This window comes from Lucilia sericata, unplaced genomic scaffold (genome assembly GCF_015586225.1).
Source record: "Lucilia sericata isolate MDLA Ls3-8-SP2 unplaced genomic scaffold, ASM1558622v1 Contig001669F_arrow, whole genome shotgun sequence".
Classification (NCBI taxonomy): Eukaryota; Metazoa; Arthropoda; class Insecta; order Diptera; family Calliphoridae; genus Lucilia; species Lucilia sericata.
Window position 1 is genome coordinate 8,087 of NW_023995580.1, and position 72,089 is coordinate 80,175.

At 30.5% G+C, this 72,089-nt stretch overlaps 6 protein-coding genes across 7 annotated transcripts in view; 3 read left to right on the forward strand and 3 right to left on the reverse strand.

The window, feature by feature from the left end:
* Window positions 1-15,939: 15,939 nt before the first annotated feature.
* Window positions 15,940-42,210, reverse strand: LOC119612374 (protein snakeskin-like). Its single transcript, XM_037968181.1, has 4 exons — window positions 42,036-42,210; window positions 17,149-17,266; window positions 16,860-17,079; window positions 15,940-16,252 (listed from the first exon to the last, which is right to left on the reverse strand). Exons 1-4 carry the CDS (start codon window positions 42,075-42,077, stop codon window positions 16,189-16,191), a joined length of 444 nt encoding a protein of 147 aa, XP_037824109.1. The 5' UTR covers window positions 42,078-42,210; the 3' UTR covers window positions 15,940-16,188.
* On the reverse strand, window positions 17,340-18,019 carry LOC119612375. The gene is made up of 2 exons (XM_037968182.1): window positions 17,706-18,019; window positions 17,340-17,647 (listed from the first exon to the last, which is right to left on the reverse strand). The coding sequence occupies exons 1-2, from the start codon at window positions 17,761-17,763 to the stop codon at window positions 17,430-17,432; spliced, it is 276 nt and encodes a 91-aa protein (XP_037824110.1). The 5' UTR covers window positions 17,764-18,019; the 3' UTR covers window positions 17,340-17,429.
* Window positions 42,211-44,779: 2,569 nt separating the features above from the next.
* Window positions 44,780-47,572, reverse strand: LOC119612371. Its single transcript, XM_037968178.1, has 3 exons — window positions 47,315-47,572; window positions 45,178-45,301; window positions 44,780-45,122 (listed from the first exon to the last, which is right to left on the reverse strand). The coding sequence occupies exons 1-3, from the start codon at window positions 47,366-47,368 to the stop codon at window positions 44,905-44,907; spliced, it is 396 nt and encodes a 131-aa protein (XP_037824106.1). The 5' UTR covers window positions 47,369-47,572; the 3' UTR covers window positions 44,780-44,904.
* Window positions 47,573-51,596: 4,024 nt separating this feature from the next.
* On the forward strand, window positions 51,597-59,874 carry LOC119612372 (microsomal glutathione S-transferase 1-like). 2 transcript variants are annotated; one of them, XM_037968179.1, is made up of 3 exons: window positions 51,597-51,843; window positions 59,337-59,416; window positions 59,487-59,874. In XM_037968179.1, the coding sequence occupies exons 1-3, from the start codon at window positions 51,706-51,708 to the stop codon at window positions 59,728-59,730; spliced, it is 462 nt and encodes a 153-aa protein (XP_037824107.1). In that variant the 5' UTR covers window positions 51,597-51,705; the 3' UTR covers window positions 59,731-59,874. The 2 variants fall into 2 exon arrangements, with proteins under 2 accessions (XP_037824107.1, XP_037824108.1); XM_037968180.1 differs by lacking the exon at window positions 51,597-51,843 and adding an exon at window positions 55,894-56,170.
* A 761-nt stretch (window positions 59,875-60,635) lies between these two features.
* On the forward strand, window positions 60,636-61,403 carry LOC119612370 (microsomal glutathione S-transferase 1-like). Its single transcript, XM_037968177.1, has 3 exons — window positions 60,636-60,879; window positions 60,941-61,020; window positions 61,077-61,403. The coding sequence occupies exons 1-3, from the start codon at window positions 60,751-60,753 to the stop codon at window positions 61,318-61,320; spliced, it is 453 nt and encodes a 150-aa protein (XP_037824105.1). The 5' UTR covers window positions 60,636-60,750; the 3' UTR covers window positions 61,321-61,403.
* Window positions 61,404-70,055: 8,652 nt separating this feature from the next.
* The window catches only part of LOC119612368 (cystathionine beta-synthase), an 8,229-nt gene continuing 6,195 nt past the window's right edge, over window positions 70,056-72,089 (forward strand). The window contains exon 1 of the mRNA XM_037968175.1: window positions 70,056-70,252. The gene's annotated coding sequence lies outside the window, so the exon portion shown is untranslated. The remainder of the gene's footprint in view (window positions 70,253-72,089) is intronic.

Genomic DNA, 72,089 nt, shown 5'->3' on the forward strand with positions numbered 1-72,089 from the left:
TTCAGTTCTAGTTCAGTTCTAGTTCAGTTCTAGTTCAGTTCTAGTTCAGTTCTAGATCAGTTCTAGTTCAGTTCTAGTTCAGTTCTAGTTCTGTTCTAGTTCTGTTGTAGTTCTAGTTCTGCTCTAGTTCTAGTCCTAGTTCTGTTCTAGTTCTGTTCTAGTTCTGTTCTAGTTCTGTTCTAGTTCTGTTCTAGTTCTGTTCTAGTTCTGTTCTAGTTCTGTTCTAGTTCTGTTCTAGTTCTGTTCTAGTTCTGTTCTAGTTCTGTTCTAGTTCTGTTCTAGTTCTGTTCTAGTTCTGTTCTAGTTCTGTTCTAGTTCTGTTCTAGTTCAGTTCTAGTTCAGTTCTAGTTCAGTTCTAGTTCAGTTCTAGTTCAGTTCTAGTTCAGTTCTAGTTCAGTTCTAGTTCAGTTCTAGTTCAGTTCTAGTTCAGTTCTAGTTCAGTTCTAGTTCAGTTCTAGTTCAGTTCTAGTTCAGTTCTAGTTCAGTTCTAGTTCAGTTCTAGTTCAGTTCTAGTTCAGTTCTAGTTCAGTTCTAGTTCAGTTCTAGTTCAGTTCTAGTTCAGTTCTAGTTCAGTTCTAGTTCAGTTCTAGTTCAGTTCTAGTTCAGTTCTAGTTCAGTTCTAGTTCAGTTCTAGTTCAGTTCTAGTTCTAGTTCAGTTCTAGTTCTAGTTCAGTTTAGTTCAGTTCTAGTTCAGTTCTAGTTCTAGTTCAGTTCTAGTTCTAGTTCAGTTCTAGTTCAGTTCTAGTTCAGTTCTAGTTCTGTTCTAGTTCTGTTCGTAGTTCTGTTCTAGTTCTGTTCTAGTCTGTTCTAGTTCTGTTCTAGTTCTGTTCTAGTTCTGTTCTAGTTCTGTTCTAGTTCTGTTCTAGTTCTGTTCTAGTTTCTGTTCTAGTTCTGTTCTAGTTCTGTTCTAGTTCTGTTCTAGTTCTGTTCTAGTTCTGTTCTAGTTCTGTTCTAGTTCTGTTCTAGTTCTGTTCTAGTTCTGTTCTAGTTCTGTTCTAGTTCTGTTCTAGTTCTGTTCTAGTTCTGTTCTAGTTCTGTTCTAGTTCTGTTCTAGTTCTGTTCTAGTTCTGTTCTAGTTCTGTTCTGTTCTAGTTCTGTTCTAGTTCTGTTCTAGTTCTGTTCTAGTTCTGTTCTAGTTCTGTTCTAGTTCTGTTCTAGTTCTGTTCTAGTTCTGTTCTAGTTCTGTTTCTAGTTCTGTTCTAGTTCTGTTCTAGTTCTGTTCTAGTTCTGTTCTAGTTCTGTTCTAGTTCTGTTCTAGTTCTGTTCTAGTTCTGTTCTAGTTCTGTTCTAGTTCTGTTCTAGTTCTGTTCTAGTTCTGTTCTAGTTCTGTTCTAGTTCTGTTCTAGTTCTGTTCTAGTTCTGTTCTAGTTCTGTTCTAGTTCTGTTCTAGTTCTGTTCTAGTTCTGTTCTAGTTCTGTTTTAGTTCTGTTCTAGTTCTGTTCTAGTTCTGTTCTAGTTCTGTTCTAGTTCTGTTCTAGTTCTGTTCTAGTTCTGTTCTAGTTCTGTTCCAATTCTGTTTTAGTTCTGTTTAGTTTGTTCTAGTTCTGTTCTAGTTCTGTTCTAGTTCTGTTCTAGTTCTGTTCTAGTTCTGTTCTAGTTCTGTTCTAGTTCTGTTCTAGTTCTGTACTAGTTCTGTTCTAGTTCTGTTCTAGTTCTGTTCTAGTTCTGTTCTAGTTCTGTTCTAGTTCTGTTCTAGTTCTGTTCTTGTTCTGTTCTAGTTCTGTTCTTGTTCTGTTCTAGTTCTGTTCTAGTTCTGATCTAGTTCTGTTCTTGTTCTGTTCTAGTTCTGTTCAAGTTCTGATCTAGTTCTGTTCTAGTTCTGTTCTAGTTCTATTCTAGTTCTATTCTAGTTCTATTCTAGTTCTGTTCTAGTTCTGTCCTAGTTCTGTTCTAGTTCTGTTCTAATTCTGTTCTAGTTCTGTTCTAGTTCTGTTCTAGTTCTGTTCTAGTTCTGTTCCAATTCTGTTTTAGTTCTGTTTTAGTTTTGTTCTAGTTCTGTTCTAGTTCTGTTCTAATTCTGTTCTAGTTCTGTTCTAGTTCTGTTCTAGTTCTGTTCTAGTTCTGTTCTAGTTCTGTTCTAGTTCTGTTCTAGTTCTAGTTCTGTTCTAGTTCTGTTCTAGTTCTGTTCTAGTTCTGTTCTAGTTCTATTTCTGTTCTTGTTCTATACTGCTCTTGTTCTGGTTCTGTTCTAGTTTATATTCTATTTATTAGTTTTGTTCTAGTTATTTTATGGATTATATGTCAACAAAGGTAACAAATATTTTCCCAATCATCACAACAAGCAAATATAACATAATTTTTAAGACATCAGCAATAAGATATATCACTGACAAATAAAAATCCATCAAACTCGTGTTTAGTGACAGGTTTAAGACATCAATTCTTTAAAATCCAACAATTGAGAACCTTTCTGAAGTTAACAAGATATATTTATAGTCCATTTAAATCCAATAAATACTCGTAAACTGTCTACTAAACTTCTATAATTTAGAGAGCAGCATAAAAATAATCGATCAAGACACCAATATGTTAATGTTAATGTCGCGGTATTTTTCCTTTGGGTTGTCTGTCAACGCACCTAACGATACAAATGGTAAGTAACCCATTTAGTGAGTTGGAAATTTTCAACATTTATTTAAATAAATAGTATATAGATTTTATAACAAGTACGTTTAACTAAATATGTATGTTGGCAGAATTGATAACAATGTATGTATTTGTGGCATATTTGCAATTGTTTATAGGTTTTATTGAGCAGCCAGTAAATTCTTTAAACATCTAAGCAAGGAACCAACCTATGAACACAAGTGATCTAGCTGGCTTCTTCATCATTAACATTTGTTTGACTGTCTGCCAAACTCTATTATTTTTGCAAAACAAATGTATTCATAGTTTAAGAGAAATAAAAAAAGTACAATTTTTGTTAATAATTTGTAAGAAAGATAAAAAAATTTATATAAAAAGTTGTGTTTTTTTTACAAAGTTATACAATTCGCATTTAACTGATTTATGTGTTACTCATGAATTTATAGACACAGAGCCAGATACTTTGTTTTTTTTTTTCTTCTTATTTTTCAAACGAAATCATTCGTTTTATGAACATATTTTTAGCCTCAAGGCTTATTATGATGTGTCAGTTTAATGCCTTAGATCTTGAATGCCTGTCTTGGAGTATCTGTGTGTATTTTTATCTGTTGGAGTTTGTTTCTGTCTATGTGTGTGTGTGTTGAGTACAAGTCGTATTTGTTCTTTAAGTTTTTTGAAAGTTTTGTTATTAATGAAAGAAAGTTTTTTGCAATTCAAACCTATCAAAATAAAATAAATTGTAAAGAGTGTCTGCTGTGTGTATTATTTTTGTAATTTATGGTGGGAAATTTGAGCAATTTTTTTCTTCATCTTGTTGTGGCCTGTTGCCTTCCAGTTAGATTATAAATGTTTGGAAGATTAATAGGATTTTAACTTGTTTCAACTTTGTAACGTGGTCGTCGTTTGATATCGTCCCATTAAGTTGTCAATTTTGTTTTTAGAAAATAAGTGTTTGATAAATATTATTTGTTTCTTATTTACACTTAAAATTAGGTCATTGTTGAAGTATTTAAATTTAATTTTGATAGTTTATATCGAATAAAATTTGTCTTAAAATTAATGTTTTGTATATGTATTATTCTTTATTCGGAGCACATTTATAGTGATTCAGGAATTTATCAAAGATTTTCTTAAATTTATCAAAAATTCCTAACATAAAGAAATTTATCGCAAATTCTATATCAAAATGTATTGGAAAGGCTCCATATACAGAACATTTTTCGCAAATTCTATACGAAGGAAGAAGTTATTAAAAATTCTGCATTAGAAGAGAATTCCTTAAAACTGCTTTAATTCCAGCTCAGTTCTAGTTCTGTTCTAATTCAGTTCTAGTTCAGTTCTAGTTCAGTTCTAGTTCAGTTCTAGTTCAGTTCTAGTTCAGTTCTAGTTCAGTTCTAGTTCAGTTCTAATTCAGTTCTAGTTCAGTTCTAGTTCAGTTCTAGTTCAGTTCTAGTTCAGTTCTAGTTCAGTTCTAGTTCAGTTCTAGTTCAGTTCTAGTTCAGTTCTAGTTCAGTTCTAGTTCAGTTCTAGTTCAGTTCTAGTTTAGTTCAGTTCTAGTTCAGTTCTAGTTCAGTTCTAGTTCAGTTCTAGTTCAGTTCTAGTTCAGTTCTAGTTCAGTTCTAGTTCAGTTCTAGTTCAGTTCTAGTTCAGTTCTAGTTCAGTTCTAGTTCAGTTCTAGTTCAGTTCTAGTTCAGTTCTAGTTCAGTTCTAGTTCAGTTCTAGTTCAGTTCTAGTTCAGTTCTAGTTCAGTTCTAGTTCAGTTCTAGTTCAGTTCTAGTTCAGTTCTAGTTCAGTTCTAGTTCAGTTCTAGTTCAGTTCTAGTTCAGTTATATAAAATATTATTTCAACACTAATTTACTCTAGATTTTCTTCTGCAAAATGAGTGAATTGGATTCGACTTTTATTGGATTTTTAGTACAAAATCAAATTTTTCACTAAAACTCGATTGTTCAGAATAATTCAATTGTTTACCGATTTTGCTCTAAAATCGCAATTTATTCACTACAATCCAAAATGTTTACTTAAAATCCTATAAGTCATTAAAAATTATGATTAAAAGTTCCACGGAATTATAAAAAAAATCGTTGAAATGATGGTCCTGGAGGAATCACTTCTAATAACTTTTTAGACATTTAGTTTTAGTAGTCTATCCGTTCAAGGATTTCGAGTTCTATCCCAGTAACTCTGTCTAACCGGGACGGTTTTAGTATATTCATAACGATTCAATATATTTTATCCAAGCAAATATTACGAAAGAACATAACTATTAATAATTTGAAAATCAATAATTTAAATTTTAAAATTTCCTTCAATTTTAAACAAAAACAAATAAAATGTAAACAAAGAGCCGCCATTTTAATATTGACATTAGCATTTTAGCAATTCACCTTAAAATCCAATGTTTACAAAATGAAATTAACTGTAATAATAAACCACAACAAAAACAAATACCCTTTAATTGTACAAGTGACATCAAAAGAAAACAATAAAAATTACTAAAAGAATTAACTAAATAAAACTTACCACAAAATCTTAAAATGCGTTTAAAAAGAGATTAATCCATATGAAAAAATAAAACAATTGTTGTTTTTTACAATAAAAATAATTGCAATAAAAGCACAACACACACACAAAAAATATAAAGAAAAAATAAGGTTTTTGTTGTTTTTTTTAAAGTGCACAATTTCACTTTAGTTTAAATTAACACAAAAAATTTAATTATTTTTTTTAGTAGTAAATTAATTTTTATGTAGATTTTAAAGACCACAATTTATATAAATTTTTTATAGGTATTTTACCTTTAATAATAATAACTTTTATGGTTAATTAAATTTTTTTCTCATTTATCTTAAGCACTTTAATTAAAATTTTTTGCCAATTAATTGTAAATGTAAGCATATTGTTTAATTGAAGAAAATTTTTTGAAATTTTTCCAGTGTAACACTTTAATTTTGCACGACTTTATTGCACGACCGCCAACACTTGACTGTCGTTAAAGACACATTCAAAATGCTGACAAAGTCAAGAGCTTTGACTACTGCAAAGCAGCAAAATACTATTTCTTACTATGCTGCTGTTGACGCTGCTAACAGTCACTCATTTAAGTACTTAAAACAAAAACAAAACATCTAGCAACAACTCTAGCCAAGCAGCTAACCAGCCACTCTTAACATAAATATTCCACTAGTACTCTACTAGATGTACAGAAGAGCAGTGAGCTAAACATACAAGTCAACAACAATATCTTAACAGCAACAACTTAAAGAAAAAGTATCAGCTTACAAAACTGGCTCCAAAAGAGACAGCAACATACATACATTCTTAAACATAAACTATTAGCCAGTCACAAAGTTAACAGAGACAAAGTCAGAGCAGTTAACAGTGATACCCAATAACATAACCTCCAACTTTTACAGTTGCAGCATTAGTCGCCACATCTCCCTAACATTATTATAAACTTGGGGAGTCGGATTCTGTTCATGCTCACAAGGTTTAGTTACGGTTATTTTTTGAAATAAATAAAAACAAACGCCACAAACCAGGGATGGAAAATTGAACTTGTTTTGAAGTATGTACTATTCAATATCGAAAGATACCGCAGTACACCCATGACATATTAACTAGTTTTTATAGTAGTTTTTTATCGCATTTGCAACACATCGAAATATTTGTGATAGACCCACAAAAGCATATATATATATTGGGTCCTTATTATATTCTAAGAAGATCTAGCCATGAAATAAATTTGACATAAAAAAGTTCAATAGAAATTGAAAACTTTTAGTGAATTTTACGAGTATCAATATTTGACCGTAGGTTCTGCCGGTCCATGTACAAGCACTTTGTTCAAGTACTCGAGCTATCTAGTCTCAGACCACCACTTCCGTTTACAACCACGCAGATGGTCGCAACAGCAACTAGAGACGTATTCGGTAGACCGAGGTCATGTTCTGACTGACAGATAACACACTGTTGTAAATCTGGTATGATCAGAGTAAACCCTGAACATCACCGAACAAGGAAGGAAAATTGAATGGTATGATTTATATAAGATACCTTTCATCCATCACCATTCATTCCAGCACACTTCTCATTCATCCGACACACTCACTCTAGGTATACGGATAGGTAAGGACCTCATACCCCTATATTCACCCCGTATTATATACACTTAACACCAACTCATTTCCAATGCGAGTCTCGGCAAACAGCACCGAACTTATCTAGAATTATATACAGCCACCACATGCATCCCGATGGCACTTCTCCAATAACCAGGACAAGACATAATCTGAAGCTCTGCTCTGGTTCCCGTGGTATAAGATTATGTGGTTCTCTGGATCGACCCCATGGCAAATCGTTCTAAAGATAGGGCAAGGATACATTAGATCATCACCAGTTTATAGTCCCGGCAGACTAGAGGTACTCGTAGCATCTCTTTTCCCCGGTATTGCAATAATACCAAGATGAGGGTCTTTCATCAAGGTTACATGTCCGCGGGGATGTAAATAGAATCAGTGGACTATACAATAAAACAGCCAATAGTCTAGTCAATATACTGGACTAGTCAACTAACAAATCAATACACTAGCCATTCCCCTAATCAATAGTCATAGATGATAAACTAGTCTAATCAATAGACAAATCAATAGTCTTGCCAATAGTATAGTCAATAGTATAGTCAAATCTCTAATATATAATATATTAGCCAGAATATACTATTTTATGGACTAGTCCACTAGTCTATGGGCTAGTCCACTAGTCTAGTCACTAGACTACGCAATGAACTAGCCTATGAACTAGACAATATACTAGAACTAGACGATAGACTATTACACTAACCAATAATCTATACACTAGACTAGGCAATAGGCTAGAAAATAGTCTGGTTATTAGTCTTGTCAAAAAAGTTAGAAAATCCGAAAAGGAATTCAGTACTTTCAATTCTAAAAAAATACTTTTTTTGGAAAAACTTTATCAAAAATTCAATTTTCCATGCCTGCTACCAACATGAAAACTGAATGACTGGAGCTTACCTTAATAACAGTGGAAGAGAGTAAATTAAAAAAAGAGAGTAAATATCACATAGTTATATAGTTATTTCATCTATATACGAATATAAATATGTATAGTTTTATACCCAAGAGGGGGTGTATATGATTTTAGTTAATTTACTGCTTTGTTTTTATTATTTTTTATGTTGTGTTTTTTCTTCTTATTTCTTTTTACTCAATTTTGTTTTATTTTATTATTGTTTTGAATTAAATTAAAGACTGGTCTGATTTCTGCAGAAATCTCCCACAAAGTTTTAGAATATTTTAAGGAGAAATATGTAAACATGTTATTTATGAATGTAAACAAACGAAAAAGATATTGGACTGGACATGACATTTAATGTAGGATAAAAGGACTGAGATATGTGTTTAAAGATAATAAAGGAAATGCTTAATGAATAATATGTAAGTATGTAGTATAGGGGGAAGGACGAAATTTACTTTTGATCGAGATTTAATGATCTTTATTAATGAATGTTGGTTTTCAGATATGTTTTTTCAGACAAAAAGCAAATACTGTTTTCTTTCAATATGAAAAAAATCCAGGATGGCTTCCGTTCGGCAGAGTAAAATCAATTTGCCAACATCAAAGATTTGAGCATAATTTTCTACTAGTAATAAATTTTTATGTTTTTTTTATAATTACTACTTAAGCTTCTTAATAAACACTTTTATATCTATAAAAAAAAAATGCAATTATTGTTTAATTAGCAGCCAGATCCTTAACTACAAATGGCGCAAATATTTTTACGAAATTTTATAATAAAAACACGCGTCTTACAAAAGTAGGAAAAGTTCAAAAGAATATTAAGCAACACCCACTTTTATATGTTATCAATTTGTGTAATTTCTTTATACCCTACACCAGTTTAGTGGGGAGGGTATAATGGATTTGTGCTGATGTTTGTAACATACAAAAATCTTCGTCCTAGACCCACCTTAAAGTATACCAATCGGCTTAGAATCGTTTTCTGAGTCGATTAAGCTATGTCCGTCCGTCTGTCCGTCTGGCTTGCTGTCCATGTAAACCTTGTGCGCAAGGTACAGGTCGCAATTTTCAAGATAATTGAATGATGGCACGCACGTTTTATTTGACGTAAGGACGAAGCCTATTGAAAATGGTTAAAATCGGTCTATTATTTCACCTTGCCCCCATAGAACAGAACCCCCCGGCTTCTGAGCTCATAATTATGTTAAATATACAGATATATCGATAAAATACGGCACAACTAAGTTTTATAGAAGTCTTGATAACACTGCCAAATTTCATAAAGATCGGGCCCCATTTGACCCTAGCTCCCATACAAAGTCCCCTTCAGAAAATTACTTGAATGTCCCAAATTAACTTATAAACACAAATATCGCGATGAAATTCAGCACAATAAAATATTATGTAAATATAAATATATTCACAAAATTTTATCGGGCTTGGCCCATATTTGCCCCTAGCCCCCATATAAAGCCTCTTTCAGAAAATTAGTTTTTCATCCATAAATTGCTTAAATGTATCGGAACAAGGGAATATTGAAGATAAATGCTTTATTATGAAAAATAAATCACATTTAAAATTCATAACTGGTGTAGGGTATCATATGGTCGGCCACGCCCGACTATACTTTCTTACTTGTTTTTTATTTTATTAATAAAAATAAACGAATCAATTATAATCAAACACTGTTTTACACAAAAAAAATATCATTTTAATTGTAAATGCTATAAAAATTTCTTACTTGGTGGCACAAGTAAAGAAATTCCATCTATTATTCTAATCTTTATTACAATTAATAAAATAATTATCATCCTATCTGCATATAGTCACACTAACAGCGAAACATGCAAAACTTTAGATCATAAATTTGCATTAGCAATTATATTTGAAGAAAAAATATGAGATAAATTATTATTAATAATAATAAAAAAACAGAAATAAAATATAATTATATTCCATTGACAAAGTCTCGCTAATGCCGCAGTTTATTTTTATTATTTATTTTTTTCAATTGGCAACTTAAAGCTGATCTTTTATTAACTTGACATTTGACTTTATGTATATTGAATTTAAGGGACCATTGGTTTAACCATGCAGTAGTTTACTTATTGCAGGGATTGGGCGAAAAGTTTTTAAAATGTTAAAGAAAATATGGACCTTGCACCAATTTTACGAGGATCGGTCGATAATTGATCGTAGCCCTAGTCAATAGTCTAGACAATAAACTAGCCAATGGTCTACTACAGTCAATAAGTCGAACTGTTTTACGTGAACACCTGACGTGTTGACCTTATTTCTTGGTGGTACTTTTTCAATCAAAGGGTGAGCTGATTAGATGACTCACTACCACCCCTTTGTACTTCTTACACTAATTTTGTACATGGTTTTTCCGGTCCATGTAAAAGCACTTTGGCCAAGTACTCGAGCTATCCAATCTCTGACCACCACTTCCATTTACAAACATGGCCTCTGTTAAGTCGACAATAACACCTAGACACGTATTCCGTAGAACTAAACACGAATCCATTAAATAAGACGAAGACTTGTTCAGACTCACAAAGAACACACTATGGTAAACCTGGTTCAAACAGAGTAAACCATGAACATACCCGAACAAGGAAGGAATATTCAATAGTATCACCTGTATAAGATATCTTTCATCCATCACCATTCAACCCAGCACACTTCTCATTCATCCAAAACACTAATAGAGAAAAATATACCACACACTCGGCTACAGTAACGAAAATATCCCCAATTATTTTATGGTTCTCTAGTTCGACACCATGTAAATTATTCCAAGGAAAGGCAGAGGATACATTAGATCATCAACAGTTTATAGTCGCGGCAGACTAGAGATACTGGTAGCACCTCTTTTCCGCGAGATTACAATAATACCAAGATGAGGGTCTTTCATCAAGGTTACATGCCCCCGGGGGGAAGTAAATAGTGTGAGTATACTAGATAATAAAACAGTCTACTCAATATACTAGAATTGTCAAAGAACAAATCAATAGAATAGTAAATACACTAGCCAATGTCCTAATCAATATTCATAGACAATAAACTAGTCAATAGACTTTTCAATAGTCTAGTCAATATATCATTCAATAAACTAGTCAATAGTGTAGTCAATAGTCTAATCAATAGACTAATATAAAATAAACTAGCCTATAGTCTATTATGAGCTTGTGAATGGTTTAGCCAAGAAACTAGTCAAGGAACAAGTCAATAATCTATTTAATAGACTAGTCATTGGACTTGGTAATAAACTAGGAAATAGACTTAACAATAGTTTAGTCAATAAGTAAGACTAAGCATTAACTAGTCGATAGACTAGTAAATAATCTAGTCAATGGACTAGACAATAATCTAGCAAGGACTTTCTAGACAAGGACTGGTCTAGTTGACTATAGACCAGTCCTTGACTAGAAAGTCAATAGACTAGCCAGTATATTAGATAATATATTTGACAATTTGAGTAGTCAATAGATAAAGACTAGTCAATAGACTAGCACACAGACCAGTCAATAGAATAGCACACAGACTAGTCATAGACTAGCACATAGACTAGTCAATAAACTACCACATACCTACCACTCTATAGACTCATAGGATAGTCGATAGGCTAGTTCTAAGAAAATTCAATAGTCCAAGGCTAGTCAATAGACTCGTCAACAAACTAGTCATTAGACTAATCCCTAAACAATTCTATAGACTAATCCCAAGACTAGTCTATTGACTAATCTATAGACTAGCACACAGACTAGTTAATAGACTTGTCATAGACTCATAGGATAGTCAATAGGCTAGTTCTAAGAAAAGTCCCAGGTTAATCAATTGACTACCACATAGGCTAATCAATAGACTCGTCAATAGATTAGTCCATAGACTTACAGACTAGTCCAAAAACTTCTCAATAGTCCCAATACTAGTCCTCCCTAATCCACAGGATAATCAATAGACTAATCAATTCACTTCTCTATAGTATAAAATAGAATACCGACTAGTAAATAAACTAGTTAATAGAATAACCCATAGGCTAGTAACTAGACTAGTCCATAGTCTTTCAGGCTAGTCCATTTATCTATAATATAGAACATCGCCTGGTCCATAGACTAGTTCTTTATTAACAATATAAGATATTGTAAAATAGAAGGTACAATTTTGCTGTTGTGCTTTTAAGAATAAAATTGTAACAAAAAAACTACAACTGAATCAATTTTCCCAACCCTGCTGTTCTGTAACATTCACATTGAACATGAGTCTGTAAGTAACATAAATGTACTGTTAAGGCATTTTTATATTGATCCTAAATGTATGCTATAATATTTATAAATACTTTTTTAATTTTGTAGTTTTTTTCAATTGTTAAAAAGAAATAAACATGAACTTAACAGTTAAAAAAGCAGACGTTAAATCAAGAAGTTCGACAAAGAGTCAATGCATCCGACAACCACAGTAATTTCCATTAATGTCTAACCGACGACGATTGACTTCCTCGTAGGACAAGCACATTTTAAAATAGCTAGTCTCCTGGGCAGTCGGTGGTAGGTTAAATAAGTAATTCGGGACTATCCGACCGAAATGCTGGGATGAAAAATTTTCTAACTTTCATCGCAATACATATATTATTTAATAGAAAATTAATCAACTTGTTGCAAAAAATAAATCAATGATAATTATTTTTCAAAAATTTAGCTACTATATAGGTACAATACATATTTACGAAAAATGATTAATTACAAAATAGTTACTCACCTTAATTAACACTTGTTGCTTCTCCGCTTTTGTTTATTAATTTATTAATTTCCATTTCCAACAGATCTAAACACTTTATTTCCTCTTCCTCCATTAACTAGATACATAAATACAAAAGCTATTTTACTTTTTAATTTCCTTTCTTTTATTTTTAAAAGCTTTTTTTCAACCTTCTTTTTTGCATTAAGCTCATTTTCAAACTTTTTCTTACAAAACACACTTTCATAAACACACACCAACACTTCACTCAACGAATGACAAAAATAAAGCAAACTAAGCAAACACATGACCGGCTGCAAATTGCATTTTTTTTTTCTTCAAAATTTTGCATTTCATATTTCAATAATTTACTTGTTGATTTTCTTCGATATTTTTACACACAAATATTAATCAATAATTAAATTTTATTTTTATGCAAAAATATTTATAATTTCTTAACTTTTAACAGGGTTTTTAATTAATTAAACGACCACAAAGCATCGAAACGACCGAACGCGTGTAAAATTTCTAGAAAACTAAAAGAAGAAGAACAAACAAGTGATGCAATTGTTTGTTTTGTTATTGTTTGCTAAACACGCTAATGTGTTTGTTGTTGTTTTATGGTGTGATGTAGTGAGAAGGAGTCATAATAAAGAGCGCAAATAAAGAAGGATTGTTGTTGTTGAACTGTAATATAAACAGTGAGCATTTTTTTGTTGTGATTAAATGTAAGTAAGTATTACAATTGTGACTGCAGTCGTCAAACGACTGGCGAATAGTGGGTAATATATAAAAAAGGGAATGCAACTGTTCATTACATTACGAAAAAGAGGAATCCATTGTGGTCAATTCCACTTGTCTCCAATAATGCTCCTCTTATAATATACATATGTATGTATGTATGTATGTGAATGTTATAACAATTAATAAATCTAAAGACCTACCTTTTGCAAGTAGTTTATAATCTGGACAATATTCCAGTTAAGTTTAGAATCTTGATAGTACTGTACAGTCTGGTCTTTAATTTAGTCTACTATTTGGACTACAGTCCAGTCTTTAAACTGTACTATAGTATATAGTCTTAACAATATTCTAGTCCGTAGCGTGCGGTATTATCTAGCCCATAGTCTAAACTATAGTCCAGTTAATAGTCTGGACTACAGTCTTTTCTCTAGTATGGACTATAGTCAAGACCATAGTCTGGACTATTGTCTAGTCTTGTCTATAAACATGAATACAGTGTCGTCTATAGTCTGGACTATAGTTTAGTTTTATGTATAGTCTATAGACGTTCTAGTTTATAGTCTGGACTATAGTCTATCTATTGTTCGGAATATATTTTATAATCTGGACTGTAGTATAGTACACTGACATGTCAGGACTATAGTTTAGTCTACAAACTGATCTATAGTCTGGATAATAGTCTAGTTCGTCTAGTCTGGACTACGGTCTACTCTTAAGTCATGAGTAAAGTGTAGTCTATAGTGTAAAACAGTTTTGTTTATAGTCTAGTCCACAGTCTATCTATAATCATGATTATACTCTAGTATAATCAAGTCTATAGATAATAGTCTACTCCGTTGCCTAGATTATGGTATAATATTTAGTATGGACTATAGCCTCGTTCATGGTATGTAATGATGTCTAGTATATAGTATGGACTTTCTACTTTATTGTCTGGAGTATAATATAATCTAATCTGGAATTTAATCTATTCTATAGACTGAGACTAGGCTATAGCCTATGCTATAGTCTGGACTGTAATCTAACCTATGTCTAGACTATAATCTAGATAATAGACTAGTCCGTAGTCTGGACTATGGTCTAATATTTAGTATGGACTATAGTCTAGTTCATAGTATTTAGTACTGTCTAGTATCTAGTATGGACTATTTACTATATTGTCTGGGATAAAATCTTATCTTAAAGTCTAAACTACAGTCTAGTTTAGAGTCTGGACTACAGTCTAGTCTGTAATATTGTTTAATATTTACTCTGGACGTTCGTCTAATCTATAGTCTAAACTATAGTCTACTTTAAAGTTTGTTCTATAGTCTGGGCTATTGTCTGGACTCTAATCTATTGTTTGGATTAGATTCTTGTCTATGGTTTGGAATATAGTCTAGTGTGGAGAATAGTTTCATATATAGACTAATCTACAATCTGTATTATAGTTTAGTCTAAATACTAGACTGTAGTCCAGACTATAGTCCTGATTATAGACTAAAATGCGGACTAGATTGTAGTGAAAACTGTATTTCAGACAATAAAATGTACTTTAGTCTGGACTTTAGGCTACACAATAGTCCAGACTATAGACTAGATTAATGATGATTATAGATTGAACCGTGGACAAGACTATAGACAAAATTGTGAACTACATACTAATCCATAGTCTGTATTATAGTTTAGTCTAAATACTAGATTGTAGTCCAGACTATAGCCCTGATTATAGACTACACTGCGGACTAGACTGTAGTGCAAACTGTATTTCAGACAATAAAATATGCTTCAGTTATAGTCTATCGTATAGTCTGAATCTGACCTACATATGTCTGAACTGTCTAGTTTAGAGTCTGGACTATAGTGTAGTCTATTGTGTAGTCTGTAATATTGTCTAATATATACTCTGGACGTTCGTCTAAACTATAGTCTACTTTAAAGTTTGTTCTATAGTCTGGGCTATTGTCTGGACTCTAATCTATTGTTTGGATTAGATTCTCGTCTATGCTTTGGAATATAGTCTAGTGTGGAGAATAGTTTCATATATAGACTAGTTTACAATCTGTATTATAGTTAAATCTAAATCTATAGCCCTGATTATAGACTACACTACGGACTAGACTGTAGTGAAAACTGTATTTCAGACAATAAAATATACTTCAGTTATAGTCTACCGTATAGTCTGGACTGTAATCTGACCTATATCTGGACAGTCTAGTTTAGAGTCTGGGCTACAGTCTAGTCTATTCTGTAGTCTGTAATATTGTCTAATATATACTCTGGACGTTCGTCTAAACTATAGTCTACTTTTAAGTTTGTTCTATAGTCTGGGCTATTGTCTGGACTCTAATCTATTGTTTGGATTAGATTCTTGTCTATGGTTTGGAATATAGTCTAGTGTGGAGAATAGTTTCATATATAGACTAATTTACAATCTGTATTATAGTTTAGTCTAAATACTAGACTGTAGTCCAGACTAAAGTCCTGATTTAAGACTACACTGTGAACTAGACTATAGTAAAACCTCTATTTCAGACAATAAAATATACTTTAGTCCAGACTTTAGGCTACACAATAGTCCGGACTACAGACTAATCATGAATATATAGATAGACTGTGGACTACACTGTAGACAAAATTGTGAACTACGTGCTAGTCTATAGTCTGGACTACAATCTGCTCTAAATTCTGACCTGTATTATGGATTTTAATCTAATATATATTTTGCATTGTTCTAGTCTATGGTTTAGTTTAAAGTCTGAACTTTAGTTTATAATCTTAACGTTTAAATATTAAAAAAAAATTGAAAAATGTTAATTCCTATTACCTAAATTTTAAAAGAACGTCTTTAAAATTGTCCATATCCTTTTGCTACATTTATTTATTTTTCGCATAAAAATTATATCAAAAAAATTAACTAAAACTATAATTAAAATTAAAATATCACACTTTGGTTTAAAACTTAAAAGTAAATTATAAAATTAGAATATAAACTTACAAATTAAAGACATTAAATAAAAATGAGGTAAAACTAGAAAGTATTTTAAAAAATATATGTAGTTTTAGCAGCAGTCCAAAATGAGGCTGCTAAAGCCCTCAATAACGATTTATTTCCAGTTTATTTTTACTGACCTCTCGTATGACGGGTATTTCAGCGCGACTAAAGAAATTTTAAAAAGAATATAAAAAAATTAATTAAAAAATATTAATTTAATAAAAAACACACACTTTGACACAAAAACACATACAGGGGGAATAATACACAAACACTGCCAGTAACCACACGCAAAATACAAAAAAAGCCTTTGATTTTCAGTTTTTTTTACAAAGAAACACACCACCCAGCAAACATTTTGTTGTAAAATTTAAACAGACAGTAAAAAACTCTTTATTAAAAAGCAAAATATTTATACATATTTTTTTATGTTTAAGAACAATAATAATATTTATAATAAATACACGTTTGTTTTGTAAAAATTGATTTTTGAAATATATAAAACTAAGTTTTTTAAACAAAAAAGACAAGGATTTAAGGAATTCAAGGAGTAGGTTTTGGAGAACAATATGAATGGGGGGAATGTAGAAAATTTGTTGAATTGTTTTAAAAACTTATAAACTATTTATATATATATGGATGTATGTAATATGTATATAGAGAGATAGAGAGAGAAAGAATAAAATTAAACAAAACATTAATTCATCTGAGGATTCTTATTTCTTAAAACCATTAAACATAAACATGTTGTTAAATTTGTCGAAAAATTTACGTTCTGAAAATGGAAATGGTGTCCATAAGGAAGACAGCACCATTGATGATCATCAAAGAACCGGCAGCTAAAGCATTACGTTTGCTTTCCTTGAACAAAAGATCAGATCTATCGTGCCATTGATCAATGATCAAGGCACCAGAAATGACAAACAATACGCAGCCAATGATGGAGAATAAACCATTGAGACGTTTTTCTACCACCGAGTTGATAATGTGTCCTGTAAGGAATAAAAGGAGTTTATAAAAAACATCACTTTAAGCAGATCTTTATAAAATTTTAAACTTACCCAATAAAAGAACACCACAGATAATGGTGAAACCGCCCATGGTACCGCAAACAATCAAGGCATTATTGGAGAAGTTTCCATTTGTTTCCCACAAGATAATGCAGACAATGGCAATGACCTGTAAAGCAAACATACAAACATAAAGTTAATAAAAATTAAAATTTTAAAAAATTTTTCCACAAAATTAAAATATCTAAAAACTACCATAAAATTCCTAAAATTTTTATTTCTTTCAAAAGATTTTTTTATTCTTCCAAAAACATTCAAAAATTCCATTTCATTTAACTTCTTAAAATCACAAACATTTCTATTATGAAAATAAAACCATTAACTATAGCCACAGCACCAGCCACTATAATAGCATTTCTATCGTTATGTCTTAAATATTCGGGAGACCATATAGCAATTATAACAGCACCCGTGGCTATAAATAAAATAAAGCCGGCCAAATTAAAAAGACAACTTAGACGTTTATCAAGTATGGAATCCAAAAGTTCACCTAGAAAACAGATTTGCTTTAGAGAAAAAGAAAAACACCATAAAAACTCCAATTTTACCAATTGTTAAAGCCGTGCAGATGATCAGATAACCTGTTAGAGTACCACATATCAACATGGCTTGACTGCTGTACGAGTGATCGTTGACACATTCTATTAAAGCTATACAAATTATGGTAAAAATCTAAAAGTTATTTGGAATAAAATAAATGGATGAGTTTAATAGCAAGAATTTATATTTTTGGCTTGTGGACTTACACAGAGGAAAGATTTTGTATATAGAAGTGAAGTGAAGAATTACGACACATTAGAAGAGTAACGGAACTGATCACACAGAAATTAGAAGAAAGATATTTTTTAAATAACCGGAAGAATAGAAGTTGAGAAGTGGGCAGTAAAGGAGTTAAGCTTTCAAATCGTGGAGAAACAGGAAAATAAAGGTTCAGCGTAAAGTTGTCGATAGTTCCATAGTTAGTATTACAATATAATCAATAGTCTGAACTAAAGTCTGTATAACACTCTATTCCAAAATGTGGACTTTAGTCTAGTCTATAGTCTGGGCTATAGCATAGTCTATAGTCTGGACTATAGCCTAGTCTATAGTTTGGACTATAGCCTAGTCTATAGTTTGGACTATAGCCTAGTCTATAGTTTGGACTATAGTCTAGTCTATAGTTTGGACTATAGTCTAGTCTATAGTCTGGGCTATAGTCTAATCTATAGTCTGGGCTATAGTCTAGTCTATAGTCTGGATTACAGTCTAGTCTATAGTCTGGACTATAGTATAGTCTATAGTCTGGACTATGGTCAAGTCTATAGTCTGGACTGTGGTCTAGTCTATAGTCTGGACTATGGTCTAGTCTATAGTCTGTACTATGGTATAGTCTATAGTCTGGACTATAGTCTAGTCTATAGTATGGACTGTAGTAGTCTACTATGGAGTAGACCACAGTCCAGCCTACAGTTCAGACTATAGACTAGACTATATTCTATTCTATATAGTCAGGACTATAGTCTAGTCTATATATTCTGGACTTTAGTCTAGTCTATATAGTCTGGACTTTAGTCTAGTCTATATAGTCTGGACTTTAGTCTAGTCTATATAGTCTGGACTTTAGTCTAGTCTATATAGTCTGGATTAAAGTCTAGTCTATATAGTCCGGACTAAAGTCTAGTCTATATAGTCTGGACTAAAGTCTAGTCTATATAGTCTGGACTAAAGTCTAGTCTATAGTACAGACTATAGATTATAGTCCAGTACCATAGAATAGTTCATAGTCTGGACTATAGTTAGTGTATAGTCCGGACTACAATCTAGTCTATTGTCTGGACTATAGTCTAGTTTTTTGTCCGGACTATAGTCCAGTCTATAGTCTGCACTATAGTATTGTTTATAGTCTGGACTGTAGTCTGCACTATAGTCTAGTCTATTGTCTGGACTATACTCTCGTCTGGACTAATGTCTAGTCTATAGTATAGTTAATAGTCATGTGTAATGTGTTCTGTAGTCTAGTATAAAGTTTGAACTAAAATCGATAGTCTGGACTAAGTAGTATAGTCTATGGTCTAAATAGTTTTGTATATAGTCTAGTTTATAGTCTGGACTATATTCTAGACTATAGTTTAGAGTTAAGTCTGGACTATAGTCTGGAATATGGTCTAGTTTATAGTCTGGACTATGGTTTAGTTTATAGTCTTGACTATAGTTTAGTCTATAGTCTGGACCATAGTTCGGTCTATAGTCTGAACTATAGTTCAGTCTATAGCCTGGACTATAGTTTAGTCTTTAATCAGGATTATTTCACTATATACTAGTGTATAATATGGACTACAGTCTTGTCATAGACTATATTATGGGCCATAATCCAGTCTAGTCTAACTGTAGAACAATCTATAGACTTTATTCGACACTTAATGTTAACATTCCCTTTCATATAAAATTTTCCCATATCGTTATTATCACGAGTACTGATACAAAATCAAATTAATATAGGATTAAGTGTCATGTCACTTTCTGGGTGGAGCGAAGTTTGTTACTACTCGCAGGTGTTATCAAAATTAAGGTGTATAATAAGTTTCCCACCGTGACAAAAAAAGTAATTTATTTCTGTTTATTAGCCTACGGTAATTACGAGTGGCATATTAATTTATAAACAAATAAAAAAATAATAAAATGCATCATAAATTAAAAGTATAGTAAGCCAAAAAAAAAAAAGAATACCAACACGTAGCTGAAAATATATAAATTTATGGCTAGGCGTTGGAATAAAAGGAAAAGCCCAACCTAAATTTTATAAAGAAAGTAAAGAAAAATTGGCAACAAGTAAATTGACATATTTATTAATAGCACAAAAAATGAGGACAACTATATAAATTAGTTTAGCTGGTCCTGTTAATAAAAATCTTTAACTATTTCCTCTTAATTACTGAACTGATAGCAGTAAGTGCAATATAATTGGATTAAACTTATTGCAACACCCTTTGTTTCGATTTAATTTGTTTATTTCTAACTCATTCTATTAATTATTTTTTTATACATAATATATTTTATTATAGTGTTTTATTTATATCTTAATTTAAGCATGACTTCATACTCTAGATTTAAAAAAATATGTACATAGTTCTATAATTTCTTGTTTTCTTTTTCTATAAGCCTAATGATGATTATTTTAATTGAATCGTATGTCCCGTCTCACGCTGTACAAGTATGTGACCAGTTGTTTTAATCAGCATTTCCAAAGCTTACATCATTTATCATCACGTCATTATTAGTTTGCTCATTATATAACATAATAATAACTAAAATTAATGTAATAAACAAAAACCTATCTATAAGAACTATTTCTTGTTCTTTTAATATAAAATAAAGAATAGAAGTAATTAAGCTCAAAAATGTTTTTTCCCCAAAATAAAAAAATATTTAAATTTTTAAGTAGGAGTAAAAGAGTGTGTGTGAATTCATTTTTGGTTAAACAGTGAGTGACAAAATTACACTTAAACTAGGTTTAAGAAGTGTTAGCAGTAGAACGGATCCTCACCATTAAAAAAGAGGTTTTGCTACTCGTTTTGAATAACTTCCCTTGCCTCAAGAGAGTTTAATTTATCATTTAGTCTATATTCTAGTCACACAATAGTCTATAGTTTAGTCTATAGCTTATTCTATAATCTGTACTATAGTCTAATCTATAGTCTGGATTATAGTTAAGGTCATACTTTGAACGATAGTTATCTGGACTATAGTGTAGTCTATAAGAAGGAGTCTTTAGTTTATTCCATAGTCTATAGCACAGTCCATAGTCTAGTCTATAGACTAGTCTAATCCATAGCCTAGTCTATAGTCTAGTCTGTAGTCTAGTCTGTGGTCTAGTCTAGTCTATAGTCTAGTCTATAGTGTAGTCTATAGTGTAGTCTATAGTGTCTATAGTCTATTGTGTAGTCTATAGCGTAGTCTATAGTGTAATCTATAGTGTAGTCTATAGTGTAATCTATAGTGTAGTCTATAGTCTAGTCTAAAGTCTAGTATATAGTCTAGTCTATAGTCTAATCTATAGTCTAATCTATAGTCTAATCTATAGTCTAATCTATAGTCTAGTCTGTAGTCTAGTCTGTGGTCTAGTCTATAGTCTAGTCTATAGTCTAGTCTAGAGTGTAGTCTATAGTCTGGTCTATAGTCTAATCTATAGTCTAATCTATAGTCTAATCTATAGTCTAGTCTATAGTCCAGTCTATAGTCTAGTCTATAGTCTAGTCTATAGTCTAGTCTATAGTCTAGTCTATAGTCTAGTCTATAGTCTAGTCTATAGTCTAGTCTATAGTCTAGTCTATAGTCTAGTCTATAGTCTAGTCTATAGTCTAGTCTATAGTCTAGTCTATAGTCTAGTCTATAGTCTAGTCTATAGTCTAGTCTATAGTCTAGTCTATAGTCTAGTCTAGTCTATAGTCTAGTCTATAGTCTAGTCTATAGTCTAGTCTATAGTCTAGTCTATAGTCTAGTCTATAGTCTAGTCTATAGTCTAGTCTATAGTCTAGTCTATAGTCTAGTCTATAGTCTAGTCTATAGTCTAGTCTATAGTCTAGTCTATAGTCTAGTCTAGTCTAGTCTAGTCTAGTCTATAGTCTAGTCTATAGTCTAGTCTATAGTCTAGTCTATAGTCTAGTCTATAGTCTAGTCTATAGTCTAGTCTATAGTCTAGTCTATAGTCTAGTCTATAGTCTAGTCTATAGTCTAGTCTATAGTCTAGTCTATAGTCTAGTCTATAGTCTAGTCTATAGTCTAGTCTATAGTCTAGTCTATAGTCTAGTCTATAGTCTAGTCTATAGTCTAGTCTATAGTCTAGTCTATAGTCTAGTCTATAGTCTAGTCTATAGTCTAGTCTATAGTCTAGTCTATCTAGTCTATAGTCTAGTCTATAGTCTAGTCTATAGTCTAGTCTATAGTCTAGTCTATAGTCTAGTCTATAGTCTAGTCTATAGTCTAGTCTATAGTCTAGTCTATAGTCTAGTCTATAGTCTAGTCTATAGTCTAGTCTATAGTCTAGTCTATAGTCTAGTCTATAGTCTAGTCTATAGTCTAGTCTATAGTCTAGTCTATAGTTTAGTCTATAGTCTAGTCTATAGTCTAGTCTATAGTCTAGTCTATAGTCTAGTCTATAGCCTAGTCTATAATCTAGTCTATAGTCTAGTCTAGTCTATAGTCTGGTCTATAGTCTAGTCTATAGTCTAGTCTATAGTCTAGTCTATAGTCTAGTCTATAGTCTAGTCTATAGTCTAGTCTATAGTCTAGTCTATAGTCTAGTCTATAGTCTAGTCTATAGTCTAGTCTATAGTCTAGTCTATAGTCTAGTCTATAGTCTAGTCTATAGTCTAGTCTATAATCTAGTCTATAGTCTAGTCTATAGTCTAGTCTATAGTCTAGTCTATCGGCTAGTCTATTGGCTAGTCTATAGTCTAGTCTATAGTCTAGTCTATAGTCTAGTCTATAGTCTAGTCTATAGTCTAGTCTATAGTCTAGTCTATAGTCTAGTCTATAGTCTAGTCTATAGTCTAGTCTATAGTCTAGTCTATAGTCTAGTCTATAGTCTAGTCTATAGTCTAGTCTTTAGTCTAGTCTATAGTCTAGTCTATAGTCTAGACTATAGTCTAGTCTATAGTCTAGTCTATAGTATAGTCTATAGTCTAGTCTATAATCTAGTCTATAGTCTAGTCAATAGTATAGTCTATAGTCTAGTCTATAGTCTAGTCTATAGTCTAGTCTATAGTCGAGTCTATAGTCTAGTCTATAGTCTAGTATATAGTCTAGTATATAGTCTAGTCTATAGTCTAGTCTATAGTCTAGTCTATAGTCTAGTCTATTGTCTAGTCTATAGTCTAGTCTATAGCCTAGTCTATAGTCTAGTCTATAGTCTAGTCTAGTCTATAGTCTAGTCTAGTCTATAGTCTAGTCTATAGTCTAGTCTAGTCTATAGTCTAGTCTATAGTCTAGTCTATAGTCTAGTCTATAGTCTAGTCTAGTCTATAGTCTAGTCTATAGTCTAGTCTATAGTCTAGTCTATAGTCTAGTCTATAGTCTAGTCTATAGTCTAGTCTATAGTCTAGTCTATAGTCTAGTCTATAGTCTAGTTGTCTAGTCTAGTCTATAGTCTAGTCTATAGTCTAGTCTATAGTCTAGTCTATAGTCTAGTCTATAGTCTAGTCTATAGTCTAGTCTAGTCTATAATCTAGTATATAGTATAGTCTATAGTCTAGTCTATAGTCTAGTCTATTGTCTAGTCTATAGTCTAGTCTATAGTCTAGTCAATAGTCTAGTATATAGTCTAGTCAATAGTCTAATCTATAGTCTAATCTATAGTCCAATACATAGTCTAATCTATAGTCTAGTCTGTAGTCTAGTCTGTGGCCTAGTCTATAGTCTGGTCTATAGTCTAGTATATAGTCTACTCTATTGTCTAATCTATAGTCTAATCCATAGTATAGTCTATAGTCTAGTCTGTAGTCTAGTTCATAGTCTAGTCTATAGTCTAGTTCTTAGTTTAGTCTATAGTCTAGTATATTGTCTAGTATATTGTCTATTTTATAGTCTATAGTCTAGCCAACAGTCTAGCCTGTAGTTTTAGCCTAGTTTGTAGTTTAAAGTATCACTTTTTGACAATTTACAATCCACCATCTTGGATCTCATATACTAATCGAGTTCAATAAATTCTCTAAAAAAAGCATTTGTTTATTTATTTAATTATTTATTAATTCCGCCGTTGGGTTTTCTTTGTATAAATTAGTAATTAACAATAAGGAACAATGATACCACCCTCGACTATAAACGCACTGTTAAAAACAGCGCCACCAGTAGACAGCTACTGGAATCGATAAACAATTTAATGATTTTTTTTTTTTTTGTAAATATTATTGAAACATCAATTTTTTCAGTCTGTTGTTGAGTCAATATTTAATCTGTAAAATTGTTTTCTTTTTATATTTTCTTTTGAAAAAAAAAAAACGTTTCAATTGTTAATTTACAATTTTCTTTTTTAATTTATTTATCTTTCGTATTAAATAAACAATTATTATTCTTGTTAATAAATTAAATAAATTTTTTTATTATTTTTGGGAGTTTTCAATATATAACACGACATTTTCTGTTTCAAATGGTGACAATTTGCATTAAAATGATAAGAATAATCAAAACGCCACTTATTCTTAAAATATTGATAGTAGGAGTATCTAGAATAATTTAATATATTATTGTCTCAAAGTTGTCTTTTATTTGAATTATTACTTTAGTCATTTTGTATTATTTGTTTTTATTTTCTATTTAATTTTACAATTGTTATTGTTTGGTTTGTTTTATGATGAATTAATTTATTTTTTTTTTAAATATTTGTTTATCTTTAACGTCACATCAAAAGTTGTTGAGATTTTTTGAAAAATTTATGAAAATTATATTAAATAAATTCTTTATTTTAATTGTTAGGACATACAAATTGTTTTTGAACATCAAATCAATTGCTATGTGGTGTTTAGTTTTTTTTATCTTGTAATAAATTTAAAATTATTAGGAAAATATTTATGAGTTTGAGAAATGACATTTGCTAGCAAAATGTTTAGCAAAAAGATAATAAATAGTTTTTAAAAGAAAGACAAATGATTCTTTGAGTTAGATACGTTTTCTTTTGAGAGTATTTTATGACTGTCTAGGAGAATTTTGCTTTTTAAATTGTCATTATTCAAGAGGAATTCAATAATTGCAAAATTTGTCTATACTGATAAGCTACAGACTATTAATCATTTTGCGGACAACAGGTAAAGTTCAGACTATTGTCAATAATATAGACTATGCTGTAGTATAAGGTATAGACTAGACAATAGTACATACTGAAGTCCAGACTATAGTCGACAAAATAGTTCAGTCTATAGTTTTGGCGATAGTCCATACTATAGTTCCGACTATAATACAACTGTAGACTTTGCAGCTATAGTCAAGACTGAAGACTAGAATACAACCAATATTATAGACAAGAGTATGTTTTATACTAGACTACAGTTCAGACTATAGACTAGACTATACACTAAACTAGACTATACTATAGACTAGACAAAATTCCAGACTTCAGACTAGACTATATTTCAGACTATAGTCCAGACAAGACAAGACTACAATGAAGTTTATTGATTAGACTAAATCAAGATTATGGCTAGACCATAGTTCAGACTACAGACAAGACTATTGTCCAGAATCGAGTAGAGACTATAGTCAAAATTATTGATTATATAGTAAGGATTATAAAGGATTTTAAACTAGGCTATAGTAAATGTTATAGAGTATACTATAGTATAGCATATAGACTAGTCTACGGACTACACATAAGTCTAGACGATAGACTAGACTACAGTCAAGACCTTTGTCCAGATTATAGCCATTTATAAGTCTACTATTGTCGGGTCTAAAGACTAGACTATAGTTCAGACAGCACACTACATTATAGTGAAGACTGTAGCAAGGACTATAGTTCAGACTACAGTTCAGATTATAGCCAAGACTATAAACTAGATAATGGTCAAGATTACAGACTAGAGTATAGACAAGATTGAAGAGTATAGAAGACTACAAAATACTTTTCACTTTAGACTACAGCCTAGATTATAGTGAGAACTATAGACTAAACTATAGTCCAGACTATAGGCTTCGATATAGTCAATATTTAATATTAAATTTATCTTTTTTTCTTTCTTTCTATCCATATAACCTTTCTAGTGATGTTAATCATTTTCCTCTTCTATTTAACATTATTAAGAGATAACTATAGAATAACAATAAAAATCCATTAACAATCAACAATCTGGGGCCAAGACAAAAATGATACTCAATATAAGGGTGTGAGAGGGTTATAGTAATTATTATTTGACCAATTTATTGTACGAGTAAATAAAGGTGTTTGTTGTAACAACAAAATATTAGCAAATAGTTTTTGTAACAAATGATAATAATTTCAATGAACTTCCAGTTAACTACTTTATTACACATTTTTATTATTATTAGTAATAATAAGTTAAATTTTTTATTCTCTATTTACAGATATTTTATCACTTAATAGAATAATAATGTAATATTACAAATAAAAAATATAGTTGTAGTAGAAAACATTTTACATAAAATATGAGTCATAAGATAAACAGAGAATAAAACATTTATAAAGGGTAATCATATAAAATGGAGATTTTTTGTTAATTTTTAGTTTTTTATTTAATTTTGCAGGATTATCCCTAATGTTTTAACCAACTTTCCGCTTTCCATTTATTTATAAAGTCATTATCATAAACATTATATTATCCTTGTTAATGATGATTGAGGTTTGTGATTAACATACTCATAAAGCTGCTAAAGAAGTTCAAAGCCATTAATAATGTTGCTGACACTGGCGACATTGTCAGTTATTTGTCAATTAAATTACGTTTTTTTATGTGTATTTATATGTACATAAAAATCAACTAAATATAATTAACATGAGATAAGGTGTGTGGATTTGCTATTCTATTTCTATTACTCTATTTCAAATGTTTGTATAGTAATTAGAATGAAAAATGTGTGTATGAACTGACGCAAGTGTCGCAAACAAATAATTGTTTAATTGATTAAATATTGAAATGGAACGGCAATTAATCTGTCAAAGTGACAGCATCAAATAAAAAAAAAATATAAATAATGTCCTACATATGAAATCATTTAAATTAGAAGAGAAATAAGAGAGCAAAAAATGATCGATAATAAAGAGTAAAGAATATGACACATTATATACTAGTCTTGTCTATAGTCTAGTTTATAGTCTAGTCTAGTCTATAGTCTAGTCTATAGTCTAGTCTATAGTCTAGTCTATAGTTTATAGTCTAGTCTAGAGTCTAGTCTATAGTCTAGTCTATAGTCTAGTCTATAGTCTAGTCTATAGTCTAGTCTATAGTCTAGTCTATAGTCTAGTCTATAGTCTAGTCTATAGTCTAGTCTAGAGTCTAGTCTAGAGTCTAGTCTATAGTCTAGTCTATAGTCTAGTCTGTAGTCTAGTCTATAGTCTAGTCTATAGTCTAGTCTAGAGTCTAGTCTATAGTCTAGTCTATAGTCTATAGTCTAGTCTATAGTCTAGTCTATAGTCTAGTCTATAGTCTAGTCTAGTCTAGTCTATAGTCTAGTCTATAGTCTAGTCTATAGTCTAGTCTATAGTCTAGTCTATAGTCTAGTCTATAGTCTAGTCTATAGTCTAGTCTATAGTCTAGTCTATAGTCTAGTCTATAGTCTAGTCTAGTCTAGTCTATAGTCTAGTCTATAGTCTAGTCTATAGTCTAGTCTATAGTCTAGTCTATAGTCTAGTCTATAGTCTAGTCTATAGTCTAGTCTATAGTCTAGTCTATAGTCTAGTCTATAGTCTAGTCTATAGTCTAGTCTATAGTCTAGTCTATAGTCTAGTCTATAGTCTAGTCTATAGTCTAGTCTATAGTCTAGTCTATAGTCTAGTCTATAGTCTAGTCTATAGTCTAGTCTATAGTCTAGTCTATAGTCTAGTCTATAGTCTAGTCTATAGTCTAGTCTATAGTCTAGTCTATAGTCTAGTCTATAGTCTAGTCTATAGTCTAGTCTATAGTCTAGTCTATAGTCTAGTCTATAGTCTAGTCTATAGTCTAGTCTATAGTCTAGTCTATAGTCTAGTCTATAGTCTAGTCTATAGTCTAGTCTATAGTCTAGTCTATAGTCTAGTCTATAGTCTAGTCTATAGTCTAGTCTATAGTCTAGTCTAGTAGTCTATAGTCTAGTCTATAGTCTAGTCTATAGTCTAGTCTATAGTCTAGTCTATAGTCTAGTCTATAGTCCAGTCTATAGTCTAGTCTATAGTCTAGTCTATTGTCTAGTCTATAGTCAATAGTGCAATCTATAGCATAGTCTGTAGTCAATAGTGCAATCTATAGCATAGTCTGTAGTCAATAGTGCAATATATAGCCTAGTCTTTTGAATAGTATAGAATAGTATATAGTCCACACTATAGTATAGTCTATTCCTAGAAATACCACTTGTTTTTAAGTTTTTTTTTTTATTTTCTAATTATTACGCATTCCTTTCAGTTTTAATTGTAGAGCGAATTTTTATTTTTAATTTGTTTATTTATTATTACTTGGATATTAGCTGTATAAATGTTTACAAATCATTTAATTTTATTAGCACTTAAAATTGGCCACAAAATTAGATTTTATAATATTTTTTACACTCATTTATATTTAATGAAAATAATCGAAATGCCCCTGGACTTCAGATGTGAGTGTGAGAAATTTAGTTTCTATTTAAACAAGGTCATGATAAGAAAATTGCTCTAGGTAGAAATAATAGCAAAACGAGTCATTTTTAAAAACCAAAAATATGCATTTATAAAAAAACGGCAATTTCCTTTCGTTAATTTAAAAATACATTTTAAAGTGTTTCCTATTAAAACACCCCAAAAAATCACCTACTTATCACTGTCTTATCGTTTAAAAAGTGTTTAGCAAAACTGATTAGTGATGATTTAATAAAATTAGTACCTAGACAAAATATTTAATTTCTATTTATGACTAATGAAAATTAATTTAATTTATTTTTATTAATTTGTATAACACTACTTGAACTCTATACTAATCTACTTTCTATACAAATAGAAATTGGCACATTTTATAAGTGTTTGGGTAAACTGATTAGTTGCGATTATATTGAAAAAACTTGCTTAATTTCTATTTTTAATTAATTTACTTTTAATTGAATAACTTAGCACTTGAACTTAGTGTTTTTAATTTCTTTTATTTGTCAAACATTTTATTTCATAATTATTTTGTTATTTATAATTTTCTCTATATTTTGTCCACAAAACACTTGTTTCAATATTTATCTTAAGAGGAGGAAAACAAAATATTATTTTTATATAGAAAGTTCTTTTAATAAAATTACAATAAAAGTATTTATTATTGCAAAATATTATCAGTTTAGATCTTAGATCAAACCTTAACAAACGATTTAATTCGTTTGGCAGTTGGCTCACACGTTTTTTGCCAGTAATTAATAATTTTCAAAATAATATTTGTTGACAGTTTTTGGCAGTTAAGTACTATTTGTTTAAGGTTTTGCTTTGTTCTGTATTATTCGATTTATTTTTAATGGAATACTTTTAAAATACTCTATTTGTTAGTAATTTTAAAAAGGTTTATATCATTGATATTTGTCGCATTCCGGTGAATTTTACGAAAATTGGTAAAATGTTACGTATAGTTGTGGCCATGAACGAGACTATATTAGATTATAAAGTATATAGTCTAGTCTATAGTCTAGTCTATAGTCTAGTCTATAGTCTAGTCTATAGTCTAGTCTATAGTCTAGTCTATAGTCTAGTCTATAGTCTAGTCTATAGTCTAGTCTATAGTCTAGTCTATAGTCTAGTCTATAGTCTAGTCTATAGTCTAGTCTATAGTCTAGTCTATAGTCTAGTCTATAGTCTAGTCTATAGTCTAGTCTATAGTCTAGTCTATAGTCTAGTCTATAGTCTAGTCTATAGTCTAGTCTATAGTCTAGTCTATAGTCCTAGTCTATAGTCCTAGTCCTATAGTCTAGTCTATAGTCTAGTCCTATAGTCTAGTCTATAGTCTAGTCTAATAGTCTAGTCTATAAGTCTAATTCCTATAGTCTAGTCTATAGTCCTAGTCCTATAGGCCTAGTCTATAGTCTAAGTCTATAGGTCTAGTCTATAGTCTAAGTCCTATAGTCTAGTCTATAGTCTAGTCCTATGTCTAGTCTATAGTCGAGTCTATAGTCTAGTCTATAGTCTAGTCTATAGTCCTAGTCCTATAGTCTAGTCTATAGTCTAGTCTATAGTCCTAGTCCTATAGTCTAGTCCTATAGTCTAGGCTATAGTCTAGGTCTATAGTCTAGTCTATAGTCTAGTCTAATAGTCTAGTCTAAATCTAGTCTATAGTCCCAGCTATAGTCTAGTCTATATTCCTAGTCTATAGTCTTAGTCGATAGTCTAAGGTCTATAGTCTAGTCCTATAGTCTAGTCTATAGTCTAGTCCTATAGTCTAGTCCTATAGTCTAGTCTAAATTCTAGTCTATAGTCTATCCCTATATTCTAGTCGAATAGTCTTAGTCTATAGTCTAGTCCTATAGTCCTAGTCCTATAGTCTAGTCTATAGTCTAGTCCTATAAGTCTGTCCTAGTCTATAGTCTAGTCTATAGTCTAGTCTATAGTCTAGTCTATAGTCTAGTCTATAGTCTAGTCTATAGTCTAGTCTATAGTCTAGTCTAAAGTCTAGTCTATAGTCCAGTCTATAGTCTAGTCTATAGTCTAGTCTATAGTCTAGTCTATAGTCTAGTCTATAGTCTAGTCTATAGTCTAGTCTATAGTCTAGTCTATAGTCTAGTCTATAGTCTAGTCTAAAGTCTAGTCTATAGTCTAGTCTATAGTCTAGTCTATAGTCTAGTCTATAGTCTAGTCTATAGTCTAGTCTATAGTCTAGTCTATAGTCTAGTCTATAGTCTAGTCTATAGTCTAGTCTATAGTCTAGTCTATAGTCTAGTCTATAGTCTAGTCTATAGTCTAGTCTATAGTCTAGTCTATAGTCTAGTCTATAGTCTATTCTATAGTCTAGTCTATAGTCTTATCTATAGTCTAGTCTATAGTCTAGTCTATAGTCTAGTCTATAGTCTAGTCTATAGTCTAGTCTATAGTCTAGTCTATAGTCTAGTCTATAGTCTAGTCTATAGTCTAGTCTATAGTCTAGTCTGTAGTCTAGTATATAGTCTAGTCTGTAGTCTAGTATATAGTCTAGTCTATAGTCTAGTCTATAATCTAGTCTAGTCTATAGTCTAGTCTAGTCTAGTCTATAGTCTAGTCTATAGTCTAGTCTATAGTCTAGTCTATAGTCTAGTCTATAGTCTAGTCTATAGTCTAGTCTATAGTCTAGTCTATAGTCTAGTCTATAGTCTAGTCTATAGTCTAGTCTATAGTCTAGTTATAGTCTAGTCTATAGTCTAGTCTATAGTCTAGTCTATAGTCTAGTCTATAGTCTAGTCTATAGTCTAGTCTATAGTCTAGTCTATAGTCTAGTCTATAGTCTAGTCTATAGTCTAGTCTATAGTCTAGTCTATAGTCTAGTCTATAGTCTAGTCTATAGTCTAGTCTATAGTCTAGTCTATAGTCTAGTCTATAGTCTAGTCTATAGTCTAGTCTATAGTCTAGTCTATAGTCTAGTCTATAGTCTAGTCTATAGTCTAGTCTATAGTCTAGTCTATAGTCTAGTCTATAGTCTAGTCTATAGTCTAGTCTATAGTCTAGTCTATAGTCTAGTCTATAGTCTAGTCTATAGTCTAGTCTATAGTCTAGTCTATAGTCTAGTCTATAGTCTAGTCTATAGTCTAGTCTATAGTCTAGTCTATAGTCTAGTCTATAGTCTAGTCTATAGTCTAGTCTATAGTCTAGTCTATAGTCTAGTCTATAGTCTAGTCTATAGTCTAGTCTATAGTCTAGTCTATAGTCTAGTCTATAGTCTAGTCTATAGTCTAGTCTATAGTCTAGTCTATAGTCTAGTCTATAGTCTAGTCTATAGTCTAGTCTATAGTCTAGTCTATAGTCTAGTCTATAGTCTAGTCTATAGTCTAGTCTATAGTCTAGTCTATAGTCTAGTCTATAGTCTAGTCTATAGTCTAGTCTATAGTCTAGTCTATAGTCTAGTCTATAGTCTAGTCTATAGTCTAGTCTATAGTCTAGTTAGTCTAGTCTATAGTCTAGTCTATAGTCTAGTCTATAGTCTAGTCTATAGTCTAGTCTATAGTCTAGTCTATAGTCTAGTCTATAGTCTAGTCTATAGTCTAGTCTATAGTCTAGTCTATAGTCTAGTCTATAGTTCTAGTCTATAGTCTAGTCTATAGTCTATTCTATAGTCTAGTCTATAGTCTAGTCTATAGTCTTATTATAGTCTAGGTCATAGTCTAGTCTATAGTCTAGTCTATAGTCTAGTCTAAGTCTAGTCTTAGTCTATATAGTCTAGTCTGTAGTCTAGTATTAGTCTAGTCTATAGTCTAGTCTATAATCTAGTCTAGTCTATAGTCTAGTCTAGTCTATAGTCTAGTCTATAGTCTAGTCTAGTCTATAGTCTAGTCTATAGTCTAGTCTATAGTCTAGTCTATAGTCTAGTCTATAGTCTAGTCTATAGTCTAGTCTATAGTCTAGTCTATAGTCTAGTCTATAGTCTAGTCTATAGTCTAGTCCTATAGTTAAATTTTAGTATATTGTCTAGTTTAAAGTCTAGTAGTGAATAGTATAGCCTAGTCTATAAGTCTGGACTATAGTCTAGTAAATTTGTCCAAAATATCTTGAAATATTCGAAATTTTAATAAATATTATATCTTGTATGTAATTTGAAATTTTGACCTTCGATTTTTTTATATATAAACTAAACTTAAATTTTTTACTAAATATATATAGTGTTGTATTTAGGTGTGAATAATATTTATCTAAAATGTTTCTGGTCGTTTCATTTATTTATTTTCAGGGGACTCCACCCAAACATTTATAAAATTGGCTAAACTACAAAATTGTTTTCACATTTCATTTACTCTATTCTTAGGAATTTCACTTTTTATAATTCTGTATAATTCTATTCATATTTTATTTTGTTTATTTGCCGGTGCCTGTCAATTAGTCATCATTGCATTAAACAAAAACAAAATTTAATTTAATTAAATATTAAAATAAGTCAGAAATGCAGTAGCCATGGTGTTTGTAACCTCTTTAAGTGTAATTTTATACAATTTTGATAAGAACAATTTTAATATATATTTTTTTATATTTATTATTGTTGGTATTTTGTTATTGTTGTGGAATAATTGAGAATATGTAAATATTTAATTAAAAACAGTTTTTTTTAATTTTTATTTCATTTTGCAAAAATGGTGGCAAAATTTTTAATTTAAGGAATGAAAATATTTTTTTAATATTTCAATATTTTGTGTTTGAGTCATTGAACTGAAATTGGAAACGCTTCATTGTTTTCAGTTATTTGCAAATAATTAATTTTAGATTTTGAGAAATTATGTATATTTTTTTTATAATTTTTATTTCAAGAAATTGTGGTTAAAATATATGTATAAATAAGATGATAAAACTAAAGATTTGTGGTATTGGATGTTTTTAAGATTAAAAGAAATAAATGAATTTGAAATTTCTAGAACTTAACTATTGACAAAATGCCTAGAAACGCAAGGGTTTCCAGGAGCCCCATGTAAAATTTTCTATACAAGTCCTATTCGAAAGAAAGTTTCTAATTTCAATTCTAAAGGAAATAACTTTATTTTCATTTTCAAACTGATAACCAGTATTAACAGCAAAACAATATGATTATTTACTTAAGAATTTAGCAAAGTCAACTTGTATGATTAATTAATAAAGTTCTACACATACTTTTCAAACATTAAACGACTTTTAATAATCGCCCATTCCTACGTGTATCTAAAAAATACAAATAATTCTATGCACGCACTTATTTTTCAATTAAGGTAAATTTAAATTCAATGTGAGTTTTAAATACGCTTGTCATTGGTTTATATTTAAAAATAAAAATAAATTATAATATAAACAAACAAATATCACACGACTAAATTCTAACTGCGGCCCATGATGTCATTATCATGATAAACATTATCACTTATTTAGAATGCACAAAAAGATTTGAGAATTATTTCAATATTTATACATCTTCCTTCTTTACCTTCGAAAATTTTAAGAATTCATATATTTAATTGAAAACAAAAAAACATAAATAAGACTAGATTATATAGAATACAATATACACTAGACTATAGGTTATACTATGGGCTAGACTATAGACGGACTGTAGATTAGTACATAGTAAAGACAACAGTCCAGCTTATAAGCAGACCACAGACTAAAATAAGGCCAACAGACTAGATTATAGGCTAGACGTTTAACTAAATTTTAGACTAGATTATAGACCTGACCATAGCTTTTACCACGTTCTCTAAACTAGGCTATATATAGAATATATACTATAATATAACCTAGACTATAGACTAGAATAGATTATTGACTAGAATGTAGACTAGGCTATAAGCTAGACCTAAGACTAGAATATAGACTAGACTATAAACTAGACTGTAGACTGGACTACCGACTAGACTTTAGACTAGACTATAGACTAGATTATAGACTAGACTATAGACTAGACTATAGACTAGACTATAGATTAGACTATAAACTAGACTATAGACTAGACTATAGACTAGACTATAGACTAGACTATAGACTAGACTATAGACTAGACTTAGACTAGACTATAGACTAGACTATAGACTAGACTATAGACTAGACTATAGACTAGACTATAGACTAGACTATAGACTAGACTATAGACTAGACTATAGACTAGACTATAGACTAGACTATAGACTAGACTATAGACTAGACTATAGACTAGACTATAGACTAGAATATAGACCAGAACTATAGACTAGACTATAGACTAGACTATATACTAGACTATAGACTAGACTATAGACTAGACTATAGACTAGACTATAGACTAGACTATAGACTAGACTATATACTAGACTATAGACTAGACTATAGACTAGACTATAGACTAGACTATAGACTAGACTATAGACTAGACTATAGACTAGACTATAGACTAGACTATAGACTAGACTATAGACTAGATATAGACTAGACTATAGACTAGACTATAGACTAAGGACTAGACTAAGACTAGACTATAGACTAGACTATAGACTAGACTATAGACTAGACTATAGACTTAGAACTAGACTATAGACTAGACTATAGACTAGACTATAGACTAGACTATAGACTAGACTATAGACTAGACTATAGACTAGACTATAGACTAGACTATAGACTAGACTATAGACTAGACTATAGACTAGACTATAGACTAGACTATAGACTAGACTATAGACTAGACTATAGACTAGACTATAGACTAGACTATAGACTAGACTTTAGACTAGACTTTAGACTAGACTTTAGACTAGACTTTAGACTAGACTTTAGACTAGACTTTAGACTAGACTTTAGACTAGACTTTAGACTAGACTTTAGACTAGACTTTAGACTAGACTTTAGACTAGACTTTAGACTAGACTTTAGACTAGACTTTAGACTAGACTTTAGACTAGACTTTAGACTAGACTTTAGACTAGACTTTAGACCAGACTTTAGACTAGACTTTAGACTAGACTATAGATTAGACTATATTCCCAGTTGTTCAAAAAAACTTTAGACTAGACTTTAGACTAGATTTTAGACTAGACTATAGATTAGACTATATTCCCAGTTGTTCAAAAAAACTGTTTATTAAAGTGAATTTCAAAACCCCATTGCTTGTTTATATAGATTTTTATAAGACTATTGGCAAATTAGTTTCTATGTAACTTTAAAGACAAATTTAAGAAGAAAAAATCGTTTAGGACCAAATAGTATTGGGCTAAGATAAACTTTAGACTAGACTATAGACTAGACTATAGACTAGACTATAGACTAGACTATAGACTAGACTATAGACTAGACTATAGACTAGACTATAGACTAGACTATAGACTAGACTATAGACTAGACTATAGACTAGACTATAGACTAGACTATAGACTAGACTATAGACTAGACTATAGACTAGACTATAGACTAGACTATAGACTAGAATATAGACCAGACTATAGACTAGACTATAGACTAGACTAGACTAGACTATAGACTATACTAGACTATAGACTAGACTATATGCTAGACTATAGACTAGACTATAGACTAGACTATAGACTAGACTATAGACTAGACTATAGACTAGACTATAGACTAGACTATAGACTAGACTATAGACTAGACTATAGACTAGACTATAGACTAGACTATAGACTAGACTATAGACTAGACTATAGACTAGACTATAGACTAGACTATAGACTAGACTATAGACTAGACTATAGACTAGACTATAGACTAGACTATAGACTAGACTATAGACTAGACTATAGACTAGACTATAGACTAGACTATAGACTAGACTATAGACTAGACTATAGACTAGACTATAGACTAGACTATAGACTAGACTATAGACTAGACTATAGACTAGACTATAGACTAGACTATAGACTAGACTATAGACTAGACTATAGACTAGACTATAGACTAGACTTAGACTAGACTTAGACTAGACTTAGACTAGACTTTAGACTAGACTTTAGACTAGACTTTAGACTAGACTTTAGACTAGACTTTAGACTAGACTTTAGACTAGACTTTAGACTAGACTTTAGACTAGACTTTAGACTAGACTTTAGACTAGACTTTAGACTAGACTTTAGACTAGACTTTAGACTAGACTATAGATTAGACTATATTCCCAGTTGTTCAAAAAAACTTTAGACTAGACTTTAGACTAGATGTTAGACTAGACTATAGATTAGACTATATTCCCAGTTGTTCAAAAAAACTGTTTATTAAAGTGAATTTCAAAACCCCATTGCTTGTTTATATAGATTTTTATAAGACTATTGGCAAATTAGTTTCTATGTAACTTTAAAGACAAATTTAAGAAGAAAAAATCGTTTAGGACCAAAATACTATTGGGCTAAGACAAATATTGACTAGTAGTTTTTAGATTCGTTTTTCTATTTTAAATTTTTATTTATTTGTATTCCAAAATATTCTATTTATTTAACAATTGTTTTTATAACACATGTGCAGAGTTATATGTAGAATTTAATAAAAAGTTTTATTTATTTATTTATTTAATTTGTTAAAATTTTTTGTTGCTTTTTTTTTTTGTTAAAAATTCGATAAGAATTCAAGTGTTTGAAAAATAATAGGTTCCTTCACCCCTTTGCTTACTTGACTCTATCATTTGTGTAAAATCATATAAATTCATTACAATTCCCTTAAGTGTCTGACACTTAAGTAAGGGATTAATTTTTATGACTTTTTTTGATTTTTTTTACAAAAACTTAACTTTTAAGCAAAAGTGCAATTTGTTAAAAAAGCTATATAAATATTGTTAGTTAGTGTGAAATAAAATTATTAACAAATACTTATAGTTATTAATTTCTAAGTTTTTGTTAATAATTTTTTTAAATTTCGTCATAAAATAATTAAGTTAAAGAAAAATTTATGACTTTTTTGAAATTTTAAAGAAAGTTCAATTCACGTGAGTTGAAAAATTTAACTATTTGGAGAAGTAGTCGAAATTTTAATAAGTAGATATTGAAAAATCATAAATATTTTTATTCTAAATTTAAATTTCAACTCCTAGAATTCTACAACTTCTTGGTAAATAAAAATAAAACTTTTCCATTAATAAAAATCTCAACAAATCCTAAAATTTAAGCTCAAAACTTGAAAATATTAACAATTTTTTTTTAATAAAAATAAAATTAAACCATTAACTAAACAGATAATACATTAAAAATTTTATAATAAAATTCATTTAATCTCGCTTAATTATCAATTAAATTTAATTTACGAAGAAAAAAAAATAATTCAGACATGCAATCTACCATTTAATATAAATATACAAACAAATTTTAACAAAAACAAAACTGACGTCATAACTCTATACAAAATACCTCCCAAATCTAAAAAAAAGATCATTTCAAACAAAAGCCAAAAGAGGAAACAAATTGTACATATAACCGGATAAGAATAGAATTTCAAAACACAAGCCGTCAAGAATTCCAAAAAAATACGAATTTGGATGTTAACTACAAAAGAAGAATACGATCCATACTCGCTTAGAAATTGTTAGTTAATTTGCACATATTTGGTTTATATATATATTTTTTATTATTATTTTCAAACCAGTTTTAAGTTTAAAAGTGATTTGAATGCTAAATTATAATGGAGAGTTAAAAAAGGCCTCTTTTTGTAAACAAACAACAAAAACATAAAGTTAAATAAAAAAGTATTTTAACCGGCAAATATGACATCATTTCCGAAATGTAAATACAAATATACCACCACAATATGAATTACATATTTATAAACATAAACAAAGACTGTACAAGAAAAAGTTTTAACATTTTGTAAAATAAAACTTTTACGATTTAATTAGAAAAAAATCTCTAAAGAATATAGTTTTGAAACTTAAAATTTATCGTTCAAATCAAAGTACTTTCAACTCTAAAACTAAAGCTAAGTTCTTTTATCGGAAGCTTTTTATATGTTTGAGTCTGTTTTGGCAAAAGATTTGTATAACGATCGGTAAGGTCCATGATCCATTTCAGCTTCGATATAGGTGAATGATCATTTTTACAGTAACTGTCCCGATATCACTTTTAGAACTATAACAAGACTATCGGTTCTAAAACTTATTGAACGCCATATTATTCTCTAGGTAACAACTTTCAATTCTGATTGTTATAACACTAAATTAACTTTGTTCCGGAACAACCAGATTCACACTCGACCAAAAGATTTTCCCAAATAATTATCTGGTTATTCCGAAACAAAGTTAATTTGTTGTTATAAGAGGCAGAGTTGATCAGAGATACAAGCCGAGACGGCTCAAATCGGCGGTAATATTTTGCAAGCCGCGCCGCCGCCGACTTCTTTCGGCTCAAAAGCCAAGCCGGCTTAAACGTAGCCGCTGATAAAGATTGAAATCGCATATGTATTTCAGAAAATAATTTCACCAATTTGAACGGAGTTGCCACTATTTTAAATTCTTATGGCAAATTGAAAAGAGTTGCCACACAATATTGTTCTAATATTAAAATAGTGATAACTACTATAATAATGTCCATTTCTACTTATATAGAGACAGGTTTCTTTATAACAGACTATTATACAGAGATTTTTCAATATAATAAACGTTTATAAGATCAATTTCTGAAGAAAAAGTTAAATTGAGCCGACAATTTAGCCGCCGCCGATATTTTCTATAATAAGCCGCCGCCGCCGATCATTTTGCATCGGCTTGTATCTCTGGAGTTGATAAAACAATCGAAAGTTTTTCTCTAGAAAATCTCGGTTCAGAAACTAATTGACTTTTATCAGAGATTATTATCAGCTTTCATTATCTGTTAAGTAGTGTAATTTGATCTCGATCGTACCAACAACAATTTTAGACATTATCCATATAAAAATTTGTAACGAAATAAAGATTATTTCTTGGAGGTTAGAGTCATGAAGACAAGTAATATCATTTACATGATTAAATTCCCAGCTAGGTAGAGCTTTCCCGATTTAGTAACGAAAACTGAGATAAAATTGTAAAGATATATTTGATAAAAAGTTGGAGAAGTACATATAAACTCTTTAAAGGAATTTACAGATTAAACTTCCAAATCGAAAAAATTCTTCAAAAAAAACTTTGTGATATCTGAAACAAATATTGAATACAACAACAATTCCAAATATTCAAGTTCTCACAAGAAGGAAAAGTCTTTGAAATTCCTGAATTTTGAATTATCGCATTCGCAAACGATAAACGATTAGTTCGCTGTCAATTCAAGTCGTGAAATTAAACTTCCAATTCAAAGAATTTCTTCAAAAAAAAAACTTTGTGAGATCTAAAACAGATATTGAATACAACAACAACAACAATTTCAAATATTCAAGTTCTCACAAGAAAAAGAAATCTTTGGAGATCCTGAATTCTAAATTATCGCATACGCAAACGATTCAAACGCTGCCAATTCAAGTCGTGAAATAAAATTTAAAAGTAGTTGAGAGTTTTTGCTAATTTTTAGACTCTTGATTAGATTCGAAAAATTCAATGAAAATTATCTATTTGAGTTTTCTCTTAAAAAGAGAACTCATTATCTCATTCGTGAATGAACTTTCAGTAAAAACAAAATTTTAATAGTGAAATTAGAATAAAATAAAGTTTTCGCGAATTTTCATCACTTTTAAGATTGTTGATGAGATTGGTATTCAAATATTTGTGTTCCCACAAGAAAGAGAACTCGTTGAGAGTCATAGATCCAAATTATTACATTCCCAAACTGATTCATTTTCATAACGTAAAGAAATTAATGTTTATTGAAGAACAATTGTTCTTATCTAGATTAGATCGGAATAGGTTTGTACAGCAACAAATCAAACTAAATACTTACATACCCACAATAATGAGAACTTATTAAAGATTTTGGGTTCGAATTATCTCATTCGTGAGCGAATGAACTTTTATTTGGAAACCCAATTCCTATGTCAGAGGGAAGACTTATTAAGAATTCTTGGTTCAAAGTTAAATATTAATCAATAATAAATCAAATTTCATTACCATATCCGAAAGAAGTTGATGTGAGTTCGCAGGTACTCACCGTTTCTTCGTATATTCTGGGTCCTTATTAAAATCTAATGCGATGTAGGCATGTCTGTGCGTCTGTCTGTTGAAAACATATAGGGTCTGAACGGAAAAAGCTAAGGGTCTGAATGGAGTCCATCAGATGGAAATCGTTCCTATTTGTCTCTAGGTCCCTTTCAGAAAATAGCTTTAACATAAAATTATAACGATGGAATTTGACATAAACATACGTTTTATAAGAAACAAAATCTCTCTGCCAAGTCTCAGGAGGATTGGTCCATAATGAATCATTCGTCTATATGTATATTGAAATGCTCGCTTCATAAAATAGGCCAAGAAATTTTTAACCTAGAGAATATTTTTCTAAAGGATTGGACGTTTCAAATGTAATATTAAGATATCTCGTAGAAGTAAGAAGATATAAAAGAGTTAGTCTCTTTTTTTTTTTAAATTCGATAGATTGAGGACACCTATTTTTAACATCACAAATATGATCAAAATCTATTACGATTACGCTAAAATGCAAAGATTTAATGTTATAAAGTTTTAAAGGCCCGTTTCAAACTTAAGGTTAAGATATCTCGAAGAAGTAATGATATAAAAAGGAGAAAATTACAAAATGTTTAAAATATTCAAGGTGTTTTCGCGCTGTTATAACGTCAAAGTTTGGATTACGATATCTTATTTCGAAAGATAATATTAAAAGATGATAAAACGTTTTCAGTGTTGAATTTTCTTGGCGTAAAAACTTTTTCACCAACCATCTTTAAACAAATTTGTTGTGCTTTATTTAGGTACGCAAACATTTTTTAAAGTTTGAAGTAGGTAAGGAGTATTAGGGAACTGGTCAGGGTCACTTTTTTTAACAAACTACACACGTTTAGCATGAAATTAAACAAATCCAAAAAACCAAAATGATTCGAAGGTAATGATCATTTGAAACCTAAAAAAACCAGTCATAGTAAAACTAATACCAAAATTGTGGATACTTAACAAACCCCAAAATTAAACACGCAATGATTTTACAGCAAATAAAACACTTATAGGGAATCCATATCATGTTGCCCTCACACCCCAAGACAAATTAATTAATCAACATGTATGAGCTCATGGTTAATTAAAGTTAAAGTTTTTTTGGGAAACACATACATACATAATTAATAAAAAAAAAATGTTCTATAAATTAAACTCAAGCCGTTTTAAAGTTAAAGTATAAACACAGCAGTGGAAAAAAGTTTAAAGAACACAAATTATACTTCAAAAGTAAAAAAAAGAATTTCGTAGAATAATAAATAAATAATAAAACAAAAAAATCCAGATACAAAAATTGTATATTCCAGATAGATTCACACACTTATAGATTTTTTTTTTTTTTTTTGGAATAACAAAATTTGTTATTTTAAGAAAACACAGACGTTTCAGTTGGTAGAAGCTACATTTATACTTTATAAATCTTTATTATAAACATTTAAAATAATAGATTCACATTAAAACTTGTTTATTTATTATTTTTTTGAAATAAATGTCTATTTATTATTTTCTTTTTTTTTTCAAACTCACCAATTCAATAATTTTCAAAATTAAACGATTGTTGAATTGCATTTTGCTGTTTTATTTATATTATTACACTTTTTTATTATTTAAACAAAACTTGTATTTATTTCGTTTATTCTACCGCTATTTGTTGCTTTTAGGGTAAGCTTTGCAGAACGACTGAATTTTTTGTTTTTCCCATTTGTTTAATAACGTTTCTTTTTTTGAAAGAAACAACAAAAATGTTGTAGTTAATTTTGGTTTTTGTTTAGCTACAAAAAATTGGGTTAGCTACTTGTTGCTGGCAACATTTGTTACTTAAAGTTGGAGCAACAAGTCGGTGGAGGAACATTACTAATCAAACATGTGGATTGATACAAGACTTGTTAGAGCAACACATTGTCTGGCAACATTTACTGTGTTTTATTCTATATAAACTAAAATACACTGCGCGATGTAAAAACAAAACAGGCGAAGTACATAATATATTTTTAAAGATTTTAATTTTCTTTTTAGGGAAAACACTTTTATGTAGATGACTTTAGACTAGTCTACAGACTATATACTAGACTATAGACTCGACTATGAAGACTAGACCTATAGACTAGACTATAGACTAGACTATAGACTAGACTATAGACATAGACTAGACTATAGACTAGACTATAGACTAGACTATAGACTAGACTATAGACTAGACTATAGACTAGACTATAGACTAGACTATAGACTAGACTATAGACTAGACTATAGACTAGACTATAGACTAGACTATAGACTAGACTATAGACTAGACTATAGACTAGACTATAGACTAGACTATAGACTAGACTATAGACTAGACTATAGACTAGACTATAGACTAGACTATAGACTAGACTATAGACTAGACTATAGACTAGACTATAGACTAGACTATAGACTAGACTATAGACTAGACTATAGACTAGACTATAGACTAGACTATAGACTAGACTATAGACTAGACTATAGACTAGACTATAGACTAGACTATAGACTAGACTATAGACTAGACTATAGACTAGACTATAGACTAGACTATAGACTAGACTATAGACTAGACTATAGACTAGACTATAGACTAGACTATAGACTAGACTATAGACTAGACTATAGACTAGACTATAGACTAGACTATAGACTAGACTATAGACTAGACTATAGACTAGACTATAGACTAGACTATAGACTAGACTATAGACTAGACTATAGACTAGACTATAGACTAGACTATAGACTAGACTATAGACTAGACTATAGACTAGACTATAGACTAGACTATAGACTAGACTATAGACTAGACTATAGACTAGACTATAGACTAGACTATAGACTAGACTATAGACTAGACTATAGACTAGACTATAGACTAGACTATAGACTAGACTATAGACTAGACTATAGACTAGACTATAGACTAGACTATAGACTAGACTATAGACTAGACTATAGACTAGACTATAGACTAGACTATAGACTAGACTATAGACTAGACTATAGACTAGACTATAGACTAGACTATAGACTACTGTGTCCCAGTTTAGAGCCATCTGTGTAACAACAGATTTCCGCATGGGTTCGCTCTAATGTTGGGCTTGACCATGATGTCCTATCTCCAATCCAACATCAATACGCTTTGTTGTATCTATTCTCTATGTTTCCATTTTTAGCATCCGGATTACGCCTATGTCGAAGAACGATAGGATATTCCAGCTTAGTTGGGTTGACATTCAGACCTCCTGGATGAGGCCAACCGAAAGCCTTATCTAGACCCTCCTCGGACGTCCTACATTAGTAGTTTGGATCCCTAGAAGTATTTGTATTAATTGTGAATACCCACAGTAATGCAGATAAAATCACGCTCTGTAGTGTTCCGCGAAATACCCTTTTCCTAATAGTTAGTATATCGTACTTATCGCTCTATTTCCTTAAATAGGTAACCAATTGGAAAAATTATCATAAGTTCCTTTAACAGTGGTCCAATTGCAAAAAGAAGTCAAATTTGTGACGTTGTTATTTGTCAACAAAAATCAATTTAATATGAACAACCTAAAGTCGCATCTAGGTTCATCAAACAATCATAAAACAAGGGCATACAGTGATAAAAAGAAAAACCTTAAATGGGCTGTATATCCTTAATTCACGGTCCGATTAGAAACATAATGAAAAACAATCCATCAAAATTGCCTATAGACAGATTAGACGGACAGATGGATCGGACTCTAGTATGAATTACAAGTCAATTCCGATCTAAATATCACTGTTCATTAATGATGTCACCCATCAATGTTAGATACATTGTTGAAACGTTATTAATGTTGCAATGTTTCGGCAACATTTCAATTGCGTAGTTAAGAAATGAATGATGAAGTCAGGCGTCTATACTAGAAACTATGACGCATCCTAGAGACAACACTAAAGTGTGAGAACCAAAGCCACTATATTTCACAGCAACAATTACAATGGATCTTAAATATGACAGAACGAACCCAAACAACAATAAACAGAACATTAGACGAAAAAAGCACACACACACAAGATTTATTATGTACGAATTAATGTAATGTAAAAAAGCAGGGGAAAAAGAAATCCAATATAATAAATAAAGAAATACGCATAAAAATAATAAAAGGTGGGTAATGTGAATCAAATAATGTTCCATCACTTTTTAAGGGAGGTTAAATTATCAAATACAACTTAGAAAATACAATTTGTACGTTTAAATAAAAAATAAAATTTATTGCGACGCATACAAAAGAAACGAACAAAAACTTTTTCTTATAAACTTACTTTTTAAAAGTTAGAATAATACAAAAAAATCATCTTAAAGTTTAAATAGTTTTTTATATAAAAATATAATGATAGGGCAGCTTCCTCATTTATCGCGAAATGTAAAGATGGCATCGAATCCGAACAGTACACCATTAACAATGGAAAGTGAAGCTTTTATTAGAGCCATATCTCGAGTGCGGGTACGAAATGAATGTTCCCAGGCTTCTATGATAAATACACCAGAGGCTATAAATAGAGCACAGCCCATAATACTGAAAAATATATCAATTCTTCGATGAACTGAGGCACGCATTAAAGCCCCTAAAAATAAGATTATATGCAAGTTTTGTTATTTATATGGAGTTAGATTATTTACCCACAAATACTCCAAAGAGCACTATAATATAGCCAGCAAATGTACCGGTAGCCAATAAAGACGCCAATATATCACGATCATCGAAACTGTAATAATGCAAGACCAGACATGCTACTGAAAAGCCCTGAAAAAAATATGATTAACAATTTTGGTGAAGTTTAAAACCACTCTCGAAACACTAAGTGCAAACCAGGATTCCATATGAAAAACATAAAATCAATGGTATATCATTAAATCCACATTAGAAACAAGCAGAAATCTGTGTTATCGCACCGAATATAAAATGGACTATAGCCCAACCTATAAAATTGACTGTAGTCCAGACTATAGTCTAGACTTTAAAATGGGCTCGACTATAGAATAGATTATAGCCAATAGAATGAACTATATTCCAGACTATATATATAAAATCCAGACTATAGAATGGTCTACAGTCCAGATTATGGAATGGTCTAAGGTGCAGGTTATAGAATGATCTATAGTACCGACTATAGAATAGACTACAGTCCCGACTATAAAACGGACTATAGTCTAAACTATAGAATGAAGAGTCCAAACTACAGAATGGACACTACAGACTTTAGAATGGGCAGTGCAAACTGCCGAATGGACACTCCAGACTTTAGAATGGACACAAACCCAAGACTATAGAATGGTATATATATAGTCCAGACTATAGAATGGTCTATAATCTAGACTATAGAATGGTGTATAGTCCAGTCTATGGAATGTTCTATAGCCCCGACTATAGAATGGTCTATAGTCCAGATTATAGACTGGTCTTAAGTCCAGATTATAGACTGGTCTAAAGTCCAGCCTATACAATGATCAATAGTCCCGCTAATACAATGGTCTGTATTGCAGACTATAGAATCGTATATAGTCCAGACTATAAAATGGTATGTAGTTCAGACTATAGAATGGTCTATAGTCCAGACTATAGAATGGTCTATAGTCAAGACTATAGAATGGTCTATAGTCCAGACTATAGAATGGTCTGTAGTCCAGACTATAGAATGGTCTATTGTACATACTATAGAATGGTCTATTGTAAATACTATAGAATGGTCTATAATCCAGACTATAATATGGTCTATAGTCCCGACTATAGAATGGTCTATAGTCCAGACTATAGAATGGTCTATAGTCCAGACTATAGAATGGTATATAGTCCAAACTATTGAATGGTCTTTAGTCCAGACTATAGAATGGTCTATAGTCCAGACTATAGAGTGGTCTGTAGTCCAGACTATAGAGTGGTCTGTAGTCCAGACTATAGAGTGGTCTATAGTCCAGACTATAGAATGGTCTATAGTCCAGACTATAGAATGGTCTATAGTCCAGACTATAGAATGGTCTATAGTCCAGACTATAGAATAGTCTATAGTCCAGACTATAGAATAGTCTATAGTCTAAACTATAGAATGGTCTATAGTCCAAACTATAGAATGGTCTATAGTCCAGAATATAGAATGGTCTATAGTCCAGACTATAGAATGGTCTATAGTCCAGACTATAGAATAGTCTATAGTCTAAACTATAGAATGGTCTATAGTCCAAACTATAGAATGGTCTATAGTCCAGACTATAGAATGGTCAATAGTCCGTACTATAGAATGCTCCTGATTATAAAATAGTCTATACTCCAAACTATAGAATATCAATAGTCCAGACTATAGAATGTCTGTGATCACTCAACATTTTACTCAAAATCTATTTTTTACGAAAAACATAAAATCGGCTTCAAGTCCATAAATAAATAATTTGAGAAAATTGCAATGATCACTTAATTGATTATAAAAAATTCATTAATCTGTTCATATTGAAATATGGCTCTTCCTTATAATCGCTCCAATTGAGAAAATAGCAGACATTTTTGATCACTGATTTTTTTCCATCAAAAAATCGATTTGTATAAGAATATCCTTATATAACGTTCAAATTAAGGAAATAGCGAATATCTGTGAGAGGTCAGTGATATTCAAAGTATCACAGCATTATCTAGTTTTATTCTATATTGAATTTTATGTATTTTTTAACTTTTGATTGTACTTTTGTTTGTGTTATGGAATCATATTTATCACTTAATTGTTTTTAGAATGTTAATCACTTTTTTTGTATTTTTTTTATTAATTACCAATTCTAAAAATTTCACCAAATTTATGCGTCCTTTACGTTCACCATGTGACATTTTGTCAAATATTTTTTTTAAACCAAACACAATTTTAACTAATTTTTATTTTTTTTTTTTTTTAGTTCTTCAACTTTTAATATCCATATCCTTTTTTCAGTGGATTTTCACAAAAATTTTTTTAAATTTCGATTAATTAAAGACGATTTCCGTTCGAATGTATTCAACATGATGGTTGTTAAATCACAACTGACAAACGTCCAGTTAAACCGAAAAAATGCACAGTGATTGAGTTATGCTAATTTAAACTTTACAGTGAATTATTAAATGCTGGACCAAACGACCGACCGACCGAAAGCAGAACTATAGATGTTTACATATGCACTCAAATAAAATTTACTTTTTTTCCCACCCACAGCAGTAGAAAAATTTGAAAATAAAAAAAAACCTTTTGAAAAAAGACAGAAAAATATGATGAAATTATAAAACTATTAATTAGTAATCATGCAGAGTCAAAAGGAAATATGTTCTACACTTGTACGCTTTTCAACTTGAATTTTTGAATTACGAAAAAAATACACACATGAAATTCTGAAAATGTCTGTTTTGAAATGCTAAAAAGATCATAACAGATGCTTGAAGTGGTTGTAATGCTGTATGCGGAATATTAATGATATATCAAATGTAATACAATTATAATAAACTTACATTTTTAACCTAGCTAATATGTAAGTCATCAAAAGATTTTTAATATAACACGACTGTTAAAAGCTTTACAAAATGTTTGCGGTTTTCGGATACAAGTCCAGACTATAAAATAGACTATAGTACAGACTATATAATATACTTTAGTACAGACTATAGAATAGACTATAGTCCAGACTATAGTATAGACTATAGTCCAGACTATAGATTAGACTATAGAATGGACTATAGACAAGACTATAGAATAGACTTTAGCCCAGACTATAGAATATACTATAGTCCAGACTATAGAATAGACTATAGTCCAGACTATAGAATAAACTACAGTCCAGACGATAGAATAGACTATAGTCCAGACTATAGAACATACTATACTATAGTCCAGACTATAGAATAGACTATAGTCGAGACTATAGTCCAGACTATGGAATAGACTGTAGTCCAGACTATAGAATAGACTATAGTTCAGATTATAGAATAGACTATAGTTCAGACTATAGAATAGACTATAATCCAGACTATAGAATAGACTATAGTCCAGACTATAGAATAGACTATAGTCCAGAATATAGAATAGACTATAGTCCAGACTATAGAATAGACTATAGTCCAGACTATAAAATAGACTATAGTCCAGACTATAGAATAGACTATAGTCCAGACTATAGAATATACTATAGTCCAGAATATAGAATAGACTATAGTCCAGACTATAGAATAGACTATAGTCCAGACTATAAATAGACTATAGTCCAGACTATAGAATAGACTATATTCCAGACTATAGTAAAGACTATATTCCAGACAATAGTAAAGACTATAGTCCAGACTATAGTCCAGACTATAGTAAAGACTATAGTCCAGACTATAGTTAAGACTATAGTCCAGACTATAGTAAAGACTATAGTCCAGACTATAGTAAAGACTATAGTCCAGACTATAGTAAAGACTATAGTCCAGACTATAGTAAAGACTATAGTCCAGACTATAGTAAAGACTGTAGTCCAGACTATAGTAAAGACTGTAGTCCAGACTATAGTAAAGGCTATAGTGCAGACTATAGTAAAGACTATAGTCCAGACTATAGTAAAGACTATAGTCCAGACTATAGTAAAGACTATAGTCCAGACTATAGTAAAGACTATAGTCCAGACTATAGTAAAGACTATAGTCCAGACTATAGTAAAGACTATAGTCCAGACTATAGTAAAGACTATAGTCCAGACTATAGTAAAGACTATAGTCCAGACTATAGTAAAGACTATAGTCCAGACTATAGTAAAGACTATAGTCCAGACTATAGTAAAGACTATAGTCCAGACTATAGTAAGACTATAGTCCAGACTATAGTCCAGACTATAGTAAAGACTATAGTCCAGACTATAGTAAAGACTATAGTCCAGACTATAGTAAAGACTATAGTCCAGACTATAGTAAAGACTATAGTCCAGACTATAGTAAAGACTATAGTCCAGACTATAGTAAAGACTATAGTCCAGACTATAGTAAAGACTATAGTCCAGACTATAGTAAAGACTATAGTCCAGACTATAGTAAAGACTATAGTCCAGACTATAGTAAAGACTATAGTCCAGACTATAGTAAAGACTATAGTCCAGACTATAGTAAAGACTATAGTCCAGACTATAGTAAAGACTATAGTCCAGTCCAGACTATAGTAAAGACTATAGTCCAGACTATAGTAAAGACTATAGTCCAGACTATAGTAAAGACTATAACTATCCAACAGTAGGGTATTCTCATACACAAAACCACTTGAGGAAGTAAAAGTGGACAAACAGAAGTGGGACCCCCTTCTGACTTATTAAAAGTAACAACATACAACCGAATCGTACAGAGGCAACAGCAGCAATACCAGCGATCACGAATTAACTGAACAATTTCTATATTTATGCGTAAGAGGCAAATGCTTTAAATACTTTGTTGATGTCTTTTGCTCTTTATACTTTTCAAATATAATCACTACATTAAAATTGCAATTTAGAATGTTGCAAGTTATTTACAAGTAGCATTTTGTGTGTTTTTGACTAATAGAGCTGATTATTATTTTAATAACATCTAAAAAAGGGGTTATGAGAATTAGAACTTGAACTAAAGGGGAATAAAGGTATGTAGATAAATTATATTGGATGTTTGTGGGCGCCCATAAAACGCACTTTTTTTGGGTGATTCGATCTTTTGTCTTGGGCTGTTGTTGTAAATAAAAAATTAACCTACATTTGAAGATAATTAATTAATAAATAAGGTACTTATGTATTAGATGAGTAGGCCTGTAATGTAATGAACAAAATTAGCGAAAAAATTTAATGAGTATGCACATTGAAAAAACAGGTCAATTGTTTTGAAAAATTTTGTATTAGGGGTATTCATAGGCAAACTTTTGAATGTGTTATAATTCTCAAATAGTTTTTAATTTTAATATCAGAGTTTGAAATAAATTTGATTATAAATAGCAATAATCAAAGTACCCGATCACAATAAAGCATTACGAGGCCAAAATGTTTTTCTTAAACTATCAACCCATATTTTTTGGAAATGTCATATTCAATTGTTAAAATTTTTAAAAATAAATTAATCATAATATATTATACATGTAATTAAGTACAATTTGAATGAAATATGTAATCAATTTTAATCAATAATTTTCTTAATTTTCCAAAAAAATAAATGAAACCACATTCATGAATAAAATGAATATTCTTAATATGAATGAATATTCCTTTTTAGCATTGTTCTCCTTTTTCTATTATTTCATAAAAAATATTCATTAAAGTTTAAAACTTGTACAAACTTTAATGAATATTTTTCATGCATGCAATGAAACCTTTTATATATGCAATGAAACCTTTCATATATGCAATGAAACAATCACTATTATTGAAATAAGCTACGTTTGGTATTGTATTGCTGCCAGTGCGTTAGCATTGTGAAATTGTGCGAATCAGTGCAGTAGATCTTGAGTTTATCGATTAAGAACAAACTTTACTCTTTTTTTTTGTAATAGATGTGAAAAAATCTATCACATTTTTGAGTAAGTTCAAAAATTACATGACTTTAATGAAGCAACGAATGGCCATTATGAAGCATTTTTATTGAATTAATAACCAATTTCATTTTATCTATGAAATAGTTTCACATTGGAGTCTAAACACAAATTAATAAAACAATGTAACATACTCTATTAATGCAATGAAGGGCTACGTTAGTACGTAATCAATGAAAAATTGCATTAATCAAATGATAAAATTCATTACTGGAATGCAGCTTTTTCTCATCGAGCCATTACTAATGTATTAATTTTAAATTATTTCTTTCAGTATTAACATTTCAAAGTTTCTCCAACCGAAAAAAAAGCTTTACAAAAAGCTTATTTTTCTACATATTCGAAATTATTTATACAACTAACGTTTAAGTTAAAAAAAGCTTCATAAAGTATAAGAGTTTACTCAAGCCATTTAAAATATAAAAAATAAAACCTTAATAAGATGTTTATGATTACAAAGATATTTTTCTCAATTTTCAATTAATTTTCACATGCAATATAATAATTGATTGCAATAATTTTGCTATTAGTTCTAGTAGCGAACGTGATTGCACAGGTTGTTCTAATACAACTATTTTAATATTATATATATACTTTATTAAACGTTTTAAACAATTAAACGCACAAAATGTCTGCAAGTGTTATAGATTTATTAACTTTAAATAATGAAGTCTTTAAATCGTATCTATTTTGGTCTGGAGTTTTGGCGCTTAAAATGATTATTGTGATGCCTTTATTGACGGGCATTCAACGGTTTACAACACATGTAAGTAAATAGTATATTAACCATTTGTTTTTGAAACGCAATGGGGTAAAAATAACTAGAAGTTTCTGGAACTAGAAATTATAAGAATAGCAGAAATATGTATATACTTTTATGCCAATTAGCATTTTTGAAACAGCTAATAAAAAATGCTCAGTGTAATAATTCAAAATATTTTAAAAGTGAGTTTTATAAAATTTCTACCGATAACCAGTATACTTCGCTACCCTTATAATAATATAAATAAAACACAAACTATAGTGAGTTTAACTGTTATTTGCCCTAGATTTTGGTTTCCCAGATATACATACATATTTTATTTACTTCGGATGAAAGGTGCCATGCCCACTATTGATAGTTCGCCCATTTTTTTAAATATTCATATTGATAGTAAAGATACTGGTACAAAATTTGTAGACTCTAGCGATAACAGTTTCCCAAATATAATTTATATGGCATGTGCCACGCCTACTATATCTAATTCACTAATTTTTTCGTCAGATATTCATATATGTTTATAAAAAAATGTATTCGTACAAAATCTTAATAATATGTATGATTTCGCAGATATTCATATTTTTTTGAGGATGAGAGTTGCCACACCCACTATTCGCCCATTTCTTCTAAATATTCATAATAATAGATATACGAATTTCAGTTTTTACTTTATATTGGTGGGTGCCCTTGCCCATTATTTTAGTCCGTCAATTTTCCTAAATATTTATATTGATTCTAATGTATTTGCTTTGAATGATGCTACTTCCATTATTTCCAGTCTGCCCATTTGTCTCCTATAAGTTCATATGGATGCCAAAGGTGCCCGTGCAAAATTTTTTAACTTTGCCGATATAAAACTTATATTGTATGTGAGCGCGGTAACTTCCCCACTTAAAGTTAAAAAAAATGGCTTCTAGTTATTTCTAGACATACAGGAAGACATTGTGTAAGTTTTAAAGAAAATAAGTTCAGCCATTTAGTGTCAACAGACTTCAAACGTAGTACATTAATTTATTTACCCAAAATCGAATAGAGGCGGGCAATTGTTTTTGTCATAGATCCATAAGATTCTGAAACGATCTAGCCATGTCTGTCTGTTTAAATCACGATAGGGCCCAACCTGAAGGAGCTACAGAGCTCATATAAAAGCACACAAATATTTTGCGTTGATACAATTTGATTGGTATTAAAAATGGGAACCGATACAAATGTAAATTCGAAACAATCAAGTTTTACAAGACCCGAAATCTACTTACGAAATGGCATGAAGATTGTTAATTAATCTTTTCTGTGCTCCAAAAAGATGTGCCTCCGGTAGGTTAGTAGTTAGTGTCCTAGTCTGTCAGATCGGAGGACATGGATTCGATTCCCATTATCTAAACTAGTAAAGAAGCGAACTACAGCCCTGATGGAAACTATTAATATTTCCTTCGATTTGATGTAACATACATTCTTCTTTCACACTAACTAACTAAGGCATCTTTTAAATGTGGCCTTTGACACATTTTACATAATATTAACATTATATTTTCTTATTTGTCTGATTTATCTAGAAGTATTTAGATTCCCTTTAAAATTATTTATTTACCTAAGCATTTAATTTATATTTATGTGCAATTATAATCCAGTTTTTTTTTCTACGATTAATTAAAACTATTATTTTTAATTTCTCGTACTTATTTACAGTTTTCTAATCTATTATGTGAGTTTAAATCGTTTATCAAAATGATAATGCAATGTCCCCCTACTTAATACGTAGTATTTGTTTTTAATAATAATTATTATATTTCAAATGATTTTCATTATAATAAAACCAGTTTAGATTTTTGTTATGTTAATTATATACCACACAAAGTTTAAGGTACTAAAAGGAACTTTTGTTTGGTCATTAAATTTAGTGCCAAACATTTTTAGGGGCCCGTTGGAAACGGGAAGTAGGGTTTAAACCTGTTGATCTCTTTCGATCTTAGTGCTACCAATATTACACCTCTTTGCTAAGAACCTAACCACGAAAATATTTCTTAAAAATTTTTAATACTTATTTACTACAGTACTTTTTAGACAGTTTTTACCCATTAATGATAATATGTACATATTTAACAATTTACAAGTATCATCTCTAAAGCACTCTCACTACAAGTAAATTTTTTCTCTATACAAAAAAGCAAAAGCTAAAAGCAATAAGAGTTTCAACGAATACCTGCCGGCGAACTTATTTATTTGCTTATCTCAGAAATATTTGATAAACTTTCAATATTTGTGAACACAAAAAGCTTTGAATATTAAACAAATACATTAAAACGCATAAATAGTACTATTGCTGTTTTACTTCTCAATTTTATTTCTATAAAATTTATTATATTGTCTCTTTGTTAGAAGAAAATTTAGACTCTAACACCTCACTGTAATTTAAAAAATATGATTTACACCTTTCAGACTTTCTGTCAGAGGTCACTGAACTAACTTAACCGAAGAAGCTTATAATCTCTATCCATATATTTAAGTTCCTAGAACTTGAGCAGTCAATAGTATCAACCAGGCCGGTCTATAGTTTCTACAATAGACGAATCTTAATCACACTTAAATCAATATTATTTTAAACTCAATTCAAGTATGTATGTATCCAAACAAAACAAGTAAGAAATTATAGTCGGGCAAGGCCGACCATATAATACCATATACACCTTCGACAAAAATATAATGTGATTTAGTTGCCATAATAAAGCATTTAAGTTGAATTGTACCTTGCCTTAGATATACATACTTAAGCCGTTTATTGTTGATTAAAATTGTGGACATTTAATTGAAATTTTGATGGGGGCTTTTCATAGGGGCTAGGGACATATAAGAACCTATTATTATGGAATTCGTGAGGGTCATCAAGTCTTGTATACAACTTGGATTTTGCAGCTTTTGTCGAGATATGAGTATATTAAATATAATTATAAACTTAAAAGCCCTATTCGGAGGGTTCAGTTGTATGGGGGCTAGGTGAAATAATGGACCGATGTAAACCATTTTCAACAGGCTTCGTATACGGTACCATAAAAGATCATGTGCCAAATTTCATTGAATTGTCTCCAAAATTGCGACCTGTAGTTTGATTACAAGGTTTAAAAGCCCTATTCGGGGATTCAGTTGTATGGGGGCTAGGTGAAATAATGGGCCGATGTTAAACATTTTCATTAGGCTTCGTCTACGATACCATAAAAGATCATGTGCCAAATTTCATTGAATTATCTCCAACATTGCGACCTGTAGTTTGATTACAAGGATTACAAGCCCTATTGGGGGGTTCAGTTGTATGGGGGCTAGGTGAAATAATGGACCGATCTTAACCATTTTCAATAGGCTTCGTCCTTGCGACAATAGAAGATCATGTACCAAATTTCATTGAATTATCTTCAAAATTGCGACCTGTAGTTTGATTACAAAGTTTACATGGACGGACGGACATAGCTAAATCGACTCAGAAAATGATTCTGAGCCGATTGGTATACTTTAAGGTGGGTATAGAACCAATACAAACAATACAATTACAAACATCAGCACAAACCCAATATACCCTCCACTAAAGTGGTGTAGGGTATAAAAACAAAAACGAGATCAATTTGATGCCAAAAATTATTAATAACAGCAAAAATAGAGAAGTTTAAACATGATTGTCTCGAACTTGAATTAAGTATTTTGTACTTGATTTAGGAAACATGTGCTTGCTTAGAAAGAAGATACAGAATAGTGGTATTATTAAAATATGGACACATAATATAATAAAAATTGGTAATATTATTTAGCATAAATTAAAACGAAAGTATAAAACTTTAATTACACAACCAAAGAAAGTTGCCTAGATTTTGAACGAAACTGTACGTACGAACTACACCTAAACCCATTAGATTCTAAATCATATATAATAAGTAATAAAGTTCAGCTATAACATACAGCATATTTTTCATTTTCTTTTTTAAATTTCTCTTATCAATGGGTAAAGTAAACATTAGACCTCTTTCGAAAAAAAAACACAAAAAGAGAATGACAATAAAGAAAAAAAAAACACACCATACAAATGAGTTCACTACGAAATACAAAATAGTTGACCAAATATCAAATAAAAAACAACCACAATAGTTTAATACTGCAAGGCAAAAGCTACGGATCTCCCCGGTTAAAAAAGTAAAAATAATATTCTGAAAACATAGAAAACATGTCCGTTGTAGAATTATTGAGTTTTGATAATGTGGTCTTCAAGGCCTACGTTTTCTGGAGTGCAGTGTTGGTCATTAAAATGTTATTGATGGGACCCTTGACCGGCATTCAACGTTTCAAGACTAAGGTAAATTGATAATATGGAAAATTCGGGATTATGTATAGAAAGTGTTGTAACTACTCAATGTTAGTTAATGTTAAAAGGTCAAAGTCTGTTAGTGGATAAGAGAGAGAGAACTATTGAAGTAAGATAATGTGTAGGAAGAGAGTTAAAATTTTAACTGAGATTGTTTATTTTTATGGTGTTGACCGGTAACAGGTGAAATTTTTATTTTCAAATGTTAAGTCAGCATGATGAAGCAAAAAATGGTGGAAAAAAATAATATTTTTTAGAAATAGATGTTTATGGAAGCATTTATAGAAATATTAAAGGCGTGTGTTTGAGTTCCAGTTGCATATTAAAGAGATATTTTTTGTTATGGAGAACAATAAATAACATGAATGTATTGCTGTGCGAGGGTTGTTTTAAAAATTTAGGCTTAGTTAGTTAATTAGTAAGTTATGAGTTAGTTAGTTAGTTAGTTAGTTAGTTAGTTAGTTAGTTAGTTAGTAGTTAGTTAGTTAGTTAGTTAGTTAGTTAGTTAGTTAGTTAGATAGTTAGTTAGTTAGTTAGTTAGTTAGTTAGTTAGTTAGTTAGTTAGTTTGTTAGTTAGTTAGTTAGTTAGTTAGTTAGTAGTTAGTTAGTAGTTAGTTAGTTAGTTAGTAGTTAGTTAGTTAGTTAGTTAGTTAGTTAGTTAGTTAGTTAGTTAGTTAGTTTAGTTAGTTAGTTAGTTAGTTAGTAGTTAGTTAGTTAGTTAGTTAGTTAGTTAGTAGTAGTAGTTAGTTAGTTAGTTAGTTAGTTAGTTAGTTAGTTAGTTAGTTAGTTAGTTAGTTAGTTAGTTAGTTAGTTAGTAGTTAGTTAGTTAGTAGTTAGTTAGTAGTTAGTAGTTAGTTAGTAGTTAGTTAGATAGAGTTAGTTAGTTAGTTAGTTAGTTAGTTAGTTAGTAGTAGTTAGTTAGTTAGTTAGTTAGTAGTTAGTTAGTTAAGTTAGTTAGTTAGTTAGTTAGTTAGTTAGTTAGTAGTTAGTTAGTTAGTTAGTTAGTTAGTTAGTTAGTTAGTTAGTTAGTTAGTTAGTTAGTTAGTTAGTTAGTTAGTTAGTTAGTTAGTTAGTTAGTTAGTAGTTAGTTAGTTAGTTAGTTAGTTAGTTAGTAGTTAGTTAGTTAGTTAGTTAGTTAGTTAGTTAGTTAGTTAGTTAGTTAGTTAGTTAGTTAGTTAGTTAGTTAGTTAGTTAGTTAGTTAGTTAGTTAGTAGTTAGTTAGTTAGTTAGTTAGTTAGTTAGTTAGTTAGTTAGTTAGTTAGTTAGTTAGTTAGTTAGTTAGTTAGTTAGTTAGTTAGTTAGTTAGTTAGTTAGTTAGTTAGTAGTTAGTTAGTTAGTTAGTTAGTTAGTTAGTTAGTTAGTTAGTTAGTTAGTTAGTTAGTAGTTAGTTAGTTAGTTAGTTAGTAGTTAGTTAGTTAGTTAGTTAGTTAGTTAGTAGTTAGTTAGTTAGTTAGTTAGTTAGTTAGTTAGTTAGTTAGTTAGTTAGTTAGTTAGTTAGTTAGTTAGTTAGTTAGTTAGTTAGTTAGTTAGTTAGTTAGTTAGTTAGTTAGTTAGTTAGTTAGTTAGTTAGTTAGTTAGTTAGTTAGTTAGTTAGTTAGTTAGTTAGTTAGTTAGTTAGTTAGTTAGTTAGTAGTTAGTTAGTTAGTTAGTTAGTTAGTTAGTTAGTTAGTAGTTAGTTAGTTAGTTAGTTAGTTAGTTAGTTAGTTAGTTAGTTAGTTAGTTAGTTAGTTAGTTAGTTAGTTAGTTAGTTAGTTAGTTAGTTAGTTAGTTAGTTAGTTAGTTAGTTAGTTAGTTAGTAGTTAGTTAGTTAGTTAGTTAGTTAGTTAGTTAGTTAGTTAGTTAGTTAGTTAGTTAGTTAGTTAGTTAGTTAGTTAGTTAGTTAGTTAGTTAGTTAGTTAGTTAGTTAGTTAGTTAGTTAGTTAGTTAGTTAGTTAGTTAGTTAGTTAGTTAGTTAGTTAGTTAGTTAGTTAGTAGTAGTTAGTTAGTTAGTTAGTTAGTTAGTTCGTTAGTAGTTAGTTAGTTAGTTAGTTAGTTAGTTAGTTAGTTAGTTAGTTAGTTAGTTAGTTAGTTAGTTAGTTAGTTAGTTAGTTAGTTAGTTAGTTAGTTAGTTAGTTAGTTAGTTAGTTAGTTAGTTAGTTAGTTAGTTAGTTAGTTAGTTAGTAGTTAGTTTAGTAGTAGTTAGTTAGTTAGTTAGTTAGTTAGTTAGTTAGTTAGTAGTTAGTTAGTAGTTAGTTAGTTAGTTAGTTAGTTAGTTAGTTAGTTAGTTAGTTAGTTAGTTAGTTAGTTAGTTAGTTAGTAGTTAGTTAGTTAGTAGTTAGTTAGTTAGTTAGTTAGTTAGTTAGTTAGTTAGTTAGTTAGTTAGTTAGTTAGTTAGTTAGTTAGTTAGTTAGTAGTTAGTTAGTTAGTTAGTTAGTTAGTTAGTTAGTTAGTTAGTTAGTAGTTAGTTAGTTAGTTAGTTAGTTAGTTAGTTAGTTAGTTAGTTAGTTAGTTAGTTAGTTAGTTAGTTAGTTAGTTAGTTAGTTAGTTAGTTAGTTAGTTAGTTAGTTAGTTAGTTAGTTAGTTAGTTAGTTAGTTAGTTAGTTAGTTAGTTAGTTAGTTAGTTAGTTAGTTAGTTAGTTAGTTAGTTAGTTAGTAGTAGTTAGTTAGTTAGTTAGTTAGTTAGTTAGTTAGTTAGTTAGTTAGTTAGTTAGAACTCTATCAAGTCTGTTGTGGGAATCGAACCCACGTCCTTCACTTTTGCAGATTTGAACTCAAACTACTAACCTAGCTTAGGCACACCTTGAATTTCCTATTAAACATAATGTTAACGAGTCAATAATGTACGTAGTAAGGACCTGATCTAAAACATAAACTCCTTTCATTGTTATGAAATTCAGAACACAATTCCGATAGAGTTCCAACACAGTTTTGCCCCAGATCAACGGATAAATTCATGTCTTTCCTGTCCTGTCATTCTTATAACTCAACATTATCTTATCCAGTAACTTCCACAAACCATTTCTCGGTAAACGATTTTATCTCTCCAGTCTAGTTATCGATGACTTTTTATATCGTAACCAAATTTCTTTATGATGACACTTCTTAATTCCCTAAATTTTTAGAAGTTTTTTCTGCAACTTGTTACTTTCCTATTTTAATTCATCTTTCTTTTTTTCAGACTTTTGCCAACCCTGAAGATTTGCTATCCAAAAAGGACAAGGTTAAATTCGATGATCCCAATGTTGAACGTGTACGCAGGTAAAGTTTCAAAATCATCAACATTTATCAAACATTTTTATTTATTGTTCTATTTCTTTCCCTCTTCCAGAGCTCATCGCAATGATATGGAAAACATTTTACCCTTCTTTGCTATTGGTTTCTTGTACGTCTTGACCAATCCTGCCAGTTTCTTGGCCGTTAATCTTTTCCGTGCCGTTGCTCTTGCTCGTATTGCTCATACTTTGGTTTATGCCGTCGTTGTGGTGCCACAACCTGCTCGTGCTATTTCCTTCTTTGTTGCCTTGGCCGCTACTGCCTATATGGCTGTACGTGTGCTCATCTTTGCTCTCTAAGATGTTAACATCAGCTTTATGTACTTTAATGTAAAAAGTATTTATTATTTTTCATAATTCGTAGAAGTAATTTTTTTTGTGGTAACAAAATTTTTTTTTAAATAAAAACTATTTTTGTAATAAAATTAAACGAAATTAAGTAACAAATAGTGATTTTGTGGAATGCGTTAAAAGTTTGGGTGTTTCTCCGGTTCCGATTATAGAGCAGATTAGAAGAACTTCTTAGGCCTGCAACTCTTGTGAGTACTAATAGGAACTTTAGAAGAATATAATTAGATCTATTATCGATACATCAAGATCATAAAAGAGGTCAATACAAAGTTGATCGTAGCTCTTCTAGATCAGTTCATTATAAAGTGTTGCTTCAGTGTCTCTCGTAGGAACCTGTTGAAACTTTTAAAGAATCCGATTTGATCTATGAACGCATTCCAGATCATAAAAGTCATCCATACAAATTTGGTCTCGGATCTTCTAGATCGCTTTAATATAAATAATGTATTATGAAGTGTTAATCTCCTCTTTATCCAAACAACTTATGCACTTGTAATTATGGTAGTAATTCAATCATTCCGATATACAGAGCTCGGTAAGTATAGTTACAGGATTGATTAAGTCCCTAACAAAAACCGAGTCACAAGTTATTAAAAATTGCATTCTCTATGTATTTGTATCTGTATCCATATCAGTCTCAGACAATCCCCATTTACACTTAATCAAAGGGATACAAATGTCTTCGAATCTCACAGCCCGATAATCATCATGACAACTGATCAAAACTATAAAAATCATTCCGACTGCACCTTTAATTTAAATGCAAAATAAGTTAAAAGCAATAATTTATTTCTGCTCTTGACTTTAAAAAATCTCTTATCAATGATATAGGGGAAAAAATTAGACCTCTTTAGTAACCCGGGGAAAAATGATAAAACATATCAATCCAAATGAATTAAAATAACAAAACATTTATTTAAATAAATTTCGGCAAACACTAAGGAACCAAAATATTTGGAAAAAATAAAAATGTCCGCTTTAGATTTAATATCATTTCATAATGAAGTCTTCCGATCTTATGTTTTATGGGGTACTATAATGGTTACAAAAATGTTGCTTATGGGACCTCTGACTGCACTGCAACGTTTCAAAAATAAGGTAAATTGATTAGGGATTCGAATTTCTGAGATATTAAAATTATTAGTCGATCCTATTGCAGACCTTTGCAAATCCTGAAGATTTAACATCAAAAGATCATAAGGTTAAATTTGATGATCCTGATGTGGAACGTTGTAGAAGGTAATGTTGTTAAATTTCTAAGTTTTATCTCTTTAAATCAATTTCATTATTTTCAGAGCCCATCGCAATGATATGGAGAACATTGTACCATATCTGGCCCTAGGTTTCTATTATGTTATGACTAATCCATCTGCCGATATAGCTATTATTGTTTTCCGTGCCGTGGGTATTGCTCGTATTGTTCATACCTTGGTTTATGCTGTTTTTGTTATTCCTCAACCTGCCCGTGCTCTTTCCTATTTTGTTGGTTTGGCCGCTACAGTGTACATGGCTGTTCGGATCATGATTTATGCCTTTTAACAAATTTTCTACTTTTAAAGCAAATTATTAATATGTATCCATACATATGTAAATCAGGAATAAACGGTATTATATTACAACAAGTTTCAGAATAGAAATTTGATTTGTGATGCTCTTTAACTCCTATGTTAAGAACTGATACAGAGAGTTTGAAGATGTAGTAGTCTAACAGGAATAATTATACGACTCCAACCTGATAAACCCTTCTCTTTAGGTACGAGTGACTTGGATCCGAAAAAAACTGTTTGAGAGTGGATCTAAAATGTATTATGGCCTCATTATCAGTGTATATTTAACAATGATAAAATTGACCCTCAGATTCTCAGACGAAGTTATTGTTTCTCATATTGGGATCTTAGTGGAAATGGCGCAGTTATTATTGGGTGTTTTTAAATGCTCAAATGTGCTTCAGATTCTCATATGAATACTGTGTGTGGATCATAGCTGAATTGGCACACGGGACAAGTAGTTAGAGATTCCAGTATAGTGAAACATTTTAAAAATGTTCAAAGAGAGTTGGAATATTAGCAGGAATGGCGCTGGAAGTTTTTAAAAGCGCAATTTGTCCTTGAGATTCTCAGACGAAAGAAGTTTTTCTCATATTAGGGTCACGGAACAGATTGTCAGGGATTCCAGTATATTGAATATTTTAAAAGTGTTCAAAGAGACGAGACGAATTCAGAGATGCTTAACTAAACAGATTAAAACCTCAACTATGACACTAATATAAGATCCATAAAAAAGTAATACGGATTGCGGATTATCCAAGAGCACAAAATCAAAGATCATCCAAATATAATCATAGAATAATGAAACGGTGGGTAGAACCACAAAGATTCTATGGTTTGACGCCTAACGAGAACAGGGCGAGTAGCCTTCTTAAAATGAGCATTCAAATAAATGTAGAGCATGTGAAGATGACAGTGAAACTTTGGAACACTTTCAAAATTAGATTCAAAATCTTGGGTGTGATATTATTCGGAATATGAAACGTACACCGATTGGAAAATTCTTAGAAATTACGTCCAGGAAACTGAGTTTCTGAACATCGAAAAATAAGCTGTTTGAGTGATAGATCATAAGCTAGAGTAAACTATTATAATGACCCTGAGAATACTACCATGTAACCCCTATGTGTCCGAATACTCTTACTTCGAAGCTCTTTTTAGAATTTAACATGGTTTTTCAGTCTTGCACTATCATTTGATGTGTAAAGTCATAATTTTCTTGTTACTTTTGATCTGCAATCAAAAAGTGTACGGTATTTTCTTTTTTTTTCAACCAAGTATTTTTGTTTATTGTTTCAAAATAAAAAATAAAAAACAAAATTAAGCGAAGAAACGTAGAAGATGTTGTTGTTGCCTCTCGAGGCCACAGTATGAGTAAGAGACAAGCAACTGCTAGTAGTTCTCTTAGAACTACAAATACAAATTTTTTTACACCACTTCAAACTCTTGATGATGATGATAACGATGAAGTTGTTTTCGAACCAGCTGTTAAGGTGAACATACCACCAATAACAATTTTAAAATGCCAGATTGATCAAATTCATGAAATGTGCAGAATATTGGTCATAAAAGAATATTCAATTCGAAAAATATCAATTGGTTTGAAGTTATTTTGTTCAAATAAAGAAGATTTTGATAAGGTTTGCCTTGCTCTTACCGAAAAATTTCAACTAGAATATTTTACATATGCTCAAAAGAACGAAAAACCATATAAAGCTGTTCTTCTTGGATTGGAGAAAACTGACCCTACAGTTATTAAGGCACAACTAATAAAATTAGGTCTTAAATGCATCAATGTTAAAATGGTGACTAGGTCCGCTGAAGGTAGTAGAGAATATATTATTTTCATCGTCTATTTTGAAAGGAAATCAATTACCCTTAAAGAACTAAGGCAAAATTACTCTGCTATTAATTATATTAAAGTAAGATGGGAATATCAAAAACCAAATAAGTCAAAGTTAACACAATGTTACAATTGTCAGATGTACGGTCACGGATCCAGTAGATGCAAGGTAAAATCATTCTGTGCAAAGTGCGCTGGAAACCATAAAACTGAAGTATGCTCCTCTACAACTATAAAATGTGCGAACTGCAACGGTGATCATAAGGCTATGTCGCCAGAATGCCCAAGTAGAGAACAATTTAAACAAATTCGACAACGATCTCAACCAAAAAGTCCTAGAAAAAGAATTCAAACATTTAATAATGGTACAAACTACAACAATAATTTCCCAAATACTCTTAACCAAAGTATGGGTAATCATTCAAATGCACCTAGAATGAACTATAGTCAACAGTTCACTCAATCCGTCAACAACAATGTTAATAACAATAATAATTTGTTTTCATTTGATGAATTAAAAGATCTTACATTTGAATTAATTTCAAGTCTAAAAAGCTGTAAGTCTCGTGAGGAGCAATTTCAGGTTGTTACCAACCTTGCCTTTAAGTTTTTATATAAATGAACAATAACATCAAGTTAATATCATGGAATGCCCGTAGTATTCGTACAAAAAAAGAAGAACTTTTTAATTTCTTAGTGAAACATAACGTTGATATTTGCCTAATTTGTGAAACTTGGCTAAATAATAAATTATCTATTAGACATAACAGTTATTACTGTTATAGATTCGATCGCCAAACCAGTACAGGAGGAGGAGTTGCCATATTAATTAAGAAAAATATTCTTCATCAACTTTTACCACCAAAAACTACTGAAGTTGTCGAAAACATTGGTGTTAGAGTAAGTTGTGGAAATGACTATGTTGATATTTATTCTTGTTATTTTCCAGGAGGCACCACTGGTTCAGACATCTCCAAACAACTTAAATTTAAATCTGACCTTCGCAAGTTAACAGATACTAACAATAAATACATATTAGGTGGTGACCTAAACTGCAGACATGGTTATTGGGGATGCTTAAGAAATAACAAATGGGGCAATATACTCTATGAAAAAATTCAACTAAACCAAACACAAATATTATTTCCTCATGAATATTCTTATATTCCGGCAGATCCACATAAACAACCATCGACATTAGATTTATTTTTAACTAATATATCATCAAACATGTCAGCTGTCAAAGTTATTAATGACCTAGGATCAGACCATTTACCTATTATGTGTAATGTTAATCTTATTTACAAGTCGGTAGATAACATGGTCTACGCTTTCAACAAGGCAAATTGGACACTTTTTACCAAATTTGTAAATAAAAACCTGCCTACATTAAGTGAACATAATGCAATTTCCAATAAAAATCAAATAGATGACATGATAAATACTTTTAATAATGTTGTAAAAGCAGCAATAGAAACATCTGTTCCCAAAAGGCATACAGCACCAATTATCAAACCACTGCCTAATAACATAATAATCATGATGCAAATGAGAAATGTTTACCGAAGAAATTGGAAAAGATTTAGAGATTTAAACGATTATTATGCAATGTCGCGCTTGAACAAAAATATAAAAAATGAAATAATTAAATTCAGAAATCAATCCTGGAATATAACCTTGTCCAATATTGACAAATCATCTCAGGCTTTTTGGAAAATATCCAAAATTTTAAGAAAGAAATCTAGTAATATTCCGATTTTGAAAAACAATAGCAATATTTACTATACCCAGCGGGAGAAAGTAGAAGTTTTGGCTCATACATTCAAACTGAATCACTCTTCTTCAGCTCATTTAAGTGATAGCGTAACTATTTCTGAAGTTAACAATGTTGCTGCTCAAATACATAATATGAATTATGCCCCACCTGAATCATATTTTATATCCCAGGAAAAGGTGGTTAATATTATTAAAAAACTTAAAAACAATAAGTCGCCCGGTTCAGATGGCATAAATAATAAATGCTTAAAACATCTACCTAATAAAGGTATTAAATATCTTACAAAAATATTTAATGCATGTCTTAGTTTATGTTATTTCCCTTCTACGTGGAAAATTTCTAAAACTATACCAATACTCAAACCAAACAAGTCAGCGGATTCACCTTCATCGTATAGACCTATAAGCTTACTTTCTTCTCTAAGCAAAATACTAGAGAAAATCCTGAAGGAAAAGATTGTTGTTTTCATTGATGATAATAACATTCTACCTCCACAACAATTTGGATTCAGAACAGAACACAACACTACTCAGCCCTTATTGAAAATTAGAAATTTGGTGAAAAATAATTTTAATGTTGGTAAATCAACGGGTATGGTATTACTCGATATAAAAGCTGCATTCGACTCAGTATGGCACAATGGGTTAATATACAAATTAAAAAGACTAAATTTTCCTATCGAAATTGTTAAAATAATACAAAACTTTTTAGAAAGTAGATATTTTAATGTATATCTGGGTAAAACTTCGTCAACGCAAGTTAATATTTCAGCTGGTTGCCCTCAGGGTTCCTGTTTGTCACCAATACTATATAATATATACACAGCAGATGTTCCAGTATTTTCCAATTGCGTCATGTCAATATTCGCCGATGATACATCAATTCTCTGCTCAGACACATATGCAGTTAACATCATCTCCAACCTACAAATCGCTCTTAGTGAGTTAAAGGCATATTTCGATAAATGGAAAATTATGATTAATCCAGAAAAAACTCAAACAATATATTTTACCAGGAAGCGTAATGCTAGATTTATTCCCCAGAGCCCATTACGTTTTATGAATATTGACATACCATGGGAAAACAATGTCAAATATCTAGGTGTTATACTTGATACTAAAGTTAACTTTTACTGTCACATACCTTACATTATTAATAAGATCAACAAATTAATTAGGGTACTGTACCCTCTAATTAACAGAAACTCGCAACTGAATATCGAGAACAAGAAACTTATTGTTAAATCTATTTTTCATCCCGTTATGTTCTACTGCGCTCCAGTTTGGTCGTCTTCCGCAAAATGTCACATAAAAAAGCTTCAAATAGCACAAAATAAATTACTTAAAATGGTTTTTAAACTTCCTTGGCATTACTCTACTCGACGTCTACATAGTCTTGCAGGCATCGAGCTCGTCCATGATAGAATAGCCAAATTGACCACCAACTTCAACAGAAGATGTTTATCATCACAATATCCCCACATTAATGACATGATATCATCGTAATTTTACCGTAGCATAGAATTTTTTATCTTAATAGCTTCATATAGGTTTTTGCAAATTTTTCCTTCATATATAATAATAAAACTGTAAATATTGTACATAATATAATTTAAAAACTCATTACTAAGTAGAAAAGGGACATAGCCCCTAAACTCTTTATACTCTAAGTCAAATGTAATACAATTGATTTTATTCGAAATAAATAAATAAATAAAAAAAAAATCTAACATGGTTTTAAAGCCAATTTTTAAATAAATTCTCTGTAATATATTGCTGAGGGGAAGCTTTTCGGTGATTGCTCATCAGAACATATTTTCAAAAATGTTTTATCAAGGATTCATAAAAAATTAACATATTGCATATCACATTTCGGTGAACATTCATAAATTCTTGATCAAATTAATCAAGAAGTTTTTTCTTACAATAAATTTTCCATTTATTATTTAAAGAGATTTTCCATATGATGTTACGAACAAAAAGAAATAACCCAGAAAGAATCATTTAACATTTTAAATCTTGAGCAGGTAGAAAGAAAGAATATTCTTAAAATTCTACAGGTTTAAGAACCAGTTTAACAAGATTTAATTGTTTGTAAATCAAAATTTCCGTTGAAAAGATTTCACTCAATTAAATTTTTGAGTATGTTTTTAAAGCGATTGATTTAAATCTGATTTGTTAAAAAAGTGTATTAAAGTTATTCAGTTCATTTGTGTACTAAAAGTATACTTTTCTAGCCGTGCTGAACCCTTATCTGAACTTATAATCTCATCACATCAAAGTTTTAAGATATTTTGTCCAAAATTTTTAAGTCCCAGAGTTTTTGAGCATTTTTGAGACCTGCACTCATAAATTTGAAAATTTCATTTGGATATTAGGTTTCGGGTTTTAACTAGATTGTATGCAATGAGTTTAGTTTAATTATCACTGTTTAAACGACCCCCACTAAAGAACTTTATACATTTAAATAACCTTCTGTATTCATTAGAGCTTTCACTGGCAAATGTATTCACATGCACTTTGAAAAAGTAAAACTCTTATACGCGACTCTTAATTGTTGCGTAGAAAATAATTAAAAATACATTTTTCTCTATTCTCTGATAGGACTACTCATTTGTCAGATACACGTTGTTGTTTTTATACTCTTGAGAATATTTTATTTAAATGACGTGTAAAAAATTTTAGATGAAAAATAAAAGAGTTCAAAGCAGTGATGACAAGGAATCAATTCCAATGGAATAATTTAATAAAGATTTGTTTTGATTCAAAATTTCTTGAATGAAGTAATGTTGGCTTCGCAATTCTTTAACAGTTTGATACGTCAGTATATGCCTTTTATTTAGGGACACGTTGAAAGACCACAATTTTTGGTTGACGAAAACCTAGAATGTAACAGACGGACGTGCGATTTAATCTCTTCTACGGGAAGGTGTACATTCGACAAATTAATCCTAAAATATATTGAAATTTATCCTCCATTATCCATTACATTAAGAAATTAACCCAATGTTTTGAATAGACATGTTACGGCTGAGTAGTTATTTAAGGTAGTTGTTGCCAGATCCCTAGAGTGAGAATGTCAATGTGACTTGCGTGAGTATCTGCCTTGACGGCTTAATTATCTAATGGGTGGACCTAAAACTGTCCTCCACTCGTCTCCGATTGACTTAGAACGCTCAGGTGCCAATATTTGGACATGTCTGAACCGGTCCATGTACAAGCATTTTGCTGGAATACTCGAGTTATCTAATCACTTGTCAAGTGATCACGTTGTGGCATGACTGTTACATACTTCGACAAGGAGCAGAATTGTCTGCCAGTTGGATCAATAGAGAGGAGTTCCCTCAAACCCCAAAAAAGCACCTGCCGTAACTCCAATTACATCCAAGATGGACCAACATTAATCATACTGTCATGAGCTATGCCGAAGCACACATATCAACCAATGATCCACTCTAACACATTCCCTAACATTTAAACCACATCACAGGGCTCTGGTAACAGAACCTAGAGACACATTTAGTAGATCGAAATACACCACCAATAAATCAGAATCCCTGTCTATATCAAGATGGTACAACAAAGAACGTAGGAATGTCCAAAGTCAACCGAACCCAATAATTGCCCCGACATGAAGAGGTTAACCTCAATTATGGCAACAGCACCGAGAACATTCCCGAATAAAAAAGGCATACTCAATAATTACTAGTCTACCGGAGAACAGCAGCAGTCTACATAAATTTCACGAATTTAGATCAGTTCCATTCTCAGATCACAAAGATCATCTTGAACAAGTGTCAACCTATAATGAGGCCCTACTTCGCGAAGGTTATGATATACCCAGGATGTTTCAGCGTGTTCCCCAGCACATGGTTGCATTATCACATCATCTAGGATGTCTGTTGAGATGGCAACAGCACCGGAGGGAGAATCCAGACATATGTAGTCCTTAAACCTACATTACTTCCCAATGATTTTGAGTTTAAACCACAGCCACTACGTAGATCCCGAAAGAACCGCAATCAATGACCAGCCAGGACAAATCCTGCGGGCAACTGGCCCCTGTAGTACCAGATTGTATGGTTCTCTTTAAATTTTTTTGGCTATGAATCGATTTAAGCTGAATTATCGACGAACTTTACATATACATTTTCTTTCACTAGGATCAAATCTGGACTGAACTTCTCAAGAGGCTTTAGGCCAAATTTAAGCCCAAACATTAAAAACTTAGAAACTAATTAACTAATTGCAGAAACAAAAAAATTACAATTTCATATTCCAATATCGAATTGCATAAGCAGTGAATTGTGAAATTTCTAAATAACCGCAAGTCATTGTTCTCATGTAAATATCACAATGAATTAACATGTTATACAAATTCCTCTACTAATGAAATAAACCTCTCCATTAATGAGAGATTTTACTGTATGTACCAACATATTATTCAAATATTGTTTATACCTGTTTTTCTATTATCCACATTATTCTCCACATTGTTCTGTGTTTGCAGTAGGCAAAGTAAATTTATAAAGTAGACTCATTTGAACAGCTGACTATTTTTTTTAAACTTGCTATTTGTGGACTTACTTGTCAAAAATGTTTATGTTGCCATATTTGTTTTCATTTTAACGCTTGCTTTTGTACAAATTTCTGAGTAATTTGTTGTATTTAATGTGAAAAAGTGTATTTTAAGTGTATAATATTTTTAAAAATGTTCTAATTTTTAAAAAATAAAGAAAACTCTGTGACTTTTAATATAAATAACAACATATTTTTGGAAGGTACAACAATAATGCCATATTTTCCATTAATTATTGGTTCATTTTTGTAAACAAATTTTGACAAGTGAGTATTTCGAACAAAAACAAATTGCCTGTGGTTTTTGTAGACGTTTGTTGTACAACAACTCGTGTCGCTACTTTATTAATTTACTTTGGCAGTAGGTATATTGTGGTCCAACTATTTACTTTATATATTTACTTTAAGAACATGTATTGAATCTTAAAAAACAACAACAACAACAACAACAAATCCGGCAAAAGAGACTTCGAGAGAGATGGTTGGAAGAAAATTTACAAGCAAATAAATGGAAACGAGAAATTGATATAAAATTTACGACTTTTTCGAAACTATCGACAGTATCAGTTGGTATTGAGCTAACCGACCCAGTGGTTGTCAGACAGTTGGTGTGTTATTTGTACGCGTTTTAAAGTATTTTTGACTCGATTTTAAGTGTGTATTTAAGTTTTGTGTTCTTGTTTTTTTATAAAAAAAGAAATTGTTTGTGTTTTTTTTAACTAAAAAGGTAAGAATTCCAAAAAGGAAAATTTTGCAAAGAAAGATGCTTAAACTACATAAAGTAAAACTACTGTTAACTGTGTAAATATGTTATAAATATATTTTATTATCTGACGAGAATATAGACATGTGTTTTATTTGCTAATTTGGGGCCATGCTTCTTTTACCTATTGCAAAAGCATTATAGGCAAAAAAAAAATAAATAATAAAAAATAGACGACAATAAATAAAAAATACTAAAAAAAAATCGGCTGTTTGTTATACAGAGAAAAAGATAACCATGTGTATTAAATGGTGGCTATGTTTTTTTTTATATATATAAAAACATACAATGCAATTGTTTTCTCTTTGCAACTGTAAATGGAAAACGTGCTAAAATATTAAGTTATTATTTAAACAGTTATCAATTGTTTAGTATAAAACACATGTTTATATTTAAAATTATTCTCTCTACATACATTTTTATGTTCTAAAATTTACCTAAAACTTTAGCATCAATTTATATTTAGTATATAAATGAAAACAAAAATAAAAAAATAAACAAATCTAAAGAAATGACAATTGGTTCTGTCGGTGCTAGTACACCTTTATTTAAGCCAAGGGAATATTTGTTTTATTAGGAGACTTAATCCTTTATTTGCTAAAGAAAAGACAAACAAATTGTTGCTTTAAAAATGGCGCTTATTTTCAGTAATAACGGTTGTTACTGCCTCAATAACTATGGGAATAGCATTTGGAAAGTGTGTTTTTTTAAGAGTTTACCTAAATACCGTTAATTTCTCTTTAAAATTTATGTTTAATATTTCTCTTATTTTAAATAAATATTAATTAACTAATTATTTTGATTTTTTATCAATTATTTTTTAAAGTGATGTCTCTAATTAATGACTTTTAAAAAGTGATAACAAAATTTTCTAGTTAAAAAAACTGTCTGTGTTTTAGCACTATGTTAAATTTTAGAAATTATTGATAAAATAATTAAGAATATTAGCAATTTAACCCTTAATTGGTAAAAGGGTACAATATTGTTGTGTAAAGAAAATATGCAATATTGAAATGGAATACAGACCAATTTTAAAAAAGGCATTCCAGTAGAATCTCGTGAAGACAAAATTTAATATAACTCATAGCCATTGTTGGCTTAGATTCTTATTGGTTCCCTTCTTATGTCATGAGAAAATTAAAGTGAAAAGGGGCGTAAGAAGTTGAAAGTGTTAACAAGAGAATGGAGAAAAAACTTCACAAGGTTAGGTCCTTTGGAGAGAAAAATTTATATGTCTTAAAAACTAGTTATGCCACAGGGCACTAGATATTTTTAATAAACCATCGACATAAGTCTAAATTTTTTACTTATATCTACAAGATCAGGACAATGACAGAAATGATGGCCAATTGTTCCCATTTCGTCCTCATACTAACAACTTCTATAGAACGCATTATAGAGTAAAAAAAAGTCTCTCAAGTTTGCAGTGCCTAGTAAAGACAGCAATCATGTTGCTGAACTATAGTCTACTAAGTTTCACAAGAAATGTAATTGTAGGTTATGTGAAGATGAATATAGAGTCTACTGTCCTATAGTATACTTTTAAACTAAAAAATATCTCAAGCAAACTATACAAAACATAAAACATTCAACATTTAACAAAACAATTAAACCTAAAATCAACTCCTCCCCCATAATTGATAAATATTTCTAAACATGTTTTGCACAAAATTATGTACTTTTCCATGATCATGTCATTGTTGATTTATGTATTTCTAAAATAAAAACTTCAAACACGTGTATGAATAATTAAATAAAATTAAGAAACTCTAAAGAAAACAAATTTCAACAAAATAGTGTC

Excerpts from the sequence above, each read along its gene's own strand:
- LOC119612375 (XM_037968182.1), bottom strand. The coding sequence starts at position 17,763 with ATGTTGATATGTGGTACTCTAACAGGTTATCTGATCATCTGCACGGCT. Across the intron at positions 17,648-17,705 it reads CTGCACGGCTTTAACAATTG|GTGAACTTTTGGATTCCATA; the intron begins GTAAAATTGGAG and ends TCTGTTTTCTAG.
- LOC119612374 (XM_037968181.1), bottom strand. The coding sequence starts at position 42,077 with ATGCAATTCAACAATCGTTTAATTTTGAAAATTATTGAATTG. Across the intron at positions 17,080-17,148 it reads CTGTGGTGTTCTTTTATTGG|GACACATTATCAACTCGGTG; the intron begins GTAAGTTTAAAA and ends TATTCCTTACAG. Across the intron at positions 16,253-16,859 it reads ACCATTTCCATTTTCAGAAC|TCGCGCTGAAATACCCGTCA; the intron begins GTAAATTTTTCG and ends AAATTTCTTTAG.
- LOC119612371 (XM_037968178.1), bottom strand. The coding sequence starts at position 47,368 with ATGTCACATGGTGAACGTAAAGGACGCATAAATTTGGTGAAATTTTTA. Across the intron at positions 45,302-47,314 it reads TGGTGAAATTTTTAGAATTG|GGCTTTTCAGTAGCATGTCT; the intron begins GTAATTAATAAA and ends TATTTTTTTCAG. Across the intron at positions 45,123-45,177 it reads GCTCTTTGGAGTATTTGTGG|GGGCTTTAATGCGTGCCTCA; the intron begins GTAAATAATCTA and ends TCTTATTTTTAG.
- LOC119612372 (XM_037968179.1), top strand. The coding sequence starts at position 51,706 with ATGTCTGCAAGTGTTATAGATTTATTAACTTTAAATAATGAAGTCTTT. Across the intron at positions 51,844-59,336 it reads TTCAACGGTTTACAACACAT|ACTTTTGCCAACCCTGAAGA; the intron begins GTAAGTAAATAG and ends TCTTTTTTTCAG. Across the intron at positions 59,417-59,486 it reads AATGTTGAACGTGTACGCAG|AGCTCATCGCAATGATATGG; the intron begins GTAAAGTTTCAA and ends TCCCTCTTCCAG.
- LOC119612370 (XM_037968177.1), top strand. The coding sequence starts at position 60,751 with ATGTCCGCTTTAGATTTAATATCATTTCATAATGAAGTCTTCCGATCT. Across the intron at positions 60,880-60,940 it reads TGCAACGTTTCAAAAATAAG|ACCTTTGCAAATCCTGAAGA; the intron begins GTAAATTGATTA and ends ATCCTATTGCAG. Across the intron at positions 61,021-61,076 it reads GATGTGGAACGTTGTAGAAG|AGCCCATCGCAATGATATGG; the intron begins GTAATGTTGTTA and ends CATTATTTTCAG.